Below are 72,089 nucleotides of genomic sequence, written 5' to 3' on the forward strand. Positions count from 1 at the left end.
CCTCCTGGAAAGAGCCTGGCAAAAGGGAAGAGAGCCAAGGACCTCATTCTGCTGGCTTGCCATCTGTAAGAGTGCCCGAGACACCTGATTCTTCCAGAATGTTCATCCGCAGAACTATCCTGGGTGCTCTATGACCGTGCTCTTTTCTCATCCCACGGGATCTAGGGGTACAAAACTTGGGGCTACTGTCTGTTCCTTGTTCCCTCTCTCATAACCCTGTGCAGGGTCCTTTTATAATTTCCCTTTAAGTTATCCTAACCTAAGCGTATCATCTGTTTTCTCAACAGATACTGCCTGATCCATGTTCCTCGGGGTACAGGCCACGATACCCTCTCTGGATGCGACTGGGAGAAAAATAGACAGGAAACAACCTCATGACAAGTAGATCTAGCGGTCTTGGGAGGGATGCATTGACAAAGGAATTCTCTCTAGAGGATGAGATTGAGGTGTGTAATCAAGAAAACATCCCTACCTTTAGGGCTGGAATCTTCAAATATGTATCCAGGATAACATTTTTCTCCCACTTAGTGGGAGATTTTATTATCTCCTTATTTTGTTTTCCCATTCTAAACTGATTTTTTTTTTAAAAAAGTTGTTCATTATTTATTTATTTATTTGAGAGTGACAGACACAGAGAGAAAGGCAGACAGAGAGAGACAGAGAGAGAGAGAGAATGGGTGCACCAGGGCTTCCAGCCACTGCAAACGAACTCCAGACTCGTGCGCCCCCTTGTGCATCTGGCTAATGTGGGTCCTGGGGAATCGAGCCTCCAACCGGGGTCCTTAGGCTTCACAGGCAAGCGCTTAACCTCTAAGCCATCTCTCCAGCCCTAAACTGATTTTTTTTTTTTAAATAGCAAGTGTGATTACTGTATGTGGTGGGGTGTGTGTACAGTGTGTGCAAGTGTGTGCAGACGCCCTGTGCACATGCGTGTGGAAGCCTGAGGAGGGTGTCAGGATCCTTCTTCGTCATTCTACTGGGTCTGTTTCCTTGAAACAGAGCCTCTCATTCAAACCTGTGCTGGTGTTTTTCTTTTTTTTTAATTTTTAATTTATTCTTTGGTCAGACTGGCTGACCAGCGCGTGCCAGCAATACTCCCGCCTCTGCCCCAGACAAAACTGAGCATCGCAGGCGTGTGAAGCCACACCCAGCTAATCACATTGCATTATTTACTACACTAGTTCTGACGCTTGAACGCTGGGTGAATCAGACCCTCACGCTTGTGTGGCATGCACTCTTAAATCTAGATGACTTGTCCCTATGTTCGCATGTGAAATGTTCCCCCAGAGGCTCATCTGAACACTTGGGAGCCAGCTTAGTGGCATTTAATTGGGGGTGGGGGTGGATCCTTTGGGGCAGGAGATGAGGCTAGCAGAGGTGGTCCACTGGATGTAGCTCCTTGAGGATTGTAGCCTGGCCCTGTTTCTGGTTCCTTTCTCTCCTTCTGGATATACCAGGATGTGAACAAACCATGCCCCAGGCTTCCACCATTTTTTTTTTTTTTTTTTTTTTTGGTTTTTCAAGGTAGGGTCTCACTCTGGTCCAGGCTGACCTGAAATTCACTCTGTCATCTCAGGGTGGCCTTGAACTTATGGCAATCCTCCTACCTCTGCCTCCCGAGTGCTGGGATTAAAGGCGTGCGCCACCACGCCCTGCCATTTTTTTAAGTTATTGGTTTATTAGAACAAAAGAGCCTTTAAATAGCGGCTCAACAGGGCTAGAGGTCACCAGGAAGTCTCACACTGAGAGGAAGGGCTGTTTCCCATTGCAGGGGAGCGAGTGCGTTTAGTGCAAGGGTGGAAGGAAGAAGGAAGATGCTTAATGAACAGAAGGCCAGGCCCCAGCAAGGACTGTGGTTCTATTATTCACAAATAACTCTTTTCTTCCATTTCCCAGCACACAGTGGGATTGTGGTCACTTTACTTTCCACCAAGTAGGTGGGATTTTCCTGACCACCACTGGCACACCCAAGGTGTATATATTTTTTTTTAAAAAAATATTTATTTATTTATGTGAGACAGAGGAAGAAAGAGGATGAAGAGAGAGTGAGAGTGAGAGCGAGAGAAAGAAAGAAGGAAGGAAGAAGGAAAGAAGGAAGGAAGGAAAGAAAGAGAGAGAGAGAGAGAGAGAGAAAGAAAGAAAGAAAGAAAGAAAGAAAGAAAGAAAGAAAGAAAGAGGAAAGAAAGGAGGAAAGAAAGAAAGAAAGAGAATGGTCAGGCCAGACAGAGAGAGACACAGAGAGAGAGAGAGTGGGCGCGCCAGGGCCTCCAGCCTCTGCAAATGAACTCCAGACGCGTGTGCCCCCTTGTGCATCTGGCTAACGTGGGACCTGGGGAACCGAGCCTCGAACCGGGGTCCTTAGGCTTCACAGGCAAGCGTTTAACTGCTAAGCTATCTCTCCTGAGGGTGGGGGGGAATGATGCTTGTGGCACAATACTTGAGATAATCAACTTAAAGGAAAGAAAGGTTTACTCTGCCTTCAGGTTTCAGAGATGTCAGTCCATGGTCTCTGGCCCTATTGCTTTGGGTCTCTTGTCATCCTACATTTCTTGCCAAAGTGTGGCTGAGGAGGTCCCCATGGCAGCCAGTACACAGATGGAGGCAAAGGAAGGGACAGGTCCCAAGAGTTCCTTCAAAGACACACTCCCAATGACATCACTTCGCCCACTAGAGTCTACCTCTTAAAGTATTACTGCCTTCCGTTTGTGCCAAAGACTTTGGGGGACATTCTAGAACCAAAGTTCCCCTTAAGGTCCAGGAGCAGAGGATGTTTTAGGCAGTGGATCTGGCTATCTCCAAGATCCACGAAAGCCCTGTCTCACTGGCCACAGACCATAGGTGGTGTAGTTACTGTCTCGTTGTGGGGGCCAAACACCAGAACAGAAGCAGCGTATGGGAAGAAAGGGTTGAATTCAGTCTTACAGGATCCAGGGGTCACACAGAGAATAGCAGAAGCAGTGGGCTCACTTTCATAGATGCATAACAGGGAAACACCACCAAGCAGCCAGCAAGCAGGGACAGCCAGAGTTCAGACTGCTCTTGGTACATCTTCGGGCTGGATCCCAAGATCCACATTGAGTGGCACCTCTTTCAGCAGGCTGCTGGAGACTTCTGTAGGAAGCTCAACAGGAATCAAGAATTCCCGAGGCTGTGTGGAGTGTGAATTGACATTTAAAGCACTCTACATATCCCTGGATGAGATCTCATCTGACATCTGTACTACTGGCTTTCAGAGGAAACAATAAACATAGTAGGTCCCCAAGTCAGCTTCATGGATTCATGTTCACTCTGTGTGCACATTAGTGGGGGAATCCCCTGACTTATTTCATGAGATCAGGACACACGGAAGCAAAGGAAAAAGCCTCCCTAGCGGAGGGATATGGAGGAAAAGATGTCTAAGGGGAATCAGGCGCGTCTTCGCTAAGAAGTCATGGGAGAAAAAAACTCCACTCATATGTTTTACCTCTTTTCCCCCATTGTGTTCCTCTGTCTACCATTGTTATCGAGCAAACAACAAACTTTCCTTCCATCTCTTCTCAGTTTACTACGTAGCCCATTTTTGTATCCCTAATAATAGTTAACCAGAGATGAGAAAAATTATATGTCATACATGAGTTAGCCTTTGAAATATTATCAATTTATTGAGGACTTGAAATATACCTATCAGAACCTCCATAGAATTTCTATCTGTCTTGTAAATGAATCCTCGTTGTCTCAAATACACATAATAACGTACTTTAAAAAAAAATATATATTTACTTGAGAGACAGAGAAAGAAGCAGAGAAAAAGAGCAAATGGGCATGCCAGGGCCTCCAGCCACTGGAAACAAACTCTAGAAGCATGCGCCCCCTTATGCCTCTGACTTATGTGGGTCCTGGGGAATTGAACTGGGGTCCTTAGGTTTTTCAGGCAAACGCCTTAACCACTAAGCCATTCCCCCAGCCATTAATGTACCTTTAATACCTTTTTCTCATGCTTAATTTGTTTAGCTTAATTTCTAGTCTTCTTATTGTATTATCTGATACTATTTTCATAGCAAATTTAAGCTACATTAAATTTAAGTTAAATTCAACACACTTTTGTGAACTCGTCTCAGAACCTTGTAAATCTTTATAATACTGTCACTATGGGGAACATGTGTTCTGAGTTTTAAATCATCAATTGAGGGTTTATTTATTTATTAGAGACAGAGGGAGAGAGAGAGAGAGAGAGAGAGAGAGAGATAGAGAGGGAATGAGAATGAGGGTGCACCAGGGCCTCTAGTCACTGCAAACAAACTCCAAACGTATGTGCCACCACGTTCATTTGGCTTATGTGGGACCTGAAGAATGGAACCAGGGTCCTTAGGCTTCACAGGCATGCACCTTAACTGCTAAGCCATCTCTCCAGCCCTGACTCATCAAGTTGTAAATATTCTTTCCTGAGCATGTGTGTATTATAGTCGTGGGTATGTGGTATATATGCCTGTGTGTGTGTGTAGAGGCACATTTCCCATGCCCCTGCCTGCAAAGACCGGAGAATGTTAAATGTCCTCCTTTGTCACTCATCCCCATTTCCTTGAGCCATAGTTCCTCACTGAACTCCGAGATGCTGGTTTTGGTCAGACCGGATGACCAAGGAGCTTCTCCTGTCTCTGACTCCCATAGGACTGGGTTTACAGCAGCATGTGGCCATACCCAGCTGTTCCTTGGTTGCTGGGGAAGGAAATTCAGGGCGAGTCAGGCCTCATGCTGGCGTGGTAAAAAAGATCTTACCTACCAAGCCCTCCCCACAGCCCTAAAAGTAATTTTTTTAAAAAATTGTATTTATTTATTTATTTGAGAGCTACAGACACAGAGAGAAAGACAGATAGAGGAAGAGAGAGAGAGAATGGGCGCGCCAGGGCTTCCAGCCTCTGCAAACGAACTCCAGACGCGTGCGCCCCCTTGTGCATCTGGCTAACGTGGGACCTGGGGAACCGAGCCTCGAACCGGGGTCCTTAGGCTTCACAGGCAAGCGCTTAACCGCTAAGCCATCTCTCCAGCCCCTAAAAGTAATTTTTGAAAACATAATTCACTTGCAAGTAGGCATGCTAAATAAGTCACCTGGTAGTTTTGTACGATAATCTTCATTTGGTCTTGTTTTGTTTTCTGTCTGGCATTGTCCCATCACTTATCTGCTCAGTTCTGTGATTCTGTCATGGGGATGTCTCTTGTCATTTGTGGTCCCATGCAAGCTATTTGTCACTGACCACAGCTAAGCCGGGGATAGTGAGGGAGCGATTATTATTCAGGCTCTTCTTGTGGCTTGGGCTGTCAGAGTGGGCACCTGGACCTTTGGCGTGCATATGTACGTAGTGCGGACGCACATCTGCCTGTGTGGACACACGGGTATGCACATGCAAGTGCATGTGGAGGCTAGAGGTCGATGTTTGTTGAGTGACTCCCTTGATCATTCTCCATCTTATTTAGTGAGATTAAGTGACTCTCCAGAAGCCAGAGCTCAAGGAATTGGTTAGTCTTACTAGCCAGCTTGCCCCCAGAATCCCTAACTTTCACCTCCCAAGCATTGGAGTTGCGGGCAGGCCACCACACCTCTGCAACACTTGCGTGTGCTGGGGACGTGCTCAAGCCCTCAGACTGGTGCAGAACCAACTTTACCCACTGGGTTTCTCCCATCCGCAACAGCCGGGTTTTGCGAGGGAGAATACACACAATGTGGGCACTAAGAGGCCCGAATGAACAACACAGGGCGTCCTGCGACAGCCTCAGATGTTCTGAGATGTCACTTCCATTGTCTTCTCTTGGCCAAGGAAGTAATCAAGGATAATCCATGCTCCAGGAGGGAGAGGAGACTTCCCACGGGGGGGGGGGGGGGGGGGGGCAGAGTGTGCGCACAGTGTGCAGAAATCCACAGGTGTCTTTATAGGTCCTTGCACTTGCACGAGCAGCGTGTCAGGTTAATTATCTGTCAGCCTCGTGGTCTGTGGTCACGCCCTAACTCTGATTCTCTGCTGATTTTGAGTGAGTGTCTTGAACTTTTTGTGCTTTGACGTCTCCATCCATAAAATGATGATACCAGTTGAACACCAGCCTGTATCGAAATAGTTTGGGATGAGAAAGGTTTCTTACATTTTTTTCAGATATGGAAGCATTTGCATATGCAAAGTGAGGTAGCTCGTGCATGAGACCCAAGTGTAAACGTAAAATTCACGTGTTTTATATACATCTTATTCAGATAGACATGAAGTAACCCTACACAGTACCAGTGTGTCTACACTTTAGGTCAACCACCATATGAGGTCAACATGGAATTTTGATTCATACACCACTCAAAATATTTTGTGTTTTAGGGAGAATTTTGCAATTTCAGATTAGGGCTGCTTAACCTGACCTAGAGGACCTAGCTTCTTGTAGGATGGTTTGAGAAAAAGAAGTAATGCCTTTAAAAGTTCTGATTCAGTTCCGTGCACATAGTACCTATCATTATCTGGGATTAAAGGTAAAGTTATAAGCATTTCTGACTCTGGGATCTTTTCCATGTGATTTATATAAGCACACCAAATTATTGTAATTTTTTGAATTTAGGATTATCAACAGAGTATGCAAAGTTTTCGAGTGCTTTTATTTCATTAAAAAAAAAACTGGGCTTCTTAAAAAAATGGTACTGCTCTCTACTTTCTTCCTTTTGATTGGTTACTGATCTGTCACTCATATAGTTTTCCTGATTTCTGCCCAATCATCTGTCTGGTGGGTCTTGTCTACTGCTGAATTTAATGACTGATATTTAAAGAGCTGATCTTTCTAGAGTCAAAATAATTAACCTGCTCTATTAAAAATTGTGGGGCTGGGGAGATGGTTCATCAGATGGAGGCATTTGCTGTGCCAGCCTGAGACCAATTACTGTCCTTTTAATCATGGTCATTCTTTTTTTTTTTTTAATTTTTGATCCCTAGCACATACATACATATAATACAGAACAACATTGTGTGTGAGAGAATAACTGCTCTTGAAGAGAAAACAATCTTATTTTCGATGGAACCAGAGTAATCATGCTTATGGCACAATCAACATTTTAAATATTTTTCTTTTACATAAAAGGTAGTATATAGGTAGATTCTTTTTGTTCATTAAGTAATAAATAGGGTTACCTATTTTGCAAGACAAGCCCTATGGTGACCTTTTCATCCATTCTTAAATGAGACATCCCATGAAAATCATCAGGCTATTAGAAATAGGCTAGATTTCATTTTGGACCAAAGAACTCTGAATAGCACTTTTACAAACCAAAAAAAAAAAAACCAAAAAAAATTTGGCAGAACAGATTGTAGAAATTATAACTAAGTTAGAGGACATTTTCTATTTCTAGAATAAAATGTTACTTGTATCCAAGGAGCATTGTTGTTTTGGGTTTGGGCTGTCTTTCCAAAGATGCTGGGATTTTTAATTTTATTTTTATTTTTTCCATCTTGGCCCACGAGGAGAGCTGTTAGGTGCTGAGACAACCAAAGCAACAGTCTGGATGGAGTGATGAAGGAATGTGCGCCTTCTGGGACTTGGGCAGAATCAGACACTCGGGTCACATTGACCTTGAGGGAGGAGTAGCAGTGAGTCTCCCACAAAAAAGTACATTTTCTTGGGCTCTCTAGTGACATTGTCAGAAAAAGTCACATTTGGAGAGCCTGTAGATGGTTCCTTTATTTTCCAATGGGGAAACTGAGACCAAACATGCAAAGTTATTTATTTGTGCCTCATTATGATGGCTCTAGCTATCCCCACTTCAGAATGCTCCTCTGGAAGGAAGAGAGGAAGCTATGCAGAGTGTTTAGTTGTGGTGACAATTCGATTGCCACCCAGAGTATTGACAAGAGATAGATGAGAAAATGGACCTCACTCAGTGGGAATAGGGATGTCTGCTCTGGGAATGGTTTGGATTTGGGATAGATCTTACACTGGTATCAAGTGTAGCTCTTGTTCTTGCTAACATTGAGCTTTTTCTTTAAAACAATATTTATTTATTTATTTACTACAGGGCGAGACGGAGAGAGAGAAAGAGAGAGAGAGACAGAGAGAGAAAGAGAGAGAGAATGGGCACACCAGGGCTTTTAACCACTGCAAATGCAGTCCAGGCGCACGTACCACCATTTGCATCTGGTTTAGACAAGTTCTGCGGAATAGAACCTGGGTCCTTAGGCTTTGCATGCAAGTGCCTTAGCTGCTAAGCCATCTCTCCAGCCCTGGCATAGGGCTTTTCTTAATCTCAGTGCATACTTTGTTTTATACTGCTGTAACGGTTCATCCAGTGCTGGGCTCATTATAAAGATGAGAGGATTTGGACCTCACAGGTTTGCAGGCAGAAAGCCTGTCATCACGGTGGCTTCATCTATTCTGCTCATCATGCCGTGGTGACGGCCACCATGCTGCGGACAAGCCCTGTGTTAGTCAACTTCCTTGTTGTTCTGACCACACACCTGACAAGAAGGTGGTCCAGAGAATTTTGGCTCACAGTTGGAGGGAACAGCCCGTCCTGGCGTGGGGGGCATGGTGTAGCTCTTCACTCTGTGGCTCCCTCAGTGCCGCCATACTGGGTACCTGGATTCCAGCAGGAACCATCGGGGGAAACACTGCAGTCATGTCTAGACCATACCACCAAGGAAAACCAGAGTGTGTTCATCTAAATCCTTTCCCCTAGAATCCATCCCTTTCTTCATTCCCTCAGATGTCTATGCGTCTTTCCACAAAGCTTCATTCATTCAGCGCATCCTGTGTAGGAGCCAAGTGTGGTACTAGGAACATGACGTACATGGCTTCTTTCCCACCAGTTATGGAGAGTGAAAACAGGCTTACACCCAACTGCATGTAAGCGTACACATTTCTTCTCTTGACTTGTATTTTCAATCTCTTATGAAGAGAAAATAATCATTTTAATCAATATCAATTATTGCTATTTAAAAAAATTGGTTTATTGTTACTTGTTTATGAGATAAAGAGAAAAAGGGAGAGGGAGAGAGAGAGAGGAAGAGAGAGAGAGAGAGAGAGAGAGAGAGAGAGAGAGAGAGAGAGAGAGAGAGAGAGAGAAAGAGAAAGACAGAGAATAGGTGCTCCAGGGCTTATGGCCACTGTGAATGAACTCCAGATGCATTCACCACCTTCTGTATCTGGCTTAATGTGGGTACTGGGGAATTGAACCCTCATCCTCAGGCTTTGCAGATAAGCATCTTAACCATTTAGCAATCCCTCCAGTCCCTGAACAATATTTTTTTCTGAAAAATGGTGTGTGAATAGACAGCAAGTGTATATAGCACAAAGTATCATTAAAGAGCAGAGACATGCAGATGAAAGTCAGATAGCTGCACTGGAGGGCTAAATTTTATGAATTAAAATTGATAAAAATAGGCTGGGCAAATGACTTAGAGGTTAAGGCACTTGCCTATGAAGCCTAAGGACCCAGGTTCAATTCTTTAGTACCTATGTAAGCCAGATGCACATGCTGTTGCATGCATCTGGAGTTCCTTTGCAGTGGCTAGAGGCCATGGCATGCCTATTCTCTCTCTCAACCTCATTTTCTCTCTGTCAAGTAAAAAAATATATATATATATATATATATATATATATATATATATATATATATATGTGAACTTTCCTCCCTATATCTCAGCAATTTCACTCCTGGCTATGCACCCCAGAAATATAAAAGCTTATACCTACCAAAACATAAGTAGAAGAATATTTATAGCAACATTATTAACGTTAGAAGAAAGTCTGGAAATGAACCAAATATAACATGATCTAATATGAACGATGGTATATTAAATATAATAAGTAAATTCTATAATATATGCATATTATAAAATGTAAAACATTGGAAATTAATGTGTATGAGCAACAGCAAAATGAATCATAGGAGCCTCACTTTGAGTGAAAAAAAATTAAGACCTTAAGTAGCCTAGCATGCATCACTTTGTATAAATCAAAATCAGATGAAATGATCTTAGAATGCTAGAAATCACAACAATGGGATTGGATAAAAAGAGGTTGGGGGATGGAGAGATGCCTTAGTGGTTATATGTTTGCCTGTGAAGCCTAAGGATCGTGGTTCAAGGGTCAGTTCCCTGGGACTCACATAAGCCAGATGCACAAGGGGGTGCATGCATCTGGAGTTCGTTTGCAGTGACTGGAGGCCCTGGTGCGCCCATTCTTTCTCTCTCTCCTCTCTCTCTCTGTCATTCTCAAATAAATAAATAAAAATTTTTAAAAAGAGAGGATATTTGAAAAAAAAAGAGGATTAAAAATACCTAGGGTGCTGGATATATTCTGCATCTCAATTTGAGTGCTGTGTGTGTGTAAATCAAGTGTACAATGAAGATTTATGTACCTTCTGCAATCCATATACCAATTAAAATCCAAATGAAACATGTGCTTTTAGAAGTTAAGTGCAATGAACATGTCACCCTGGCACTGCCCCTGGACTCTGCCAGGGTGGCTCTTGGTGAGAGGCAGACTCCCCGGCACCCGCATGCGCACACCTGACGGGGGACTGCCTCAGCTCTGGAGGTCTGGGCCTTGTTTGCAGGATCTCATTCCTGTCGTCGTTCATCACGACAAGCTAATGCTAAGGCTCAGCTTGAGAACACATGCCGTTTTACAATTTCAACTGCAAATCAAACTTTAGATTTAACGTGACTCTCACCAATCTCATCAAAGTGCTGTGTTATGTCTCATTTTAAACTAATTATAATTAAATCAGTTGTCATCAAAAGGGCTCTGGGAGTATTTGCAACAACTCTTGGAAGAATTAATGTTTCCTATAAAGTGTTGAGAAATGAGAGGCTTAAATCAGTCTTTTTTTTTTAAACCTTTAAACATGTTACAGATTCAAAGTGTATATTTCAACAAAAAATAATCTCGATTTTGTCTCACAATCTATAAAAATTGCATCTCTCTCTACCAATGGATAGTGTGTCAAGATATTAATAGCCTGATCCCTGTGTACTTCGTGAGCTGATATTTTTAGAGTCTGTACTGGAGTGCAATAAAATTGTTTTGCCTTTTTCTTAAGAAAGTGATTATGGAGACTAGATTCTGCAAAACATCTTGCAAAATAAAATAATAGTTTGGAATTGTTATGAACTGCAATATTACCGCTTTCACGTTGCTAGTGTGAGCGGTATTTTAGTGGCTTGTTTCATGAAAAGAGCATTCTGTGCAGCCCATTATTACATTAGTTTATATTTACTGTGCTTTCCTTAAAATTGCCTTGTAGGGGGTACGGAATGCATATTTTCTTTCAACAGGGAATATAGCACACTGGAAAGTCAAATCAAGAGAGAACCACTTCGGGAAATGATTACAGCCAAAGGTATGAAATTACACCCGCGTCACTAATTGCTGCTAATTCGAGTTTTATTTTTAGCTTCTAAGACAACACCCTGAAAACTCGCTTCTCCTAGATGACCTATATGGAGCGAGGTTTACAATCCCAGCGAAATTAATCTCGTAATAGTGTCAAGACAAGGGAATCCTCCTCTGGTGTAAGGGCTCTTATTGGGCTCCTCGTTTGTAGCCCATCTCTTCCATTGCATTTCACAGTAAAGAAGTTACAGGCAAATCTACTCAATGGAGACGTGGAATTAATAGGACAATTGTGCTGACCCGCCAGGGAGAGTAGGGGACGTGGGTAGTAACTCAAATATCAGGAAAGATGTAGTTCAGACAGCCACCCCGCCTCCCGTGAGCCCGGGGCGCATACTCACAGTCTCGCCATGGACTGACTGTTGAATGAGTCATTTAGGACTCTGAAACTCGCATTTATTATTTCTAAACCATCACACGAGAAGTCTAGAATCTTTGGGCCGGAGAGATGGCTTTGTGTTTAAGATACTGGCCTGCTAAGCCTAAGGACCTGGATTTAATTCCCTAGTACCCAAGCAAACCAGCTGCACAAGGTGGCACATGAGTCTGGCGTTCATTTGCAATAGCTAGAGGCCCTGGCATGCCCGTTCTCTCTCTCTCTCATCTGCCTCTTTTGATCTCTCTCTCTCTCTCTGAAATAAATAAATAAATGAAATTTTACAAAAATGAAGTCTAGAATCTTTGCCAAAGAAAATAAACTTTTAGGACTCTTGATCATGAATTTAACTAAGATAAATTTTCTTGGATTTTTTTTTTTGTACCTATTTTCTTTCAAGCCATGTATCTTCCCATCCTTCTCCTAGGGTTCAGATAGTCTTGTCTGTCTATCAAACATCTTTAAGCTAAGTATATAATTTCAAAAAAACTGACTTCTTCTGTCTCAGAGCACCCTGTAAACATACTAGCATATCCAACATGGTATATCCTTCATATATGTCTTTATTTTTCACTTTATTACTTCTCCTGAGTTCCTTATGGGTCCATCTTAATTAAAAAAAATTCCTTTTCACCAAATACCTGCTCTGCCCCAAGAACATACTTCTCCATGATTATTCACTGTTCATTGTTTTCCTTCAAATTTCATTTCAAATGTAAACAATGTCTGGGCTGGAGAAATGCCTTAGCGGTTCAGGCATTTGCCTGCAAAGCCAAAGGATACCGGTTCAATTCCCCAGGACCCATGTAAGCCAGAGGCACAAGGGGGTGCATGTGTCTGGGGTTTGTTTGCATTGACTGGAGGCCCTGGTTCACCCATTCTTTCTCTCTCTCGCTGCCTCTTTTCCTCTCTCACTGTCTCAAATAAATAAATAAAAATAATTTAAAAATTAAAAAACAACTCAAATGAAAGGTAAACAATTTCTTCAAGTCTCCCCGCTTCCTTTCTTACCCTGGAAACCTTCATGTGCTTCCTTGCGGGTTCTGATGTAACGCAAGGAACCCTGCACGCCGGACTGGAGAGTTAGCTTGGAAACGGCGTGCGCATGAGTGCAAAGCTGTGTGCGTGTGTGCTTGTTTGTGCTTCTCGAGAACTGCAGTGGCTTTTTTTAAATGTGGGTATTTAATCTTAATTTCACATTGTAACGTTAAGGAACTTTCAAAAGACACTTTCTTAGCTAGTCTTTCTGCCACTGAAGAAAGCTCTCTGGGGTCATGAGCAGCACACTGCACGCACATCACAGCGCTTAGCACAAAAGAAGTCATGCTTGTCCAGCCCCGTGCGCACGCCTTGAATCCCAGCACTTGGGAGGCAGGGGTAGGAGGAGCGCCATGAGTTCGAGGCCACCCTGAGAGTACATAGTGAATTCCAGATCAGCCTGAGCTAGAGTGAGACCCTACCCCGAAAAATAAAAATAAGCCGGGAGTGGTGGTGCACGCCTTGAATCCCAGCACTCGGGACGCAGGGGTAGGAGGAGCGCCGTGAGTTCGAGGCCACCCTGAGACTCCATAGTGAGTTCCAGGTCAGCCTGGGCTAGAGTGAGACCCTACCTCGAAAAACCAAACCAAAGAAAGAAAGAAAGAAAGTAGTGGTTGCGGATTGAATAAACCAATGCATATTCATACAGCAGGCAGTGGGTTGATGTTTAGTAAGGAAGGAATTAGAATGACCAAGGGCATTGTGGACTTTGAACTCCTGATATTTAAGTGTTTGGCTTTCTGATGTGCTACATTATCGTCCTTTTCTTTGTTTAATGAATTCTTGAACCTTCCTCATTCCTTCCCATCTAAAGCCTACATGTCTGCAACAGTGATCTTCCTGAATAAGTTATTGTTCTTTTTTTTTTTGGTTACAAAATCAGGAGTTTAGTGAGTTATCAAGAGCTCAGTTGCTGTTAGTCTGACTCAATGGTAAGTACAGTAGACTTTAAAGCATAGTAAAATGTACTTCCAATTGGCTAGTAAGGGAAATCAAGACAACATGCTTTCTTTTTCCTTAGAAACCTTTCTGGTTTTGCTTGTATTTTCGTTTTGTGGGGATATTTTTATAATGTATAATTTTTTTATTGACAACTTATATACTTACAGACAATAATCCATGATCATTCCCTCCCCTCTCCCACTTCCCCTTCACAACTCCACTCTATCATATTGCCTCCCTCTCTCCATTAGTCTCTTTTTTATTTTGATGTCATCATTTTGTCCTTCTATTATGAGGGTCTTGTGAAGGTATCGCTAGGCACTGTGCGGTCATGGATATCAAGGCCAATTTCTTTTTAAAAAATCATTTTACTTATTTATTAATTTGAGAGAGAGAGAAGAGACGGAGAGAGAAAGATAGAGAGAGAGAGAAAGAGACAAACAGAGAGAAAGATAGACAGAGTAGAGAGAGAGAGAGAGAAAGACACGCACACACACACACACACACACACACACACACACACACACACACACACAGAGAGAGAGAGAGAGAGAGGGACAGAGAGAGAGAGAGAGAGAGACTGGGTGCTCCAGAGCCATTGGAAATGAACTCCAGATGCATAAACCACCTTGTCCATCTGGATTACATGGGTGCCAGGGAATCGAACATGAGTCCTTGAGCTTTACAGGCAAGAGCCTTAACTGCTAAGTCATCTCTCCAGTACCATCGAGGCCAATTTCTGCCTGGACATTTGTACTGTAAGGAGTCCTACCCTTCCTTTAGCTCTCACATTCTTTCCACCGCCTCTTCTGCTATGAAAACCCAATCAAAAGCCTATGGCAGGGAAGGTCATGAGCCTTAGAGGTGTAAAGCCTACTCTTGTCTGGTTAAATGAATATATTATGCTCACCCAACTGCTCTATAAGCACTACGTTTAATGTTCAGAATCATATATTAATGATACTCTCACTTCGGGTTAGAGAAGTTTCTCTTTTCAGGTGGCAGTGATGGCTGGGATGATCCCTAGGGCAACATAGTGCTGAGAAGAAGGGACAGAGGAGTGTCCGGCACTGAGACTTTCTGTTCTTAACCTCGTTCTCCCCTTGCTGAAAACCCTCATAGTGAGATTTCTACTACAGCCTCCTCTGAGGAGCTGACATAAGACAGCCGGCCTCTCACCCTCTGCAAATAAATGGAATAATATTTAGAAACCATCACAACAATTTTTCAGTGACCCCAGACAGAACAAGTTTCTGGGCCTTCCTAGTAAAAAAAAACAAATGAGATAACTCATTAATGTTTGTTGGAAGAGTTTTCTCAAGTCAGACTGATGCTAAAAGTTCATCGCTTAGCAATATGGCTGGTATGTCCCGACCATAAAGAAAACACTGATCTTGCCTGGGTGTGGTGGTGCATGCCTTTAATCCCAGCACTTGGGAGGCTAAGGAAGGAGTATTGCCATGAGTATAAGGCCACGCTGAGACTACATAGTGAATTCCAAGTCAGCCTGGATTGGAGTGAGACCCTACCTAGAAAAACCAAAAACCAAACCAAACAACAACAACAAAAAATACTGATCACATACCAGCAAAGCTGATATGCAGATTTTTGATGATTACGCTGCTCTAAACATAAGTTTACAGTTTGCCTAAGCAACCCCCCCCCATCAAAAAATAAACCTCTCTTGTATCTGAGAAAAAATTACAGCCAAGACAAAAAACAAAATTTCGAAATTCCTCGACATATGTCGAGGTAGGAAAATGTGACTCTTAACAAAGTCAATGAACACAAAGAGATACAGATGACAGAGGTGGGGGAAAAGGAATGGAATTATGAGACAGCTTAAAACAGGCTATGTGAACGTGTGTTACAACTTAGGCTAGACTACAGCAATGAGAGTTGCCAATTGGACATTTGGGTTTTAGATATACAACATTGGGAGCTTAAGGTTTACTGAATTAATTCAATATGCTTTTAAATGGAAGTTGTAAAAGCAGATTGAACAGTATAGAGTAAAAGAAAATAAAACTGGACAAAAATTGTAGAAACCGTCCAACTGGATGGATCATAGTGGAGGACAACTGCACACATATTCACTCACACTTGCGGGGTGATGTGCATGAACTATATTCTCAAGAAAGTGCACTTCAGGGCTTGAGAGATGGCTTAGTGGTTAAGCAATTGCCTTGAGAGTTTTGTCAAAATCTGAGCAAGAGAGGGGCTGTAGAGATGGCTCAATGGTTAAGGCACTTGCCTGCAAAGTCCAAGGATTCACGTTTGCTTCCCCAGAACCCACGTAAGCCAGATGTACAAGGTGGCACCTAAGTCTGGATTTCATTTGCAGTGGTCGGAAGCCCTGGTGTGCCCATTCTCTCTCTCTCTCTCTCTCTCTCTCTCTCTCTCTCTCTCTCTCTCTCTCTCTCTCTGTCTCTGTCTGCTAGTCTCCCTCTACCCATCTATCTATCTCCCTCGGCCTCTTTTCCCCCTCTTTCTCTCAAGTAAGTAAATAAAAATAAAAACTCTGGGCAAGAGAGACAAGTACACTGTATGTCCATCAACCCTTGGTTAAAGGCTCCATATGCCATGTACGCTTATACTCCAGATACGTCCAGCAAAGCAAGCACTTCAGTCAGCAGCATTGAGTCCCTAGTGTTTCCTTTAAGAAGAAAGCCTGCCTTCCCCCCACCCCGGTGAAGAGATCTGAGTGACCCGCATGGAAGGGCCACCCCAGTTTCTTTCTGTTTTCTTTTCTGTATTTGTTTGCTTACATTGTTATTGTGGAAAGGATACTGTAAAACACACCAGGGCATAAGTTGCACAAGGCAAGAGTTCTTGTTTCCCTTTTAAGTTTTTAACAGTTGTTTTTGCTCCTGGAATTACACCCAGACCTAGAACCGTATTTTATGATGGGCACAAAGTGCCTTCATTAGGTAGCATGGAGTCTTTCTCTGAAAACCCAGCTCTTATTTAAAAAAAAATTCTTCGTTCCTCATCTGAATCACCATTTATATTTGCTGTATGATTTGTCATTATCATATTGCTATAAACACGTATGCACACGAAGTTTTGCTTCATCATGATTATGTTCTCACAAGAGATTTACAGAAAACAGCATTACTGTTATAGGCCACGCTTTTACAAAATAACATTTTCTCTGTCTTTTTTCTTTTTCTTTTTTTTTTTTTGGCAGATTGTTTTGTCAAGCACCGTTAACGTAATAGACTTGGTTGTGACCCTGAACTAAGTCAATGGCAGTTGAAAATACTAGGCAGATAGGATTCGTAGTCAATGCTCTGTAAAGCAATAAAGTTGTCAAATCTTCTGGTCAGAAGAGGGTCTTGAACTGTCATTATATGATATATTTGGAACAAATTTGACACATGCCTTAATGACCATCAGATGTCAACACCAGATGCCAGGTAGGGCTCTGTCCATAATAATCAAAGCCACACAGACCAGCAACTCCATGTCCCTGAACTGGCTCTGTTCAGAGGCCTGCTGACCTTTGGAGGTCCAGGTGGGCTGCTTCACGATGATGAACAGAGGACACTCTTGCATATTTGAAAATGCTGCTGCCTGGTTTCCCTGAAGACAGTGGAGGGTGATTGGCGGTTTCAGGTCGTCCTGATTATATATTGACTTCATCCCTTTGATAGTTGCTGCTAGACACTGCTTGCGGGGTTTGTTTCCTGCCCTCTTTTCCTCTAGGTCAGCAGGACATTTCTGTTCAAAGGGAGTCGTGCTAGAACTGATTGCTGCATACCGCTGGGCTCCAACAGCTTCGTCCCCTTCCACATGCACTGGAATCTCTGAGCTCTTCCTAACTCTTCCCCAGTACCTGCCCCCGATCACTCAGCAATACGGACATAGTCTGTGAGCTGCACATCAGATGTGTGGCCACCAGGAACCTCGGGGGTGCCACCGTAAAAGAAAAGGAAAACAAACCAAAAGCCACGGATTATCTCTTACTTCTCAAGGCGAACTAGATTTTCTAGGTACCAGTCGAAAAAATTAGCCAAAGTAGTGTAATTTTTTCCCCCAGACTTCTCACTTTCAGCACCTTATAATTTTCATTTTGATGTCTCTTTGAAAATAGGAGTGGTCCCATACCGCTTTGCACACCTGCAAACATAGCTTATACAGTGCTTAATATGTGGGAAGTTTCTGTGGGTGCCTTTTAGGTGGAAACAGATTAATTATAGGTTTTTCTTTCTTTTATAAAATGTGTTTAACATAATTGGATTCCTTTGTGAGCTGTGGACCAAATAGCCTCCTGGATGACATATATAATGTATATGTATATATATATGTGTACACACACACATACACACACAAATAGCCTCCTGGATGACATATATAATGTATGTGTATATGTATATATATATGTGTGTACACACACACACACACACACACACACACACACACACACACACACATTACTTTTTGGAAACTGTTGGCTTTGTGTGGAGAGAGGACTTTGGTCTCAGGTCTGATCTGGCTGGAACCTTCTAAGCAAACCAAATGCCCTTTCAACCAGCTTAGAAACCTTCGGTTGGAGCTGAGCCTGTCTAAGCTTTCACACTGCTTCCTGACTTTCTTCTTTCTTTGTACTGTCAGGATGAACTTTCTATAAGCTTAAATATACTACACTTTACCCGTGAGAAGTTGTATACAGTATATTGTGTTTCTCAAGGGTAATATATATACTTCTGCATCTATTCCCCAAATGAGAGGGCTGGCAACATCTGTCTCTGGCAAGCTAAGAAAGGGAAGGTATGTCAGAGCAGGCAGCTAGCTTCCTGTGGGAATCCTTCTGAGTTTGTGAACCTTCCTGACTGTTAATTTATAAACATGCTAACCATATTATTCTCCCCATCAAAACTTCATGCCAATTTTGAGCAGTCATATGGAATTAAAAACAAAACAAAACAAAGGAAAAAAAAAAAACAACGCATCACAAATCTAGAGTCAAATTCTCAAGCTTCTGTTAAGCAAAGCAGAGGTCAGGGGAAATTTAGCAAACGTCCCATTGTCTGTCACGCATTTAGACATCCTACACTTTGTACAAGTAGAATAAACAGACTTTATACTTCAGGAGCCAGTTAATTTTGTTTGCTCCTCTCTTCGGCAGATGTAATAAGAAAACTCAACCAGATGTGGGTGGCAGCTTGGGAGCTGGGCTAAACAGGGACTAGAAAGCTGAGCGTGCAGCACAACGTCTGAGTATTGAGGGCCAGATAACTTCTAACATGTGGAGAAGCCAGGATTTGAAATCCAGGGTACCGGGCCATATGCATGGAGTTAGCAGGTCTCTGTGGCCAAGGAAAAGACGCAGGCACTGCTGAGGAAGGCTGTGACAGATGGCTTTCTTAGAGATGAAGTAAGAGGAGTCAAATGAGTTGACTTTTCTTTGAACTGATTAATCAAATTTTCAGTGACAAAAATTTATTAAGTTCAACATGTCTTGACATGGATATGATACTTATGGAAAAATCAAGCCTGAGGCCATGGGTATTGCTCTCTTTTCTCGCTGCTCTGACACAATACCAGACAAAAGCAGCTAGAGGATGGAAGGATTGCTTTGGATCACAGACTGAGGACACAAGTCCTTATGATGGAAAATGACTGTCACTGGAACTATAAGGATATTACATCCACAGGGAGGGGATAGGGAGAGGCGAAAGCTGGTACTCTACTTCCCTTTCCTTCCTTCTTTCTTTCTTGCTTGCTTGCTTGCTTGCTTTCTTTCTTTCTTTCTTTCTTTCTTTCTTTCTTTCTTTCTTTCTTTCTTTCTTTCTTTCTTTCTTTCCTTTCTTTCTTGCTTTCTTTATTGCTTTCTTTCTCTTATTTTCTTGAGGTAGGGTCTCACTTTAGCTCAGGCTGACCTGGAATTCACTATGTAGTCTCAGGGTGGCCTCGAACTCATGGTGATCCTCCTACCTCTGCCTCCCGAGTGCTGGGATTAAAGGCATGTGCCACCACGCCCGGCTTCTCTTTCTTTTTTTTAACTATTCATGAATTTATTAATAAATTATACTTATTTTATTCCCTCTCCCCTGCTCTCTTTTCTTGGAGATCCTCCTCTGTGTGGTTCTGGGGTTTACTGTGGAGTCATGAAGACAGTCCCAATGGGACAGGCGAAGGACCGTGTCTCACAGGGAACTCCCATTGACTCTTCTACAATGTTCCCTGAGTCATGGCAGCTTTGTTGGCAATCTGATTTAGGGTTATGTTGTTTGCTTTCTGTTTTTGTAGCCTGTGGATTTCTGCTTTGACAGGTTGTCTCTGATCATGGTGTTTGCCACCATTCCCCTGGAGCTGGCTCTCAGATTAGCAGCAAGAGCAGGCCCGTAGTCGGCATGATGTGGCCACATTCAGGGTGGGCCTTCCTTCCCCAGGCACATAGACATACCCAAAGGTGTGTTTCCACTGTGATGCTTTTAAAAACTATTTTATTTATTCAATTATTTTTTATTATTTATTTATTTATAAGAAGAGAGAGAGAATGGGGGTGCTAGGTCCTTCAGCCACTGCAAACAAACTCCAGACACAGGCTTGCCCTTGTGCATCCAGCCTTTTTGGGTACTGGGGAATAAAAACTGGGTCTTTAGGCTTTGCTAGCAAGTGCCTTAACTCCTAAGCCATCTCTCCAGTCTTCCATCGTGATTCTCAATCTAATAAAGTTGACCTTGAAGATGGATAATCATAACACAGCATACAAGTTCTTAATGTAAGCGGCACATCCGAATGACTCAAATACAGAGAAATCTTTCTTCTTTCCTTCTTTCTTTTTTTTTGTCTCTGTCTGTCATTCTTCTTTCTTTCTTTCTTTTCCTTCCTTCCTTCCTTCCTTTCCTTTTCTTCTTTCTTTCTCTCTTTCTTTCTTCCTATCTTCTCTTTTCTTGCTTTCTACTTTTGTAACTGATTCCACGAACTCACTGAGAATGGACCCTGGGAGTGAGAAGGAGGCCATGGCTGTCAGATAGTCAGTGAAATAATCTTCACTAAGCATCACAGTAGGACAGGGACAGGCCTGGAAATTACACCAACCTTTGGAGATGTTCCCAGTAGCCGGGGAAATCCAAAAAGATGGCAGGATCAGCTGTCCTGGAGTCTTGGCAATGGGTTGGAGCCGGAGGTCCAGGCAGGCTGGTGGCTGGCACATAGAACAGCCAGAGGTGAATGGCAGTGGCTCCTGGCAGGCAGGCAGTGCCCAGGATACGGGTATGTTGGCAGGAGACAACACAGTCCCAGCTATGAGGTCCAGGACTCAGATCAGGACTTTTGTCTTGAAAACAAACGGGACTGGCATGCAGGGAAACAGGCAAGAAATGCAAGGGTAGAACAGGGCTGGTAACTGTGTCCAAGACCCCTTGCTGAGTAGATACTGGAAGGAACGACGGTACATATTTATGACTACAGTGGGCCAGGAGGAAATGAACTTGATGACAAATTCTTTTATTTATTTATTTTTTTTTTGGTGTGTGTGGGGTGGTGATGCTTGGATTTCTCCCATGCAAGAAACCAAGGGCATTGCAGAATGTGAAGGTGCATTGTGGTTGTGAAGACCACGGACAAAGGAGGAAAAGTCAAGAGACCCAGGCATGGAGTTTGAACAGAGTGGGTCGGAATCCAAATAATGCTCCCAGCTCTTAATTGAAGTGGGAAAGGAAGAGGAATTGCGAGGAAGTCCTTACAAGGAGCTCCTCTATTTCCAGAGGTGCACTCAGGACTTTTAGCTCCTGGTTTCTGGCAGTAGATACAGTGGGAGGCTCAGGAATTTGGGGGGCATAGGTTTCTTGTTTCACTTCTCAGTCCTGTTTTCCCATTTGAGTTCTTTTCCGAAGTGATTCTATAGCATCACTGTACTCAAATTCCTTTCAATTTAAACATACATCCGTACACCCATTCAGAGAGAGAGAGAGGGAGGGAGGAGCTTCTCTCCTTGAGAATGGGATGTTTAGAGACTTGCTTCTAAAGAACAACATGCAGACAAAAGTAACCATACATAAATTCCCAGGGCACAAAGGAGAGTCTCATGGTACATGGCCTATAATTGTAGCACTCAGGAAGCTGAGGCAGGAGGATTACTTTGAGTTTGAGGCCAGCCTGGGATATATTCAGAAGATTCCGTCTTGACAAAGCAACAAGGCAATTGAAGGAAAAGACACCTGCTATATGGCACCAAAAATCTAGTGACATTGTTGCCTACAGTACATCAAAGCTTGAAGTGTGTACTATGCATTGGATCAAGTTGCTAAAGAGGTTTCTCGCTGGATGTTGAAGATGCTCTCTACCTTGCCTTGGTGTCTATAATACAATGGGAGACCTAAACGAGAAGAACCCAGTGTTGAAATCAAACAAACAAAAAATGGCTACAATTTTCTAGTTTCAAAAATGAAGTTATTTCCTCATTTCCATCCTATCGAGGTGTCATTTTTATTTTCATGCCATAAAGGAATACTATTCAGACATTCCTGGTTCATTAGGAGGATAACTGGTTTCCACAGCTGCCTTCGTCAGGGCAAGGAGATTCCCTTCTGTTTCCAGAGAGTAGCTAATAGGAATGGAAACTATGTCTTGTTTAATATGCATTTTTGTGCCATTTTTTTAAAATTTTTTATTTATTTATTTGAGAGCGAAAGACACAGAGAGAAAGACAGATAGAGGGAGAGAGAGAGAATGGGCGCGCCAGGGCTTCCAGCCTCTGCAAACCAATTCCAGACGCGTATGCCCCCTTGTGCATCTGGCTAACGTGGGACCTGGGGAACCGAGCCTCGAACCGGGGTACTTAGGCTTCACAGGCAAGCGCTTAACCGCTAAGCCATCTCTCCAGCCCTTTTGTGCCATTTTTTGAGAGGACTTTTGGTATTTTGTGTTTAGTTTGACAATAGATGAACCTGGATTGATTTCCAAAGGGGTTAAATTAACTTTGTGTTCTTTTTTTTTAATATTTTTTTTCGTTTTTATTTTTATTTATTTATTTGAGAGCAACAGACAGAGAGAGAAAGAGGCAGATAGAGAGAGGGAGAGAATGGGCGCGCCAGGGCCTCCAGCCACTGCAAACGAACTCCAGACGCGTGCGCCCCCCTGTGCATCTGGCTAACGTGGGACCTGGGGAATCAAGCCTCGAACCGGGATTCTTAGGCTTCACAGGCAAGGGCCTAACCGCTAAGCCATCTCTCCAGCCCAACTTTGTGTTCTTGAGTTAAGTCCTACTTAATTGTGCATTACACACACACACACTACTGTAGTTTCTTGTGCAAAGTGTTATAGATGATTGAATTCAAGTAGACAATTGATATTGTTTCATAGTTCTCTTTTCTCGTGATATCACCAACATTGTCATTATGATAGCATCATGTATTTTATAGGAAACTGTTCTTGTTTTCTGAAGGCCTTTGTGTCTGGTTGGTATCCCATTCTTCCTTAAACATTCAATAGAATTCAACAGTGAAGGCGTCTAATCTTTGAGAAACTTGGAAAATGCGTACTTACTCGTAGTTGCGGGACTACTGAGTGATGGAATTTCTTGAACGGGCTTTGGTTTCATAGTGTGTGAGTTCTGCTGTCTAAATGAATGGCAGAACACTGCCTGGCTCTCCTTATTTTTTCTTCTGCGTGCTTCTGTATAAACCAGTTCTCAGTCTGTGTTGCTATGGAGGTGGAACCTTGGGTTGGTGTGGCCTCATGGAAGGATATTAGATCCCTTGGACTGTGATCTCAAATGGGCATAGTGAGGTCCCGCCTAGCCACTTCCTCTCCCCCTGCCAAGCGAGGGACTTACTCTAGCCCAGGCTTACCTGGAATTCACTGTGTAGTCTCGGGTTGGCCTCGAACTCATGGCAGTCCACCTATCTCTGCCTGCAGAGTGCTGGATTAGAGGCGTGCATCACCACACTGGGCTCCTCTTTTTCCTTTCAGTAGTCATTATGAGGTGAGCAGGCAGAGACATACAGCAGGGTCATGTGACCCTAGATGAATACTCTGAAACACAGGTCTCCTTACTGAGTTGTCTTGATTGATTTGCCATTGTAATGAGGCGCTGATACACCTTTGTTTCCTGGTCAGCATGTTTACAGAGTCTACTATTTTATCGTATTCTTTTTAAAAGAAAGTGTTTATTTGGTTCTTCCTATTGTGTTTCCTTGAATATTTTACCTATATCTTTTCCTTATTTCTATTGGCTTTATGTTACATTTGTTATAAAATACCCTCTAGCTGGGCATGGTGGTGCATGCCATTAATCATAGCACTTGGGAGGCAGAGGTAGGAGGATCTCCATGAGTTCAAGGCCACCCCGAGACGACATAGTTAATTCCAGGTCAGCCTGGACCAAAGAGAGATGCTACCTCAAAAAACCAAAAAATAAAATAAAATAAAATAAAATACCCTCTGTTCTATGCAAAAAATCTTTTCATTTTTACTTAGTATAACATTTCTAACTTCACTTGTGACTTCTTCCATGAAGTATTTACTAATGCATTTTTATGCATGTGTGTATTTTGTACACAGGTGTATTTGCCTCTGTGTGTGTGATGTGTGCATGCACAAGGGTTAGCATAAGGGCAGACACCAGAAGCTAACTGTTGGTGTCATTCCTTAAGATTGCTATTCAACTTTTTACATAGGGTCTCTCATCGATCCCAATTAGGCTAAACTGGCTGCCTGACGAACCACCATCTGTGTTCTGGGGTCTTCCCGTATCTACCTCCCTGGGAAGGATTAAAAGTACTGGCCACCACATCCAGCATTATGACCTGTGTTCTTGAGACTGAACTCAGGCATGTATGCTTGCAAGAGAAGCTCTTTACCAACTTTTTCTGATCCTCGGCACCTAAAAATGCTTTTCCTTAAAAGCTACCAAATATTTAGGAACTTTGTAAGTATATTTTAAAATAATTTTCCTTTTAATGTGGGGCCTGGGGGTCTGGACTCTGGTACTTATACTTACACAGAAAACAAGGAGGCACCTTCCTGTCCTATTTTCAGGTATCATTTTCCTTATCGATTTCTAATTGAATTCTGTTGTAGTCGCTGAACATGCTTTAGAATGCGTTGGGGCATGGCACATTGCCTATGATGTTGTCTGCTGTCGTAGATAATGCAAATATACTGGAATCCAACCTGTGTTCTGCTGTTGATTTTATAAATTGCACATATGTCCTGTAAATTGAGGGCGTTTAAAGTGATTCAAATGACCATTGCTAGCCATGTGCATTTGTTCTATCTAATACAAAGAGAACATTTCTGAACCACCCAATTGTAATTTTCATTTTCTTTAATTTTGTTATTACCTTTTTGGTCCTATCTTTCTGTATGTTGAAATTCTGCTGTTTGGTGAATATTTGCTGCAAATGAACAACAGACACATACATCACTTTTTGCATCTGGGTCATGTAGGTGTCTTGGGAATGAACCAGGGCTTGCAGGATTTTGCAAGCACATGCCTTTAACTGTTAGTAGGCTTCCTAGCCACCCACCTCCCAAGAAAATGGTGTAGATTTTAATTGGTGTGCTTAGTAACGATAGAACCTAGCAACAAATGTACCTTTTTTTGCCTTGAAAAATTTACAATCAAATGATCTACCTGAAATAGTATTTCTCAGCATTGCCTAGTAAATCATGCAGGATGACACTTTCTGAAGAAGCAGGAACAAGAAGCCTAAAGAAGTTTCTAGTATTAGGAGCTAAAATGAAAACAGATCTTCTTAGTCTTATGAAGTGCAAGGCAGGACTGGGGCTTGGGGGGATTTTTTTTTGGCACAAAATATTATAAAAGAAAGAGCTATGCTCAAAGAAATCCACCTAAGTTAGGAAAGAAAGGTACGGAGCTCACCCAGGAATGGTAGGATTACATTATGTGCAAAACGGTGCAACTCCTCTGAGAGATAATGTCTTACTTAAAAGTACCCAAATTATCTTTAGGCAAATGCTTCTCTGGAATATATAACCAAGCTTTGGAAGTAAGCCCCCAAAGGATAAAGTTAATTTTAATTAAATGGATATCAGGAAAATTTCAACTTGCATAATAGGGACATCAATAAAATTCACCACCTAATTTGTAAGACACAATGTCTAGCATCCAGAAACAATTACTAAACAGTCAGAGAGATATATCTAGGGGCTTTGTTTTAGATTATGTCTCTGTGTGTGTGTGTAATTTTATGTCATTTTTATTTGCCAACTTACTTGTGATAGTGTCATGCCATATTGCCTAGGTTACCATCCAAGCCTCAGGCTCCCAAGTGCTGGGAGTTCAGGTATATATTAGCACATCCTGCTTTAAATTTCTTTTAAAGTTATGATGGAATTCACTTTATATTTGCTTATATCTTTCATCTTAGAGTTTATTTTGCCTGATAATTGCATGGTTAGGGTTTTAAATGCTAAATACTTACATCATTCTTTTGCAGCCTGTTTATGTTGGCATGTTTGGTGGATTTCTCAGAAGTAGTAATTAGTCAGGCCTTGTTTTCCTGTTCATCTAATTCTTTTCTTTGAAATGTTTAGTCCATTTACATTTGTTATTGGTATTTCTATACTTCTATATAACTTAATTATCTTGAAATTCTTTTTTTTTTTTAATTTTTCCTTTCTGACATTTTCCTTTTTTTCCTCTCTGCCTGTTTTTTCTCAATCACAATCAAGAAACTTTAGCATTTGTGTCCACCTCTTCTAATAGACTTAAAAATATTTAGTTAATGAGTTAGATATGAGAGCAGGGAGAGAGAGAGAGAGAGAGAGAGAGAGAGAGAGAGAGAGAGAGAGAATGGGCGCGCCAGGAGCTCCAGCCACTGCAGACGAACTCCAGATGCGTGCACCCTCTTGTGCATCTGGCTAACGTGGGTCCTGGGGAACCGAGCCTCGAACCGGGGTCCTTAGGCTTCACAGGCAAGTGCTTAACCACTAAGCCATCTCTCCAGCCCTATTTTTCCTTTCTTGCCTTCAAGTTTTTAATCCTTAAATTTTTCTAATTTAACTGGCAGGTGTGCTTTATATGTTTTTCTGGTTCTTTGGTCTGAGATTCTTAGGCCTGTGATTTGCTGTCTTTCATTAATTTTGGAAATTCCTAGTCATTATCTCTTTACACACTTTTTTTTTTTCCTGTCTCAATTCCTTTCTCCTCTGCATTTTGCACCTCTATGTGAGTTAAAGTATTTGAAATTTCTGCACACAGATGTTGGATGCTCTGGACTTCTTTTCACTTTTTCTTAATGGCATTTCAAGCATATAACTTTTACGGCTCTAACTTTCAGCCCATTGATTCTTCACTCTGCTATAGCCATAACTTTGATCTATCTTTTCTGGAATTTCTCATCTCTGATATTGTAGTTTCCTTTCTAGCATGTCCTTTTTTTTTAAAAAAAAAATTCTTTCTACTGAAATCTCTCATCTCCAGTACGTGTTTTTATAATTTACTTTAAAGTATCAAGTAGAGACTAAGAGGGAAAAGAAGGCAAGTATTCAAGGGCATGTGGTCTATAGATAAAGTAAAATAAAGGTCAGTTTTGAGATTTAATTAAGTCCAAGAACTATCTCAAATACAGACCTAAAACATGAAAAGTTAAACATCATTAGGGAAAAACCTAAGATAAGTAGGCAACAGATTTAAGAAACCTCATAAATGGTTGAATCCCAGAAAAGCAAAAAGCTAAAGAAGAATTAGTGCTTATATAATAATAAAAAAAGAATTCCCCAAAGCAAATCATAAGATCATGTTTTCAGGAAATGCTATTCCAGGAGTAGATAAAGAAATATATTCAAGTATGGAATTCTTAGAGAAAATTGTTGCCAGCTTTTGGGTAAAATAAAAAAAAAATAGTTGCAAAAACAAAAAAAATAAATCAACAGATTTGATTTTGATTCTCATCAGAAACATTGGTTGCTAAACGTGGTAAAGTAATATCTAAAAATTAAGGACTTGAGAGTAGGTAAAATGATGTATTAAAAAATTACTGACTTAAGAGTAAGAGTGTCACAAAGAAGAGAAACCAGAGAATGATACACCAGGACCAAGATATACTCACATTGAGAGTACAGGGAGAACAGGTCCCTGCATGGACACTGTGGTTAGGATACGCGATGTCCTCACATTGAGAGTACAAGAGAACAGGTCCATGCATGGACATTGTAGTTATGATGAACGACATTCTCACACTGAGAGCACAATAGAACAGGCCCATGCATGGAGACTGTAGTTATGATGGGCGATATTCTCACATTGAGAGCACAAGGAGGACAGATCCATGCATGGACACTGTAGTTGGGATGTGGGATAGACTCACATTGAGAGTACAAGAGAACAGGTCCACATACGGGGGATCCTGTAGTTAGGAATCAGGACAGAGCATGTGTTTGTGGGATTACTGCCGTAACCTGTAAGAGGTAATTTACTTCTTCAGAGGATGCTAGATATTTAGGAATGTTTCTCTAATAACACAAGGCTCTTGGTGCCTTTGGGCCTGAGAATCTGCCTCAGTTAGGCAGGATCCGGCAACCTTCTTATAGGCCATGGGTATGTCTGGAAGAATGCTGAGCCCTAGGCAGCCCTTCTCAAAATAAGTTGTAGATACATGGTAGAGATTTTAAGTGTTGTAATACAATTTGATGATTACCAGTATATTCATAAAACTAATTTAAGATCAAGTGATAATTGAGGCTACTCAATAAATTATGGGTGACGACATAATAATGGTTTTGCTCCGCTATAGTGATGACTGATGTGTTCTGTCACCCTGGAAAGGTGGTTTTGTCACTTTTCCTTTTCATAGCTGAGGAAACTGAGTGATGGAGTATCAATTAAAGAAGTCATCGCAAGTTACATGCCAACTAGTGGAAACAGGGTTACAGCTGGGCAGGCAGGCTGCAGCGTCTGTTACTCATAACTAAAAGAAATAAGGAAGCAACTAAGCATCTAAGTGAACAGAGGAGAGAAAATGAAATGATAACAAAACTAATAAAATAGAAAGAACAATAAATGCAGAATAGGTGACTCAAATGACTACTAAGAGATTAAATTGATACTAACATAAACAAGGAAAAATACAGAGAAAAAAAATAACAAAGAGAGAATAGACCAAGACATAAATGAGATTAACGTAGACATTCTGATAGTGAATTATGCGTTTCTTGGGGTGTTTGGACCCCAGACCAGCTTTTCATCCTTGACCATCCAACTAACCTCTGAAACACCCACTTGCATCAAAAATTTATTCTGCTTTTCACAACCTACACACCATGTTGACCTATGTTTTGCAAACATCTGAATGAGTCAGGCAGGAGTTTAAGGCAGAGTCAGGCAGCTAAGTCTCCAGGGTTGGCTAAAGGTCAGTGCCTGGAGCCCTGACTGAGCAAGCTCTAGGGCGGGAGCAGCCAGAAGTGAGTCAGGGAAGCTGAACGTCGAGAAGCCTTGCTGTTGTTCAAGGAAAGAATGAGTGAACAACTATATTCTGGAGGTCAAGTGAATGCAGGCCAGGAATCTAGAAGGTCAAGTTCAGTCAGACTCACCAGGGAGGAACAACACCAAAGACAATCTCCTGTCCAAACAGAAAGTGTTTTTCTCACTAAAGTCTACAGTCCAGGAGAGAGTGAGGACTCAGGCCACACCACCACGCATAAGGAAGCAAATGAAATCCCTGGTGTGCTTTTATAATTGCTTCTCCTCCCTGAATGTGTCCTCACCAGTAAATTACAACCTAATCATTGTGGATAGATGAGCAGTTCCAGCTTTCCATTCAAAATCTATTAAAGGCTCTCCATTGAATGGAAAATATGATGCTACAAACACGTCTCTTCACCAACCTCAAGAGAAGATATATATATATATATATATATATATATATGCTTCTAACTAATATATATATATATATAGTTGCTAAATTATATACATATATATACATATATATATACATATATATATATATACATATATATATATATTTAATCAATATTTTTCAGAAATTCTTTAGTCTAATCTAGAACTTTCTTTTTCTCCTTCAGGCATGGCATTCTGGCATCTCCCATCAGTTAAAAAACAATGATAGGGCTACGTTTTTGAAGAATTTATAACTGAATGGAACTTATTCCTATAAATGAGTGGGATTATCCAGCAGAACTGTAGCCTCCCCATGCATTTGGTGGCCAGTATTCACTTGTGCTGTATTGGTAACTGGTATCAATTTCATTATGTTATGTGAATATCAACATGTATGGGGAAGAGTTCATGGGACATTATGACAAAACCACATAATTATGCCTTGGAATCTAAGATTTATGTTGAGAAAGCGAGGAAAGATGAGGGGTCAGGAGACTGTTCTAATGAGTGAATGTATTCCTGTGACATTTCCCACATCGCTTGTCTGTGACTCAGACAGGGATCAGACCAATCATAAGCCATTGCTCATCTCCATCTATAAGTAGCAGACTATTGGAGATCTATAGTCCTCAGGCCAAGGGAGCAAGAAACAGCCAAGGTGGTGGGTATCTGCCAGTTCAGGTAAGTATGTCTGAACTGGACATGGCTCTGGTATCCTATCCTGAAGCAGTTCTACAGAGCCATCTGTAAGTACAATGTTAAGATCAGTTGCAAATACTCATACGGATTTATTTCTTCATTCAAGATATGATGAATCTGGTCTAGAACTTTTATTATAAATATTTTACATCTTCAAACTCATTTAGAGTTCAATACAAATTCATGAGGTAGATGTAGATTATTATTCTCATTTTATATGTGAGGAAGTTAAGCAAACTACCCCTGTCTGCTCTGCTACCTTTGATATACACTGAATTTTGGGGTACATATTTTTACCTACATAGCTTAAGTTCACATCTCACTTATTGTTCCTACTGAGGTACTATGAATCAATGGAGACAATATGAATCAGTTTACATTTTTGTCACTGTAAATCATATATAAATATATATATGTATGTGTGTGTGTGTGTATGTGCAGGTTTAGATTTAAGACTTCATGAGAATATCATGAATGTTTAAATTATTATCACACACTAAAAATACAATTATGAAGAAAAAAGTGTAAACTAACTAGTTTTAAAAATGAGTTTACACTTATCCGGGGTCACTGCTTAGTGAATACTGTACACTTATGAAACATAAACCTCCCCATCCGATGAGCCAGCGCCTGGCTCTCTGGTTAATTTTATCAGGAAGTGTGGAGTACTATCTGCCCTAACCCTCAGGTCAGAGGTTGTACCACGCACAAGTCACAGAGAGCTGCATTATGGGCTCAAAGGATACAGAGTCGCTTTCCACAGTCTCCCAGGGTCAGTCCAAGTAAGTGCTGGAAACAGAAACCTGGCCTGTGACCTTGAACCCTGTTCTTGTCACTATGACACAGAATGCATGCAGAGCGGGCACTCTCCCAGACACATTTTTATTAGTCCCTTTCTTTCATTTTAGCTCACCTAAGGGCATTTGCCGCCGCGCCCCCCCAAAAAAAAGAAAAGAAAAGGAGCACAGGAAGCTAATCTATAGCAAAGTAACCAGCAGTAAGATGTGGTCCTTTTGTTCTCATCTGCTTCTGCTTCGTGTTTTGGCCACCTTTCTGCGCTTTCTTGCTGGAGCTAGATGTGAAAAACCACATTCCTCTACCAATTCTCTGCTGGTCAACTTCTGCTGTTGGAAGCCCGGTGGGAAGTCGGAAGCGACGGCAAATGCCATCATTCTCATTTCTTACCTGTCTCCTCTCTCCCTCTGGCGTTTCCTCAAAGCGCTGCACCCCCAAACCATCCTTGCTGCCGGCCCAGGTCTGTCCTCCACCTTCCGGGCAGCCTCTCCTGCAGGGTCCTCTGCTTGAGCATCAACCCTCTGCACAGTCTGGGGTTCATGTCATGCCACCTACTCTTTGGCATTTCCCTGCTCAGAAATCATTCCTAAGTTTTGGGTTACCGCATCCTCCATGGTCCAATGCTGCCAACTCATGCCACCTATTTCCTGTACTGAATTTTCTCCTTGTAAGTACTCGTGTGTGCTCTGGTGTCTCTTCAGTCATATAAATCTTTCACCTTTTTTTTTTATTTTTTTTTTATTTGAGAGCGACAGACACAGAGAGAAAGACAGATAGAGGGAGAGAGAGAGAATGGACGCGCCAGGGCTTCCAGCCTCTGCAAACGAACTCCAGACACGTGCGCCCCCTTGTGCATCTGGCTAACGTGGGACCTGGGGAACCGAGCCTCGAACCGGGGTCCTTAGGCTTCACAGGCAAGCGCTTAACCGCTAAGCGATCTCTCCAGCCCTCTTTCACCTTTTTAATACTAGTGTGCTTTCAGGCTGGATTTTTTCCTCCCACCCTAGACCAGACTGATTTGGTGTGTCTTTCTGATTCAACTTTGCTTGCAATGACACAGTTCCTGTTATTCTTCAGAACATTTCCTGTAGCTGCAGATCAGAGACAAGCAGAGAGGGCAAAATGACATGAGAGGATTTTGTGTACCAAGCCAGAACCCTGCTGTGCCAAAAAAACCAGTCTATTTCATAACACACATAATCCTAGTGTGAAGGCATCCAGATTCTCAGGTCCCTCTTTCCATAATGAACCCCTGTGTCGTGACATGGGCTGTGGGAGGAAGCAAGGGACACTTGTGCATTCAGCCTAAATATTAGAGTTTGGAGTCTAGCCCACATGCTTACAGATCCCATCATAACAATTAGTGACACTACAAAGCACTAGGAGATTCCTATAAGTTAACAGCAATCTAGAACTTCCTGTCACAAAAGAAATAAGGCTGAAAATCTGACTTAAGATGCAGATGAAAACAACTGAATCCTATATAACGTGATTTCTTTTTTTTTTTTTTTTCCACTTGGATAACAGTAGCTTAAAGGTGGTGATCCAGAAGTCATAACTTATTTTTTTTTAAAAAAATATTTACTTATGAGATAGAAAGAGAGAATGAATGGGCATGAACTCCAGATGCATGTGCCACTTAGTGCATCTAGCTTTATATGGATATTGGGGAATTAAACCTGGGCCACAAGGCTCTGTGTGTAAGTGCCTTTAATCAGAGAGCCAACTATTACTTCTAAACGTTTTTTTCGCAAAGGTAAGGAAGCCAAAACTAATGTTTATGGAAAGCAAAAGAGAACTCAAGGTTCATGATATGACTATTGCTTTAACAAACTTTAACAGCAACAAACTCTTACTGATCAATTGGGCATATATGCAAGTAGTGGGGTGAAGCCAATATGTCTTCATTCTTTAGAAGGATCCAAGAGAAGTCAGCACAGTTATGCAGACATAAACAGCAGGGCAGTTGCAACATGATAGCCTCTTTGACAGTGGCCTCACTCATGCACCACAGAAAAGCTGTCAGTGTGGGTACAAGCCACACCAGACCTCAGGGATCTGCAGAGGTCCCTCCAAGCCCACTTTTGAGACGGCAATATTCTATTTCTCCTACACTTAAGGTCACCTGAGAATGAGGTCGGGACCCTGTCTCCTAGTCACTCATGTCTATCAAGCTTGGAATGGCCAGCATTAAGCATGCTAATAAGAAAAGCAGGGCTGGAGAGATGGCTTAGCGGTTAAGCGCTCGCCTGTGAAGCCTAAGGACCCTGGTTCGAGGCCTGGTTCCCCAGGTCCCACGTTAGCCAGATGCACAAGGGGGTGCACGCGTCTGGAGTTCGTTTGCAGAGGCTGGAGGCCCTGGCGTGCCCATTCTCTCTCTCTCCCTCTATCTGTCTTTCTCTCTGTGTCTGTTGCTCTCAAATAAATAAATACATAATTAAAAAAAAGAAAAAAAATTTAAAAAAAAAGAGAAGCACTGTGTGACACTCTCAGGTCTAGATATCTTTGATTAACCACCTGCCTGCCTGCTGTCTTGTGCTTCTGCAGAATCCAGAAGGTTCTTACTCGAGCTATGCAGACAACCCTGTGCTCACAGAATGACTGGGTCGTAGAGTGGCCCAGGGATTCCAGCTTTTCATATTCTAAGTCTAACGCTTTCTTCCAGTAAAGTACAAAAGAGGTACAGAATTTTATCAGCATACCAGAAGTTTATTTAACTGCATGCTGTTTAAAATAAGGGAATTGGGACTTATAAATCTATTGGATATATTGAGATATTATTTTTAACAATAACGCTGTTGTTCTTGGATTCCCAGGCATGCATAAACAACCTTTCCTCTAATTAATACAAAGGAATGTAAAATATTTTTAAGGTTCTAAAATGAGCCCTTTTGTAAACTATCATAAAGTGGTACATACTCAATGACTGCCATGGAACTGAGCTGAAATAAATTATGATGCATTTTTAGAACAGAAACTAACATTGGCATCAATGTGTTCAAACTGTTGTGGGATTTCTTTTGAATTCTGTGTTTAGAAAAATTCAAGTCTATCTTTAAGTAAATTCCCTAGTAGTGCTTTTTTGTCCCCAGATAATTCTTCAAAATAGACCACTTACATGGTTAAAAAATTAACCCCAAATCTGAAAATGTTCTGTTACAAAATAATAAACTTATTGCCACTTTTGTTAGTGTCTTTTCCAACAAAAATAGTATACTAGTTATGTATTTTAAGATATGTTTTCAGTCCAGTCCAGTCCAGTCATTTTATTAAAAATAAAATAGTATTGAGTTCCAGTAGCTATACCTTTTAAATTACATGGCTATTTGTTTTATGAACAGTAACATTCATTCATTTTAAAACATAGAGTGCTCCTGGTTCTAATTAAGACCTAATGGGGCTTTATAAATATTTGGAATGTAAAATTTTAAGGGAATTTATACTTATTGGAAGAACTTAAACTGAATTTCTGTTGACCCAGTTTTTAGATCCCCAAATTAGACCTACGAAGTTTCAACTAATAGCTTATCACACATTGGAGTAAGTATACTTCTCAGTCAAATATAATAACGTGCCCTTCAGAGCAAAGCAAACAATTAAATCTTCAAGCTTGCCCCTTTGCAACTAGCAGTTGCATTTATTCTGTCCAACATGTCTCACTGATGAAATATTCAAGGAAATACTGCTTAATAGACATATTAAAACAAATCATAAGTAGATGATAAGCCTTAAGTAAAGGTCAGGCCAGCCTTATTTTATATGTTTGAGGCTTTCAAGATTTCTGCTTCTATTTGTTTAGCCTATTAATTTAGCATGCTTACTCCTCAGGAAAATCCACATAACAATCTCCACTGTTTCTTATGGACTACTCTGCTGCTAGGTAGAGGACTTACCTAGCTTATATGAGGTGCTGGATTTGACCCTGGCACAAAAAGTAAACAAACAAACAAGAAACTATTGTTCAAGAAAAAAAAATAGAGGTAGAATATGAATTCTTTCAGCCACAATTCACTTCTTACTATTTTTTTTCTAATTTTACTTTAGAGAGAGTGAGAGAGAGAATTGGCGCTCCAGGGCCTCAGCCACTGCAATCGAACTCCAGATGCCTGCGCCACCTAGTGGGCATGTGCGACCTTGCACTTGCCTCACCTTCATGTGTCTGGCTAAAGTGGGATCTGGAGAGTCAAGCATGTGTCCTTAGACTTCGCCGGCAAGCACCTTAACCACTACGCCATCTCTCCAGCCCTGCTCACTTATTTTAATTTAAATGTTTGACTTGCTCCAGCCTCTGTCGCTATAGGTGTGCATTGGATCCTTCTTGCTGAGCACACCCTACAGCAGATACTCTGTTGGCCGGAGAGATTCGTGAGGTCCCCGAGACAATGCAGGCTGTGGTCAAAGCACTTGGTTACACACCAGAGCTAAGTGGTAAGACCCTATTGGCAAAGGAACCACAGGCTACAGACACAGGGCATGGACGGGTCACGCTGGGATTGAGATGGAAGCCAGTGCCCTGCTGGCTGGTCCTCACAGGGCTGGCACATGCTATGTGGGCTGCTAGGAGAAGAAACACAACCCACAGAATGAAAAGCAAGAGATTCTGCACAATGAACATCTGGATAAGATGTACATTCCTGTGCAGTAGTGGCACACAGCCTACGTGGGCAATCAGTGGCTCTCTAATTAAATAAGAAGCCCACTCGGTGATCTCACACATGGTATTGAGGACCAAGTCAGAATCCTATGCATAAGAGGACCACACAGGGCTGGAGAGATGGCTTAGCGGTTAAGCACTTGCCTGTGAAGCCTAAGGACCCCGGTTCGAGGCTCGGTTCCCCAGGTCCCACGTTAGCCAGATGCACAGGGGGGCGCACGTGTCTGGAGTTCGTTTGCAGAGGCTGGAAGCCCTGGCGCGCCCATTCTCTCTCTCTCTCCCTCTATCTGTCTTTCTCTCTGTGTCTGTTGCTCTCAAATAAATAAACAAATAATTAAAAAAAAAAAAAAAAGAGGACCACACAGAGAACACTCAACTCACTTGCATGCAGTAGGTCTCCCAGAACTCCACTGAGGGGACAATGAATCCTGAATGGTGACACTCCTCCCCTGATAGTAAGACACTCCTCTGGATATTTGTTCTAGAAATGAACCCCGTCAATGAGCGTTTTCAGAACAATGAAGGCCACGTTCACTTCTTTCTGTATGCTTTTGCAGTAATATTATACTTGAGAGCCAAGTGTGGTTATGCATGACTATAATCCCAGCACTCAGGAGGCTGAGGCAGGAGGGTCCTGAGTTCAAGGCCATCCTGGCTTGCATAGAAAGTTCAAAGTTAGCCTGAGCTATTCAGTGAGGCCCTGTCTCCACAATTGCCCTCAAAAACAGAACAAACCACAAAACACATGGAAAGACAAAAGACAAACATAAAGAAAGAAGCCAAGAAAGAAATTAGTATTATATTTCATCTTTTAGTTAAACCACATGAAAACTTGAGGGCTTTTTTTTTTTTTCTCTTTTCTGGGTATATAGCCGCAGCCTACTAAAGGAAACTAATGATAACTAATGTGAATAGTACTTTATAATTCTTTCCTTTGCTAACCAAGACTATTCTATCTCCTTCTAGTTTATTTCTGCCTTATGATCAAGTAGCCTAAGTTGAAATTCATTAAAATGCTAATTTTTAAAATTGTTAATTTTAGGATGGGGAGAGAAAGAAGATATATAGTACAATTTTTTGTCATTCCTGAGTCAGAACTTAAATGTAACATCATAACCAGTATGGGTTTCTTTGAAAAGAACTTGGAGATAATTTGCAAATTTATTCCAAAAATTTAGTTAGAAGACACAGAATAAGAGCTCTGCATCACAGTGATCCCTTGAAGTTTTGCATGTACTTTGTACATATGCTTACCTCAGATTGCCTGCTTTAGCAGACCATTTTAGAGCTAAACTCAGAATATACAGAACCTCCCTTCTGTTCATGTCCTGACTTCCCTGTGTAGCCAATGCCTTCATGTGTAAAATTGAACTGACCTCTTCTCCCAAAGGGTCATCTTAAGGATAATGAATTTACTTTTTAAACACTTCACTGGGTAGTTATCTGCATAGATCCTTTATAAATTGTTGTCATTATGCAACCGCCAGCCTTCATCATGGGCACATAGTGTTACCACCCCCTTCCCTTGGCAGAGACTCAGCCATTGGGACAGACGAGCATTGCTGCCCACATCTGATTTCCAAACTGTTGACCTAAGGAGAGGCGTAGACATAGGCCATGTTTCCCTGGGCACTTGTTTACCTTGGGTTCAGTGTGTGTGTGTGTGTGTGTGTGTGTGTGTGTGTGTGTGTGTGTGTTACAGAAATATATTAGACCCTCAGTCCCAGGAGGAAACTGAAACTGTGAGAAAGACAAAATCTGGCTGACCTTCTGCAAACACAGCCTGGCAACCCTGCTGAGAGGCAGCCTGGGCACCCACGGAGGGCAGGACGATTGCTTTCAGCCTTGGAGGATGACAATTTGTTAGAAACCGCGTCACCGTGGAAGGAGTCACTCGGCTGCTCCCTCCCTTGCATCTGCATGACTCGGATAACAAATGGCAAGGAGTAATCTGCATGGGTAGAGATCGAGATCATCCACGACGCTTGCTAAATTTGTTATGCCTCATTAGTGTTGGGGCTTATTACAGAGCACTTCGCGGGTCCCGAGCGTTCCCTCTTGGGCTGTTCTGATGGATAACGCAAATAAAGAAAGGCAAGGCAGCGGCGACACTGGGCTCACGCCGCATTTGTCAGGGGCATAGTTAGCTGGATTAGGTATGCTCTGCATTTTCCATCACTGTCTCGTATTGATCTGAATTTATACACACCTTCCCCCCACCCTGGTATATTCTCCACAACACTGTCCTTGCTCAGAGTGAGTCACACCCAAGCCAACTTGTCAAGTGATTTTTCTAACATGAATGGGACTGTTGAATACTCTGTGTTTCTTTAGAAATGGAAGGCTTAAATAGAGCTGGGGAAAAAAAAAAAAAAAAGAGCTGCCGTGGTAGCATTTGGGAAGTGAAGGAGGAAGCACCAGAAATTTAAGGTCCCTGCTGGAGAAATGGCTCAGTGGTTAAGGTAAAATGCGTGCAAAGCCTGACAGCCCGGGTTTCATTCCTCTGTACCCGCATTAAAGCACGAAGTGGCACATATGTCTGGAATTTATTTGCAGTGGCAGGAAATCCCAGCATGCCCATTTCTTCTCTCTCTTTCTCTTTGTGCTTGAAAGTAAATAAATAATATATTTTAAAAGATGCAAGGTTATGGGGCTGGAGAGATGGCAGTTAAGACACTTGTCTACAAAGCCCAATGACTCTGGTTTGATTCTCAGTATCTACGTAAAGCCAGATGCAAAAGGTGGCACATGCATCTGGAGTTTGTTTGAAGTGGCTAGAGGCCCTGTCATGCCCATTCTCACTCACTCACTCTCTCTCTCTATCTCCACTTATAAATAAATGAATAAATAAAAATATTTCTAAAAATATATTTTAAAAAGTACAAGGTCATTCTTAGCTACTTAGAGAATTTGAGATCAGCCTAGGCTGCATGAGACCCTATCTCAAAAAAAGCGAAAAATCAAAAAAACATATAATAACAATAAAATATTTATTCTATGGGCAACAAACAAGATGGAAAAGTATTGAGAAATAAAATATTCATATTTTTTAAGGGTAATTTAAAATAGGAAATAGGTTGACTAACCCTAAGGAGGCCATCTTGATTTCAGAAGAACTCGATTTAGAGTCTCATTTTCTCCTTGTTCAATGCTGTCCTACTGATGATAATGAGACAAAAAGTCATTCCAAAACTGCCCTGAAGGTGTCTCCTTGGTATCCTGCTCTTTCCCCCTAATACCACCAAAGAAGGTCCTCACTTACGTTGCAATGTTATGGTTCATGTTTATACTGGGAAGAGCTATGAGAACAGATGCTGATGTCACCAGGCAGGAACTGTGTAAGCACAGGAAGCCTCAGATCTGAAATAAAGAATGCCATTATCTCCGAGGAGGTGTAAGACAGTCTATTTTTTTTTTAACTTTGACTGATGCTTTCCAAACCTTATCTATTTTACTCAATACTTAGTAACCATATTAATTCTATGCCTCCCAGCAATAGTTTTGATAATTCCTTTCCATCTAACACATATTTACTTGGACGATTTTCTTGTAGGCACTTATGATTGCTGAAATTGCCTAAATTCAGGGATTTTTTTTTTTTAAGAAAAATGTTTTCAAGATTATGGTTTCTGTTCTGCTCTTTTAGTTAAAATTATTAGTAAAAGAGCATATATTTTATTTAGTTATTTGAGAGAAAAAAAGAGGCAGGGAGAGAGAAAGAGGAAGAGAAAGAGAGAGAGAGGGAAGAATGCCACTGCAAACGATCTCCAGATGCATGTGCCACCTTGTGCATCTGGCTCACATGGGTCCTGGGGAATAGAACCTGGGTCCTTTAGCTTTGCAGGCAAACGCCTTAACTGATAAGCCATCCCTCTAGCCTCTGCCTTGTTTTCTTGAGATAGAATCTTTCACTGATCTTGGGGCTGATATTTTCAGTCCTATGAGCAGATCTATGAGCCTCAGAACTTCTTATCTCCTCCCATTCCACAGGACTGAGGTTACAGGTATGTGGGGACATGCCCAGTTTTTTTTTTTTTTAATTAAATATAGGTGTTGACAGATTGAAAGAAGAACATCCTTAGGCCCACTTGCTTTTTTCCGCAAGTGTTATTACCCACCGGTTCATTCCCCCAGCCCCATATCACATATTTTAACTCTAATTTGTAGATGCCATACTGCCCTCACTGGAAACTTGTAAAAAAAATAAAAACTAAAAAGAGGCACCTGTTATACTAGTTGTGATAAATAATGTGATAATGATAGAACTGGTTTCAAATACATACAAATCAAAAAGGTTTCAATTCACTTCACTTGGAGGTACAAATGTCCACACGTTGAGTCCAATCAGGTCATGCCCATGGAGGATTACAGGCAGGCATGTTATTTGTGGAGGTTTGCAGTGACCAGGAAGTCACCACGGCTTCAGCAGCACACTGTGAAGTCTGGGGCAAGAGTATTGACACAACTTCAAGGTCAGACTAGGCTGCAGAGGAAGTCTGACACCAGCCCGAGCTAAAGAACAAGACCTTGTTGCTAATGTTAATATTTCAAAACACAGCACAAGACAAACCGACAAAAAAAAAAAAAAAGCCAGGTATTGCAGAAATGACTGTAACAGCAGCACTTGGGAGGTGGAGGCAGGAAGGTCAAGATCATCCTTGGCTATAAGTTCAAGGTCAGTCTGAGGCCCATGAGGTCTTGCTTCAAAAAATAAAACAATACGCAGGCTGGAGAGATGGCTTAGCGTTTAAGGTGTTTGTCTGTGAAGCCAAAGAACCAAAGTTCGATTTCCCAGGATCCATGTAAGTCAGATGCACAAGGTGACACATGCATCTGCAGTAAGTTTACAGTGGCTGAAGGCCCTGGCATGCCCATTCTCTCTCTCTCTCTGCCTCTTTCTATCTCTCTCCCAAATAAAATAAAATAATTAAAATAAAACAAAACAAACAAATAAAAATAATAAAAGCACAAAGAGAAGTAAGCTAAAAATCACAAGAATTCTTCAAAGGAAACAGTAGTGATTTAAAAAACCATTGAAGATACAGACATCATTATTCTATAGTATGTATCAAGCTACTCTCAATGAGGTGCTTTGGGTAAAGAAAACTTTAAAAATAGCATATATAAATGTCAAGACATTAGTGAAAGTTCACATAAATATGTGTTTATTTAGGACATTGGACAGATCATAAAGTAGCTGGGCTCTCATTCTTCTGAGGTATCATGTCTCAGCACATTCAAGAATTAGCTAATGATGTGGAAAAACCGATTCTGAACGAGTAAAGCTCGCAGAACATTTTCACTGTCTCCAGACAAGCACCCATATATTTCTAAAGTGACAGTTCTTTCAGTAGATGCACAATGTGAGCCATGGTAGTCATAAAAAGAATTTTTTTTTTCTTGAAGTTTGACTGCTGGTCAACATCAATTTTTGAACTAAGGATCTTCGTATTATAATGTATGTGTATTATAATGCACTTGGAGTTTAATTTTTGTTCAAGAACACCTTCTAGGGCTGGAGGATGGCTTAGAGGTTAAGGCGTTTGCCTGCAAACCCGAAGGACCCAGATTTGATTCCCCAGAACCCACGTTAGCCAGATGCACAAGGGGAACACATATCTGGACTTTGTTTGCAATGGCTGGAGGCTCTCTCCCTTTTTCTCTGTCAAATAAGTAAATAACTAAAATAGAAGTAAAAGTGTTTTTTGTTTTTTTTTTTAAAGAACACCTTCTAGAGGACAGACCATGAGGAGAGAAAGACTCCTAGGAATTATTCTGCAGGTGAATGAGTTTGTATCAGGGGTGAATCACCAGACTGCTTCCTTCCTTCATCAATAGAGTTGTTACAGAATTGTATATAGTATTGTAAATTACATACCTGTTACTCTAATGTGCTATGTGCTTTTGATAATCAATCACAATCATGTGTATAGGCATGTGTGTACATGTGCATGGGTATATATGGACACACAAATTCCACAAGATCCTTGTGGGGTTCAGCAGATAACCTCAGCAGACAAATCCTCAACTTCCCCTTATTTAAGACAGGGTCTCTCTTGCTGTTTGCTACCACAAACCCCAGACTAGTCAGTCAGTGAGTGAGGTCTTTCTAGACTCTGTTTCACATTGCCAGAGGTGGAGATTAAAAACATGTGCATCACCATGCCTGGTTTTCTGTGGGTTCTGGGGATCTGAACTCTGCTTGTCTGCCTGGTGCAGAACACATTTTTTACTCCTGAGCCATCTCACTAGCTTCTAGTATGATTTTAAAGCTGATCATAAAGAACTCATCACACTTTGAGGCAAGAAGTTCACTCCCAGAAATTGTTTTATCAGAATTCTTGTATCATGAATTGAGTGATACTTCTGTAGGTTAAATTAATTAATTTCTTCCTGACCTTGGGAAGTAGACATGGTTTAGCGGCACAAGGTTTAATGGATTTGATGCCTCTTGCAATGAAGTAAAACATAAGAGGAAGTGCAGAGCCTTGCAGATAAGGCCACAGAGGGAAGCAAAGGTATTCAGGACGTGTTAGCAAGGACAAAGTTGGAGACTTAGAAATTCACTTTTGAGATTTTTTTCAAAGTTATGTAATTTTGAAGTTATCGAAAGGATATTTAGTTCAATCCCCAGTAGTGCTGACACAATATGAAAAAGGCTTTCCCCTCTTCGTGAGTTTTTATAAAACCCATTTTCCTGCTAGTAGAATGGTGTGGATTTGGAGGCCAGTCTTCCTGATGAACGATAATGGTGGTACACAGTTATATAATTGAATGAAGTTCAAAGCCAGTGACTCGAAGCCACAGGACGCAGTTGAAAATTGGGTGCTAGTTCCACTCTTTTGTGCATATCAGCAACTGATCTCTAAAGTTAAGGAAATTTCACTATTCCTCTCAAAAACATGAGGATCTTTCAATTTCTACCAGATACTGCCTACCCTACAGCCAATCACTTCCTGGCTTTCTTCATGACTTGGGAGAGTGGACTTTGATTGTGCTTGGTTTTCTATGAAGCACGGCCAGGTGCTGTTTGAAGTGAATGTTTTTCAAGTGATTTCACTTAGATAAATCCCAGAGCTGAGAAATATCATAAACCCAGCACTAAAATACATCAATCATTTGTACTTGGTCAGTTTCTTAACAAGAACATTACCCTTAGGCAAACCACAGGCTGAAAAAAAAATACTGTAAGCACTTTGTCCAAAAGGTTAACTGAAAAATTCAGCCTTCATCTTGCACAAGATCACAAAAATATTATAGAATACTTTTTTTGTAATAGAATATTTATGTGTTCCAGAGAAATTGCTAGAACTGCATGATTAAAAGGGTGAGAAGGTGTAAACAAGTATTTAAGTACTTTATAATTTGGGGGGAAAGGATAATTTGCTCAAATGTTTATCATCTTAAAATCTTCTAAATGTGTCAAGAGCACGGGAGAAATATTTAATTTTTAATATATTCTTGGTAATTAAGGAACACAGTTAAAGCCATTCATGTTTGGCCATTTATATAAAAGACAAGAAACTCATCTGAAAATAGGCTAAGAAAACATAGCTTACATGGGATAATAATACATAAAGTAGCTGTAGGGATAAAGTACAAGCAGATAATACAGTAAGATGTTCACAAATTTATGTTCTCCTCCCCCTGTTACAACCCACAGCTAGCTTTCCAAGTATTTGTAGTTGGGATCGTTATGTTGTTAAGGTTTTCTATTCATTAGTTACCTTACATTGCCCTAGTGTGCGCTGGGTGCCAGACACTGTGGATGAAGTGATCCTTCTGTCAGAGAAAATGCATTGAAGAGAAGGAAGAAATAAATCATCAACAAATAAGAGAAACTTCATGTGGAAACAGGTACTGTGGAAGAAATAGATAACTGTAATGGAAAATAAAAATGGGCTAGTGTATTATTACCTTCTTGTTGCTTAGACAAGATATCAGACCAGAAGCAGCTTATGGGAGGAAGAGGGTTTAACTCGGCTTATAGCTCTAGAGGGTAGAGTCCATCAAGGCAAGGGAAGCATGTCTCACAAAAATTAGCCAGGTGTGGTGGCGCACACCTTTCATGTCAGCACTCAGGAAGCAGAGGTAGGAGAATCCTCATGAGTTTGAGGCCAGCCTGATTCTACATAGTGAATTCCAGGTCAGCTTGGGCTAGAGTGATACCCTACATAGAAAAATAACAACAAAAAACAGTAGTTCACAAATAAGAAATGTCAGCAATGTTTGGGTTTTAGCAGTTATGATTAAAAAGCAATGGAAAAAAGTCATATAACTCTCTAAATTGGCACCTTAGTGGAATATTGATGGATATTTAAATTGGCACCTGGGTGAAATATTGATGGACACTGATAAAAATGGGAGAAAAACAACACACACAAAGGAGATGGCATTGGTCATCAAATAGCAATAAAATCAATACAAACAACAAACTAAAATGATCAACGCTCAAGCACAAATGAATCTCATATTGCCAAGTGCTGGTAAGATGAACTTGGGATAAGACCACAGTCCAGATTTCTTAAGAACAAAGGTGGCATGTCCTTTGGGAGCACAGTGTGATGGTGCATAGTCAAACTCAGAGTGTGACACTCAAGCCTTCGCACTCCCGACCTCATAGGCCACGGGAGAGACTTGTATAGGTGTGCTCAACAAAGACATACTTTCACTAGCAGAAAATCAAAGCCCCACAAGCAGTCCACTGTCAATAAAATGTAGTCAAGAGATCACAAATCAGAACAAGAACACATCCAAAAAGACATGCACGCAGAAATACACAAAAGCTGAATGAGCCCAATAGTAATTAGAAAACAATGTGGGGTTGGATGGATGGCTTAGCAGTTAAGGTGCTTCCTGCGAAGCCTAAGGATCCATGTTCGACTCTCCAGATCCCACATAAGCCAGATGCACAAAGGTGAGGCAAGCGCAAGGTCACAGATGCCCACTAGGTGGCGCAAGCATCTGGAGTTTGATTGCAGTGGCTGAGGCCCTGGAGCACCAATTATCTCTATCTCTCTTTCTTTCTTGCTCTCACTGTCTCCAAAAGAAACAAAGAAAGAAAGAAAGGAAGGGAGGGAGGGAGGAAGGAAGGAAGGAAGGAAGGAAGGAAGGAAGGAAGGAAGGAAGGAAGGAAGGAAGGAAGGAAGGAAGGAAGGAAGGAAGGAAGGAAGGAAGGAAGGAAGGAAAGGAAGGAAGGAAGGAAAGGAAGGAAGGAAAAGTAAGAAAGAAAACAATGTGCAAAGTACATTGCCAGACATGTAAACTAAAGGGAATTCATTCATGGGTAAATTGCAAACTCAATATAAAGGGTCCCTGTAGAAAGGAGCAAAAGATTTTCACTTCAGATAAACTCGTGTTACTTCTGATCTATGTTCTGCACGTTGGAAAACATGGCTTTTAATACCCGGAAGCCAGGATGCTTAAGAGATGTCAACACTAGCTTAGAGCATAGCCTTGTTAGGGCCCCGGACACTTGCTTTTGTAACTTCAGCACCTAAAAAGCATAGTGAGTGTGTAGACACATTTAATGTTCAGCTGGGCAGACCTTACCATTACCATGAAATCGCATTTCTGGCTGTGCTTCTGAGGGGCTTTCTAGACCAGGTTCACTGAGGTGTGAAGACACACCCTAAATGTAGCTCATACTGTTTCAAGGGCTGTACAAAAAGGAGAAAGTGATCCGTTTACCAGCATTCAACCTCTCTAATCCCTGACTGTGGACGCAACGTGGATGTGGGTAACTGCTGCCATGACCTGACCACTGTGATGGACTGACTGTTCCCTCCAACTGCCAACCACCACGAGCTGTGCCATCCTTCAGTAGCTTCTTGTCAGGTATTTAGTCACAGCAACTAGAAAGGTAACTAAAACCTTTGCAGGATGAGTGAATAAATGAATGACTAATTTTTACAGTGAAGGCCCTAGAAGATTCTGGAAAGGGAAGAGGGATTGAAAGTGTGCTAATAGACCTCAGTGTCCAAATCCTGGGACTGCCTGGTGCGTCATGCAGAGAAAATGTAACCTGACCGAGAACGTTTCTCAGCTTCAATGCATTAGAGCATGGGATTGTATCTCAAAGGAAGTTAAAAGAAAGAAAGAAAGAAAAAAAAAAGTGAGCTGCTGTTTGTAGATCAAACAGGGAGTCTGAATGATGACCAAGAAGTCTACCAAGTTTTATTTTTAAATAGGGAAGACATTCTCAAAATGTCAGCCACCCATGTTTTCAAGACTCCCGGGGGGATTATAGATCAAAAGAAGATAAACTTGCAAGCTTCTTGGCTATGTTTTCCACTATGGTTTCCTCAGAGATGGACCTGCATTTTGCCTCTTTCTGTGGGTAGCAGAGAGCTGTGAAAATCTTAGCGTGATGACATTACATGATTGGAAATGTTCTTTATGTTGACAACTTAGACACTATTGTAACTCAAATCGTTGCCCAGAGAGGGAGGACGTCAGGGCTTGCTCCTGGAATGTCCAACACAAGGAACAGTTGTACCTTTTAAGTGCACTGGCTTAGAGAGGGTCAGCCACCAACACAAATCATTTTGATTTATAACAGTGGCACATTGTGGTGATCAATATGACACAATCAATTGACTAGATTCTTATGTTTCTTCATGTCCGCAAGGAAGAGTCTGCAGACGTGACCGTTCACAGGAGATGGCTATTTAAAGCTTTCAACAGCTGTTTCCACAGCTGCTTGCTGTGTATGGTCGCTCCTTTACACTGTCTCCAAAGTGACCGCCTCACCCAGGAGAAACAAGGCTATGGCAGGTTCTAATGACTCTCTGCAAAGGCATTGCACAATTCCAGGAGTCTGCACGGGGGAAATGGTAAAAACAGAGCAGCCTACTCAGTGTTTTCAGGGTCGTGGCTGCAGAGACTATGCAGGGGGGTGGCCAGTGAGCCACCCACCAAGGCCCAGGAGTTCATGCCTGGTGACGACCGCCAAGGTAGGAATGTGTGTGGTGTGTAGAAAATTGCCTCAGACCTAGCAGTCCTGGGCTGAAGGGACTGGGGGATGCATACGCCTGACATAGGCTTTGCAAGGGAATAGGTTTTTCTGTTCCCAGAAGCTCAACTCTACCATCTGGCTGAAGCAGCTGACAGGAAAACCTTTGTTGTGTGTTTTGCAATTTGTTTCTGCTAGCGTCAGACAGAACCTAAATGCAGAGGAGAGGGATGCAATACAAACAAAATAAAACGATTGGAAGTAGACAACTGGAGCTGGAGAGATGGCTTAGTGGTTAAGGCGCTTGCCTGCAGAGCCTAAGGACTCATGTTCAATCTCCAGATCCCATGTAAGCCAGATGCACAGAGACGAAATCAAGGCCAGGTTACACACGCACACAGCAGACACACACGTCTGGAGTTTGACTGCAGTGGCTGGAGGCTCTGGCACACCAATTCGCTCTCTCTTTCTTTCTCTCTCATAAAAAAAAAAAAAGGCCCGTCTGTTGGGCTTGTCTCCAAAAACAAACAAACAAAAAAAGGAGATGACTGAAATTAGGGCTTCAATAGTAACTACCAAATACCTGGCATGCTGGGAAATGCCAATGTATCACAAAAGGAGGCTATTTCTAAAATAGGGGATGAGCTGGGCGTGGTGGCGCATGCCTTTAATCCCAGCACTTGGGAGGCAGAGGTAGGAGGATTGCTGTGAGTTTGAGGCCACTGTGAGACTCAATAGTGAATTCCAGGTCAGTCTGGACTAGAGTGAGACCCTACCTCACAAAAACCAAAATAAAAAATAAATAAAATAGGGGATGAAAAATGCCCCTTTGAGGGAAACTTTAATTACCTAACCAGAATTAATATAATACTACTCATTTTAATTTTGAATCTTGAATGCAAGATATGTTTGCACATTATAACAAAAATTGTTTTGTTTTATTTATTTATTTTTTTTATTTAAGAGGGACAGACAGAGAGAGAAAGAGGCATAGAGAAAAAGATAGAGAGAGAGAAAAAAAAATGAGCACACCAGGGTCTCCAGTCTCTGCAAACGAACTCAAGATGCATGCACCCCCTTGTGCATGTGGATAACTTGGGTCCTGGGGAATCGAGCCTTGAATTGGGGTCCTTAGGCTTCACAGGCAAGCTATTAATTGCTAAGCCATCTTTCCATCCCTACCAATTTAATAGTATATCAATATTAAAACATCTTACTGAAGTACGTTTTTCATAAGAAATATGACTGAGCTCTGGAGAGATGGCTTAGCAGTTCAGGCATTTGCCTGCAAAGCCAAAGGATCCTGGTTTGATTCTCCAGGACCCATGTGAGCCAGCTGCACAAGGTGGTGCATGCTTCTGGAGTTCGTTTGCAATGGCTGGAGGCCCTGGTGAACCTATTCTCTCTCTCAAATAAATAAATATTTTTTAAATAAGAAATATGGGGCTGGAGAGATGGCTTAGCGGTTAAGTGCTTGCCTGTGAAGCCTAAGGAACCCGGTTCGAGGCTCGGTTCCCCAGGAGCCACGTTAGCCAGATGCACAAGGGGGCGCACGCATCTGGAGTTCGTTTGCAGAGGCTGGAAGCCCTGGCGCGCCCATTCTCTCTCTCTCCCTCTATCTGTCTTTCTCTCTGTGTCTGTCGCTCTCAAATAAATAAATAAATAAATTTAAAAAAAAAGAAATATGACTGAGAAAAGTTGATTGATAGTAAGTTTTAGCATAAAAGTAATATATTCTTATGGGAGATAAGTGAAATATTTAATTTTGTAATCCCTTCATAATCCCCACAGTGCATCTGTGATTAGCCAGATTTATCTACGTTCCTCCTCATCATGTTGCATGAGAGCAGACATCTAATCTTGTCTCACTTCAGTTATTGTTGTCTTCAATGCCTTCATCATAGTGGGCATTCCACAGCTAATTTTTTCACTTAATGAATATGTGTAATTATATTTAAAATAACCATATATGACATAATTTAACAATGCAGAAGGATCACTCTGTGATCTCATGTTTTCCTTTACTATTAAGCCATGTGCTGGTAAATGTTTCAACAGTGGCATTAATGTTATCTTATGGATTATGAGAGTCTGCTTAACTAATCTATTATTAGTTCTATAAATCCATTATGTTTAAGAAAGGTTCTCACGATTACCTCAGGATTTAGGCATGTTAGGGGCTGCAGAGATAACTTAGTGGTTAAGGTGCTTACCTACTAAGCTAAGGACCCAGGTTCAATTCCCCAGCACCCACAGAAGGTGGCACATGCATCTGGAGATTGTTTGCAGCAGGTGGAGGCCCTGGCATGCTCAATCTCTTTCTCTCCATCTGCCTTTCTCTCTTCTTCTTAAACAAGTAAACAAATAAATAAGCAAATAATAAGAAATAGAATGTCAGTTGATGGGTATGGACAGTTTCAAACATCTTCATATGCATTTCAAAACAGTTTACAAATGGTCACATCAGCAATTAGCAACTGTATCAGAAGTCAATGGCAAGCCATGCTGTAACTCCAAACCTGAAGGCTTGACAAATTATTTCTGAATAGACCAGACCAAAAATAAGTCTTTCTGGTAATTATAAACAATATTCACCATATTAATTGTGAGTTTCTGTACTTCTATTTTTGCATTAACTATTTGTGGAGGATTCCTCCAAAGCCCTTACGCATTTATGAGTTTGTTTTGCTTTAGTATATTAACTATTGATAATTTTCTCCTTATTCTTAAGAGCAACCCATCACATCACTTATACAATAGATAATGACTCTTCTGGTTGAAGTAATTATGATTTTAAAAACTATAATTTCGTATTTGATACAGTGACAAAGCATTCTCTTCATTCCCTAACAATTTTTCATTAATTTTTTTAGTTTTTATGCAAATACTTTTTTTCATATTGGTATTGGATCTATTTTAATCTAACATACATTTTATATTTTATCTTTAAAGTATAACTAACTTGGAACTTATTTTTGTGGCATAAGATGAGTTTAAAATGTTTTGTGCTAATATGTAAGCAGACTCATTTGTCAAATCAACAAGTTATCTATTGACTAAAAGCGCTACAATTTCATTTTGCCTGTTTCATATATTTTATATATTTTGCCTGTTTCATATGTGTATTTCATACACAGTGGACTTATGATTTTGATGTAATTTCTATTATTGTTGTATGCATTCTATTTCACTCTTATTTTATTTTCAATGTAATTGTACATACTTCACTATTTGGGAGAGTGAATCATGCTGCAATAGTCCCCTTTTCTTTATTTTTTATTTTATATATATTTGAGAGAAAGACAGAGAGAGAATGGGCATGCCAGGCTCTCCAGCTGCTGTAAATGAACTACAGATACACCACCTTATGCATCTGGCTTACATGGGTCCTGGTCAATAGAACCATGGTCCTTTGGCTTTACAGGAAAGTGCCTTAACCGCTAAGCCATCTCTCCAGTCCAATAGTCACCTTTTCTAAGAAATGGTCTTAGATTATTCTTTTCTGCATATTAACGAGTCTTTAAGTTTCAGAATTGTGAATTTTAATTGGCACTTAATTACATATGCATATTAATTTCAAGAGTTTTGATACTTTATACATTATAGAGTCTTCTTACATGGAAAATGGTAAAGCTTCACAGTGAAGGAGTGTGTCTACCGAAGACAACATTCCAATCAATGTCATCCACTTAACAAGCAAGTGATCTCAGAAACATCTTTCAAAAGGAACATGATCCACTTATACCTGTTGCTGTTAACATAGTCATATAAGTTTTCTTTATTTATTGATTTATTTCTATCTTGTTATATAGATTATTTTTTTCTGTGTTTACTTTTAAAAGCCTGTTAATGTAACAGGCATGAAATTTATATCTATGACTGCTTATCTTATATGTTTATCAAAAAATGTTAAACACAATTCTCCAAAAAGCTAAATACAAACAAATTATAAATTTTAACTTCTCTTTAACAGTTCAGTGGGATGTGCTAAGATGTATTGGTTTCTCTGCATTCATGCTATTAATGGATTGTAATTTATTAAATTTTGTGTGTTTTAGTTATTTAAAATATATATTTATTTTATTTGGCCTAAAGAGAATAATGTATTATTCATTCCATTATTATCTAATACTCAGTTTTTGAAGATGATTTTGACATTTCTAACTTTTAATTTTAAAGTTATTCAGATCATTTTTTAAAAAATTATTTATTTATTTATTTGAGAGCGACAGACACAGAGAGAAAGAGACAGAGGGAGAGAGAGAGAATGGGCGTGCCAGGGCTTCCAGCCTCTGCAAACGAACTCCAGACGCATGCACCCCCTTGTGCATCTGGCTAACGTGGGACCTGGGGAACCGAGCCTTGAACCGGGGTCCTTAGGCTTCACAGGCAAGTGCTTAACCGCTAAGCCATCTCTTCAGCCCATATTCAGATCATTTTAAATGAATCACTTTAGCTTGGTCAAGAGCTCACTCAATGTGTAAGGATTATTTCTTAAGTTTTTAAGCTTAACTTTACATTTGAAGGAATTGTAGTTTTGATGGTGTTACACATATTTGAGAATGTTTCCACATAGGAAAGAGAAAGTTCCTGTCAAGTTACATACAAGTTTCTCCTCAGGTCTCTGCACATGCATGATGTGAAAATTGTGAATAGTCATGGATCAAGTGCAACATTCATAGTATTTGAAGAGATTTTCATAATATTCAAACCTCCAATATTTGTTCTGGAAATGTTTAAAGGGGCTGTTTTAGCATGAAACCACAGAAATCTACACATTGGCTACTGTGAACCTTCTTTAACTGAGAACGTTTATGCTGTTTTTGTCTTTGACTGTTTCTATATCATTGCTTCCTTCTTCGGATGCACAATCGAAGTTCGCTTTTAGTTCTTATGCTCTGTTACCCGAAGCTGGCTTTCTGACCGTGTGCTTTTTATTTCATACCTTTACTCTTTCAGTCTTAGATATAAGATATTTTCTGTGGCGTATGTTACATGGCTAATTTTACGCTTTGCGATTTCTGCATTTTACTGCTTCTAGTTGCTGCATATTTGTTTCTTGGAAGTGTTTTTGATTTATATGTATTTGTAGTATGTCCTGCTGATAATTTTTGTTAGTGTCTGTCCTAATTATTTAATAGTAATATAGGTCATTTGTCATTTTGCTTTCTAAAACTATTTTTTTAATAACCTAAGTAGATCTGTTTTTAGAAATTTCTTTTTGGACCTTCTTCCCCCACTGTTAGTAAATGCTGCGTCCATAGGCTGTATCTCTATATATCTATCTATACCTATATCTGTATCTATATCTCTATATGTATATATATGCAGCTTTGTTGCAATTTTATTCAGATGAAGCAGGATATCACAATACCCACATTTTCTTTTGTTTATTTTTATTTATTTACTTGAGAGTTACAGACAGAGAGAGAAAGAGGCAGATAGATAAAGAATGGGTGCTCCAGGGCCTCCAGCCACTGCAAACAAACTCCTGATGCATGCACCACCTGTGCATCTGGCTTACATGAGTCCTGGGGAATTGAGCCTCCAACCGAGGTCCTTAGGCTTCACAGGCAAGCGCTTAGCTGCTAAGCCATCTCTCTAGCCCAATACCTAATGAACACGATTCTGTGCTACCCAAAGCTGCAGGCCATCAGCTTTGTATCAGTTCTATTAGGTGACACCTAAGTTGACTTGCATAGAACCCACAATTAATGTCATTTGCTAGTGAGTTGAGCCTATGAAATGCTGCGGTACTGAACTTACTGAAATAGACTTATTGAAGTTAGTCTGGGGTCACAGAGCAAGATTAGTTTCAGTTGCTGTGTGTGTGGTGTTGACAACTTGCTAAATCGGAACTCTGAGTTTGGATAGCTGAGATTGAAAAAGCCCGATAGGAAAGTCTTTGGTTTTCTTTTCAAAGTAGGTCCACAAAAGTAGGACCACATGAACAGGGCTCATCAGCATGGGCTCTGAGCTGATGAAAGATACAATGCACCTTTATTTCTTTTCACTCAGGAAATGGCAAACTTCCTGAGTGGGGTTACTCTATGACTGTATATGCCTGCCTGTCTGTCTGTCTGTCTGTTTTTTGTTGTTTAGTGTCAGTGTTTCCATCTTTACTCACCTCTGTGCCTTTCTCAGAGTAGGAATTTGTGCGGACCTTCATCAGAGTTTAAAGTTGAAATAAATCAAATATAACCATGCTTTTGGTATTTTTTTTAATAATGTACTTAAGCCCTGTTAAATGATATGATTAATAAAATTTCTGAATATTTTTGACAGTTGCAAAAGGTGCGAACAAATATTACGAGCTAACCACTGAACAACAATGGAGTAAGAAATAATGCTTTAAATGTGTCTGTTGTTAAATATAAATTTGCATTTTGTAACTTAATATCAATGTAATAAAAAACATCATAATTTGAAAAGTGGCATCGATGCCAGAGATGCCTGGAAGCTGTCTTCCCCCCGCAGCATTCCTGTGCACAATGCCTGTTGACATATCAGCATCGGAACAAGTTGCCTTTGAGTTTTGCTTTTGCCCTGCTGCTGTGATCGCCATAGTTGATAAAAATAAACAAATAAATAAAATAAACTGAAAGAAAGAAAGATTTCTTTTGTCCCATATTTTCGGAGGGTTTCAGCCCATCATGGTGATGGGCTACACATCCCTACATCTCTTCTTCCCAAACGGAGATTCCCCCTTCCTAGATGAGACCATCCTCTTCAGAGAAGGTTACACTCTTTCCGAAGGCTTGAGATTCCTGGGAAGATTGTCCCTTAACTAGAAAAACCTGGCACTGAGGTTTCTTGGTTCCTGCTCCATCCAGTCCATCAAAGACTCCAGGCTGGGTCTCTAAGTGGGGCGTTGCCACTTGCTAGAAACCCTACCTGTCACTCCTCTCTGTCAGGAGCTCTCAACCTTTTCCTCCTCTTCAACTCCCTGATCTCTCTGCATATAACCCTATCATCAAATCTTTCTAAGCTTCATCCTCTGGTCTGCCGGTTTCACTTGTTGAAGTTCATAACAAGAGAACCTACAAATAGCTTATTCAGTGTGACTGTTCTTGTTTGGGACCCTCGCTCCGGAGTGACTGCCTACCCCTGAGTGACTGCCTACCCAGGAGCCCAGACAGGTTCTGTTACTGCCCAGGACACCCCACATTCATCTACATTGACTCGCCTTCTGGAATATGAATGCTAAGGGATTTTTTTTTTTGCACATATGGATGGATGTGTGCCTTGTGAACATGTGTGGGCATATGTGTGTGTCTATGTGGATGTATGCGCACACACATGTAGAGGCCAGAGGTCAATGTTGGGTGTCTCTACAATTGTTCTCTACCTTTTTTTTTAATTTCTTTTTTTTTTTTTATTTGTTGTGTACACAGAGTGCAGACAGTCATGTTGGTGTCATCATTAGTTTCCTCCCTGTTCTCCCCCCTCTGAAGGGACCCTGCCTCATTGGGGAATGTGGGTCATGCAGTGTGGGACACAAGAGATATCTCTCACTCACAGGGCCCCTCGTCTGCATCTTCCTGGGCTGGGATGCCACGTGCAATATCACACTAGGCATTTCTGTGGGGGCTGGGGATCCTCATGCTTGCATAGCTAGCATTTTCCTGGGAGCCATTTCTCCAGCCCTGATAATTTTTTAAATCTTTTTATTTTTATCTATTTATTTGAGAGAGGAGCAGAGGGAGAGAGGGAGAGAGAGAGCATCTGGCTTACATAGGTCCTGGGGAATTGAACCATGGTACTTTGGCTGCACAGGCAAGTGCCTTAACAGTTAAGCAATCTCTCCAACCCCACCCATGATAATTTTAAAAATCAGAGTCATTATAAACTTTGCCACAAACTCAAGCAGTGAGTATAGTTATGGAAACACAATCCCCCCAATTTATTACTCTGAATACCTGATATCCCTCTTTGTTACCCCAGTCTTCTATTGATGGCTGGACTTGCACAGCATGAAACAAAAGGCACTCTAGAGTCACAATCCCATGCTGCTGCTGGTATTGACAATTTGGAAAGGTGACACAATGGTCATCCTCTCTGGTCCACGTCACCGACTTCCTATTCCTCAGGTAGGTATATTTCCTTGAGTCAACTCAGAATGGCCTTAGGTTACTGAATCATAAGAAAGATGGAATCATATCAACTTATGATGTGATTTATTCCAGTATTTTCCGCCTTTCTGAACCAGAGCCACCATCCTCTTTTCTTTGAGGGATTCACATATGCACTGATTGGACTGATTTTCATTTAAACCCACAGAGCATATGCAGTCTGACGATAATAAAATATTTCTTGTAAATTTAATACCCATGTAAGTTCAAGCCCTATATATTTAAGTTGTTAGTTCCCATTTTTATGTTATTTTTATGTCCAGCTTAGGCTAAGAGGGAAAGAGGAAATGACACTTATCCAAGCTCTAATATACTTGAATAATGTCTCCTCATTTTTTCCTTTCAAACTTGTGGGATATTTGGGTAGGCAATATTTAAAATTGGTATCTCCGACACCCACCCTCAGTTCTGATTCATTTTTATTAATGCTACATAAATCTTTTCTTTATTTAGGAGAGGCGAAATAATCGCAGAGACTTTCTTCTATTATATTGTCCCACTGACTATAAAGTTTTACCTGTGTAAGCATGTGTTTCATTATGAACATATCAAGAAAACAAGATTATTTGGACACTTGGACTGTTCTTCTCTAACCCATCAAAAACCCCGAAGTCTCAGAAAATTTGGATGATGATCACTGTGAATCTTCTCAAGTAAAATTTCCAGCAGTTGCTGAAGTTTAATGCAAACCCAAATGCTAAGAGAACAGACTTTGCTATGTTACACCACATCTGGTTCTGATCTTGGCAAGAGAAAATGAAAAGTAATGGAAACCAATATTTTGCCGGTATATGTGTTTTTTTTTTTTCTTCAAGTTTCTTTTTTTAGAAATGGGCAGAGATTCAATGGGCATCAATTCCAGGAATCGTTCGTCCATTCCCTTCCCATTTTCGGATCTATAGCTCTTTCAATTATGTGTGCATCCAGATTCATATGCAGACATAGGATACTTGCTTTTATTTGTAGAGCAAATCTTCACTTCACTGTACATTTCTGACCTATAAGGTGGCACACTTGCAATAGGGTCAGTATGATAAATCGTTCAAGTAACAGGATCACAGCTACTAATTGGAATGCATTTTGCATTTACTATTTAAAAAAACAAAAACCAAGTAGTGGGTGTTCATGAGATGTCAGGGACGATGGTGCCTTTTATTATATTCATATTTATCAAGGCCTATAAATCCACAAGTGATCTCATGCTTCACAGAAACAACATAGTTTTAAAGACAAAATATGCTATTATGTGTGCTGTTTAAGTGGACTTCTTAAAAATGTGTAGTAATGTCTTTGTCACATCCTTAAAGTGATGATGGAAGCTTTCCTATCTAATGAGAATGTAATGGTACTATTATCCTGGTTGTTGTTTTGATTTTATTTATCGTAATGATTTTTTAAAAGTTGAAAAATTAGATACTTTATAAATGGTTCTAATCTTTTGCATTCCATGTTATATTAAACTTATTTATTTGAACAGTCTCTCAAAACAAGGAATTTTTAAATCCAACATTTAAAAATAGGATGGTTGCATAAATACATGTAATGTGTTCACATGTAACAAGTAAAATTGAATTTTATAGAAAAATATCACCTATCTTAGGTATTTTAATGAAAAGGAATAAATTGATTTATGGATTTCTATATTATATGAATAGTTATCAATAAGGTACATTCCTAGAAAAGTGTGAGGAGACCTCAATAGGTATAAGATACTTGTCAGGAATTGCCTTACATTTCATTTTATTTGAAATCAAAGCTGAGGAAAGATCAGGTGCTTGTGACTCTGAAGCCAGGGAAAGAATATTTTCTCTGTACCTCCTTGGACCCTATAATAATGGTAGATTTCTTGCAAAAATGGAATTTCAGATATTTGGGGAAGAAAAAGAAGTCTTTGTGGAAACAAAGAGTAATATGAAAGAAATGAGATAGGGCATGTGTGAGAAATAAAATAGGAAAAAAGCAGGGTATCAGAAAATTAGAATTAAGTACTTTCACAGTACTTCATAGCACAAAAGGTTTATTGTTAAACTGATCTCATCATCCTGTCATTTATATCATTTATTGCTCCATGATTCATATTTCTAAAGATTTTTCTTCCAGAAAAATAACTCCAAAATTATTCTCTTCAGTGTCTTTACTAAACCCCTAGTTTTAAAAGAACAAATCTTCTAGAAGTAGAGTAAATGAAACATTTGGTATTCTTTCAGGTTTTGCTACAAGCTGGGGTGATTCTGTGAAATTCTTCTCTGTCCTTTGGCTTCCGGTTAGTCAAAAACTCTTCTAATCCACACTGCTGCTGTCTTCCCGAGGCTGTGCCAGATCAAGCACAATTCTCCTTTTCTCTATCAGGAAATTCCCTGGGAATGAAGAAAAATTTGCTCTAAATCCTTCAAAACATTAAATCCTGTGTAACCAAAATTAAATCTACACAAAATATTTTTCAAAGTTTTCAGCACTCCCTCAGATCCTTCCATATGTTCTCTGTTTGTTTTTGGTACTGAACAATAAATAAAGAGGAGAAACTCATGTTTAGAGAAGTATGTTAAAGTTTCGTCATCGAGGTATGGCATAACTGTCAATATTCTTCCCAGGTTGGGTGAAAAAACTAGATGCAAAATTTAATTAATATGCATATTCATGGTCATAGCGTGACAGACACATGGACCACAAGGACTTCGCCAGGCCACGATCTGTCAGGTAAATACATGTTTTTGATGCGTGTCCAAACCTCAATGAAAATTTCAAAACCATTTGGGAAGGTCTCTAGTAAATGTTCTTGATATTTAAAATAGGCTCTGTCTTACCATATGTTTGAAGAATTATGAATATTGGCCAGTTTCTCTTTGCGAACATTTGCAGTGTGAGGGCTGACTTTTAGAAATGCCTCATGACAGGAGAGTGTCTCAAGGTTCATTTGAATTCCATGGGTAGAAACAACGTGAATATTTTAAGTTTTGCGTGATTAACAGTAAGGCTAGAGGGTCACTTTAAACATGTGGACTTGTGGGCCGAAGCAGTTGCAGGGTGATCGCATACTCTGGATTTGGCAAAGTGTTGTGGGGGGGGGGGGGCATTCAGCACCAGCCAGGGCTTTCATTTTGAGAGTGCCCCAGATGGTACTGTGTATCTGGAGTCCTAGACAATGAGTGGAGGCATAGTGACGTGACGTACTCAGTGAGGAAGAGGGTGTACCAAGGGGGCCGTTGGCAGCCAGCTGCCCTGTGAGCTAGAGAGCTGAGGGGAGGGAGCTAGGGAGAATGAAACAAGAGCTTCATTAGCAAAGAGTTGATTTACTCCCGATTCCCTCTGTCTCAGGCTAGAGGGATAGGAAGCGGTGGCAGTTTGCTTGCAATCTTGGGCTCAACACACACATACACACACACACACACACACACACACACACAGAGAGAGAGGGGGGGGGGAGGAGGAGGAGAGAGAGATTTGTTCTCTCTTTTTTTCCCCAAATTTTTATTAACAACGTCTACAATTATAAAACATACCCCATGGTAATGCCATCCCTCCCCCCCACCTTCCCCTTTGAAACTCCATTCCCCCATCTCAATCAGTCTCTCTTTTATTTTGATGTCATGATATTTTCCTCCTCTTATGATGGTCTTGTGTAGGTAGTGTCAGGCACTGTGAGGTCATGGATATCCAGGCCATTTAGTGTCTGGAGGGAGCACGTTGTAAGGAGTCCTACCCTTCCTTTGGCTCTTATATTCTTTCCGCCACCTCTTCCACATTAGGCACTGAACCTTGGAAGGTGTGACAGAGATATTGCAGTACTGAACACTGCGGTCACTTCTTTCCAGAATCATGATACCTTCTGAGTCGTCCCAAGGTCACTGCCATCTGCAAAGAGAAGATTCTCTACCAAAAGTGAGGGTAGTATCAATATAATTATAATATATAATTAAGAGAAGTGCTTCCTGGGCAGTTTGATAAGCATAGTATATACATTTAGCCAGTGCTGTCTCTTTCTAAATGGTAGCTCTCAGTAAACAAGTGACTTCATTTCTTAGAGCTTTTGTCTCACCATCTGTAAAATGGGACTGACGAAAACGGATCTAGGTCCTGAGGACGTGGATGGTTGTTCAAAGGCACTTGCTTTGCAAGCCTGCCATCCCAAGTTATATCTCCCAGCACACATGGAAAGCCTGACTCAAAGTGACCCATGTGTCCACAGACATATGTCCAGTGAGCACATGACAATCAGAGGTGGGGCAGGGAGAATCTGGAAGCTCGCAGACCAGCAATGGCAAAAACAAGGGAGATGCTGCTGCAAATCAAATGGAAGGAATGAATAACTGCTCAGAGGCTCCGAGGTGGTCCTTTGACCTCCACAGTTGCATCACACACGTGCCCGTATATACAAACACAAACATGATTAAAAAAAAATAACATACATGTCTGTCTCTACACAGTCAACTAAGGAGAAATGACCTAAGAAGTAGACGAGATTTAATATTGCAACGAGAACTATTTCCCCCGAGCATTTGTGCCCGATTTTTGCCCATGCTTGAGGTTTGAACTAAGATATAGAATTATGACACCCCAACTGAAAATTTCACCCCAGACTTCTCCCCGGTGTCAAGCTCGTGGAGTCCTCTCTTCCTCAACTCACCTGGTGGTCACATTCTCCCAGCCATATCCCCTCAAATGTGTCCTCACACATTAGGTAGTGAGAGCTATCTAAAATCCAAACTTACGTGGGCTGTGCCATGTTAAGTACTCAGTCACACCCCACACCACTATGGCACTGCTCAGTCCAGGGACCACAAAATAAATTTTTTATAAAAAGGATCATGTAACAAGACTTCATGTGTTTGCAGGGTATCAGATGTTTCACAGAAAAGAGTTTATCAACATAGCATGCTCCAAGACTTGCTGAAGAGAGCCCAGGGGAATAATGGAAGAGTGGATTTTCTTGGTTCTTCAGGGCCCATTCCCTGAGCAGTCCCCCATTTCTGCATTCAAGAGTTTTAGCCACTTGGCCTCCCAGAACCATTACCTGCATCTCCTACACTCAGAGCTTCCACTGGCCTCAGGAGATGTGGCCATCCTTTGGAAGAAAAATTCCTCCCAGCAGTTAGCTGTCTCAGAAGTCACTGACTCTCTTGTCATATGATGAGCATCTTAAGAATGTTCATTTTGTAAATTTTTAGTAGTTTTAGCAGAGGGGAAAGGCAATCATTTCATCTTGATCAGAAGCAGATGTGCATTATAATTATTGATTTATGACTTTCTTTGGGCCTCATGTTTGTGGTTCTCCACCAGTTTGGAATCTGAAACCCTCGAGATGATAACAGCAGGAAGTGTGATCTTTGGTAAGTAGTTAGGTCATGACAGAGGTCAGTTGTGAATGGGACCATTGGTCTTATAGGAGAGACTCAAGAAAGAGCCTCGGATCCTTCTTCCGGGAGAGCTCACAGCCTAAAGATGACCACCTACGGTGCAAAGTCAGTCCTCACTGCACACTGAATTTTGCCGCATCCTGATCATGAACTTGCTAGTCTACATATCCAGGACAAGTGCACTTCTATTACTTCTAAGCAAAGGTATTGTTGTTATAGCGTTTGAAGCAGACTGAGACGCACTAGGAATCTATGAAACTTCAAGTCAAGGTACCTCATATAGGATTTGTAACTGCAGTGCTCAATAGAGTATTGTGTTTTACACATTGTAATTTCTCAAAAGGTTTATGTTTTCTTTGGTAGTCTCCCTGAAGTTTATTATTATTAAAATAATTTTATTTACATATTTCATATACGCACGTGTAATATTTTTCTTTTTGTCCCCTGTTGTAGTTACTTTCTTGTGGCTGGCACAAAGCATCAAGACAAAATCAGTGGATGGGAGGAAAGCTGCTTACTTTGGCTTACAGTCTGAGGCAAGGTTCGTGATGGCAGGGCAGAAGCCTGGCATGAGCAGAGGCTGAACATCATCTCTGCCATAGTAGGTGAAAATAGCAGCAAGAGAATGTGCCGGCTGACACTGGAAAGCGGAGGGTCAATAAAACTCAAGGGTCCACCCCCAGTGAGACACCTGTTCCATCAGCACTCCACTTCCCAAGCTGCTAACAGCTAGCAACCAAAACTTTAGAACACATTAGGTTATGGAGGACAACTAACTGAAACCATTACATCTCCCATGCCACTTCCACATAACTCCTTCGTTTTTGACTTTTATTTGTTTGGTTTGGTCTTTGTCTACCATCCATGGTGATATGATCGTGGTCCCAGTGTTGGGCAGGTAGTGTGGAAAAGAATGTAATAAAGAGGCAGGGGATGAGGAGGAGTGCCTTGAAAAGCTGCCACTGGACATGAAGTAGCCACTGAATTCATGACCTTAAGAGATTTCTCAACTGAGTGCATCTATCAAAAAAGGTTTTTATAAAAGAGAAGATGGAGAGAGAAAGAGAGAGAGGATGGATCCAATGAACCTAGATCCCTAGAACCTACATTTTACCAAAATTCTCTTCAGATGCAAGGTTAAGATTTTCTAGGTTCTAACACATAGGGCTGGGTACAAGCAGAGCTGCTGTTTAAACTAATGGAAATCAATTCATCGTGCATGTTTTATTTAACCATTAATCAGATCGCACAAAATATGAGGTACTTCCTCTAATAATAGTAAGTAGTGGGCTTCGTGAGAGTTGCTTTCACAAGAACAACCTGACCTCCTCTACTCTACAGTCTATTGCCATGCTGTGAGAAGACAATTGCATAATGTTTAACTAAAGAGATGTCGCGGTAATTGCTTCCATTAACTATGTCACAGAAGTTATTATACGAGACATTAGTACCGGACAACTTGACCAACCTGCCTCCTTTAGAGAACAAGATCACATGAACGAAATATCCACACCAAAGTTCTAATTTTAGGAACTGGGGAGATGTCTCAGCAGTTAAAGGTGCGTGGTTGAGACTCCGCTGACCTGTGGTTGAATCCCCCACACCCATGGAAAGCCACATGCAACGTGGCCCAAGTGTAGAAGCCCAAGCCTACGGCAACGGGGACCAGATCGAGGAGAGCTCAGAAGCTGGCAGGCCAGGAGGACTGATGTGCATAGCAGGAACACAAGGTGAGACCCTGTCCAGAGAAGGAAGGAAAAGACAGACACCAAAAGGTTCTTTGCATCTGCCCCCATACACATACAAACATCACTTTAAAGAGAAAATTAATAGCTTTATAAAAAGATAATCCTGGAGAGAAGCTTCTTGCGGGTTCTATTGTGTCATCCCAAAATGTGTGCTCGTGAGATTCCAACCCCCAGTCCTTCAGAACGAGACCCAGTGTGGGAACAGAGGTGTTGCAGTGGTTACGGTTGGGGAAGGCCATATTGAAGGAGGTTCACCCCCTTCACCAATAGAACAGGTTCCTTATGGAAGAGGAATCTCCGGACAGACACATGCGTGCAGGGAAGAGGTCATGTGACCATGAAGGCGGACAGCAGAGCTTTGTTTGCGTGTGTATGGTGTGTGTTTATGTATGCATGTTTTTAAATATTTTATTTTATTTTTAATAATTTTTTGTTTACTTTTATTTATTTATTCAAGAGCAACAGACAGAAACACATAAAGAGGCAGATATATATATATATATAGAAAGAGAGAAAGAATGGGCACGCCAGGGCCTCCAGCCACTGCAAACAAACTCCAGATGCGTGCGCCCCCTTGTGCATTTGGCCTACATGGGTCCTGGGGAATGGAGCCTCGAATCGGGGTCCTTAGGCCTCACAGGCAAGCTCTTAACTGCTAAGCCATCTCTCCAGCCCTAAATACTTTTATTTTTATTTGATAGCTAGAAAGAGGAAAGACAGAGAGAGAGGGGGGAGAGAGAGAGAGAGAGAGAGAGAGGGAGAGGGAGAGAGAGAGAGAGGGAGAGAGAGAGAAGGAACAGGCCTGCCAGGGCCTCTAGCCATTGCAAAGAAACTCCAGATGCATGCATGCTCCACCTTGTGCATCTGGCTATCATGGGTTCTGGGGAATCGAACCTGGGTCCTTTGGCTTTGCAGGCCAATGCCTTAACTGCTTAGCCAGCCTTCTAGCCCTGTATGTGGGCACACAAATGTAAGTGTGTTTGTGTATGTTTGTGTGTGTATTGACAGAGAATAGCCTTGAGTGTCATCCTCAGCTATGAATCCTTTTAGTTTTTTAAATTACTTTATTTATTTATTTGATAGAGAAAGAAAGAGGGAGACAGAAAGAGAGAGAGAGAGAGGGAGGGAGAGGGAGAGAGGGAGAGAATAGGTGCACTAGGGTCTTCAGCCACTGCAAACAAACGCAGACATGCGCCACCTTGTGTATCTGGCTTATGTGGGTTCTGTGGAATCCAACCTGTGTCCTTAGACTTTGCCTGGAAGAATCTTAACCAATTAGCTATCTCTACCCCCATCCCCTTTAAAAATACTTATTTATTTGAGACAAAGAGAGAGGGGGAGAGGGAGATGGAGATGGAGGGACGGAGAAAGGGAGGGAGAGAGAGAATGGGCCTATTTAGTTTTGAGTATCTCACTGACCTGGAGCTCTCCAGTTAGCTGAGACTGGCTGACCAGTGAACCCCAGGAATCATCCTGTTTACTCTTCCCCAACACAGGGCTAACAGATACATGACGGCACACCCGATTTTACGTTGGCGCTGGAGATCCAGACTCAAGCTCTTGCAGTTTGGTCATGAATACCTTGTGGAGTATCCAGAATATCCAGAAAGAAGTTGCCATTTTCTTTTCACAAACTACTCAGTGTCATATAACTCCTTATTCATTTTCTTCACTGAATATCTTAATTCTGTCATATTAAAAAAATCTGAATTTAATGGGTAATTTTTTAGCAAATCTGTAATAGAAACAGCAATTCCATAGGCAACGCTTTCCTATGTGTTTTATAAAAGTTACCAATGAACTCAAATTCTCAGTAATTTTCAAGACCTAATTTCACTTTGTCATTTTTGTCTGGCTTTTCTTGATTTTTTTCCCCCCAGGAGCCTTCTCAAATTATTTGTTTTGTGATGTCATACCATGTGAAATAAACAACTCTACTAATGACTTTATTTAGCACATTTAACTGATTCAAGAAGGATATTTAGAGACTCGTTCTGGTCTTCAATTCACCGTTCTGATACATTTGTCTCCATAATTCTCAAGAGAATAGGCATGTGTCTCCATGCCTAGCAAAATGTGCTTGGCAAATTTCTAACAGTTGATGCAATATTGCCTTGGGATTCAGGGAATGAGAAGGTGGAAGAAACGAGACTTCTATGCTCAGAACACCAACAATTCCAGAAAGTTTCATCATACATTCAACAAAGGATTCTTCCATATTTGTGAAATGTTTGAGTCAGAAAGAAATGCGGAAAGACCTATGGTTGGAATATATTCTTTAGGGTGGCAAAAAAAAAAAATGTTAGTCTAAAGAAACATGAATAGCAGGACTCTGCCTCCCTCATTGAACCACCTACATACAGTTAAATACAGATATTAAGCCCGAAACTCATATTTAGTTTAATTTGGGGTTCTTTGTATTTCTTACTGACAGCCTCATAAACCGTTCAGTTTCTACCCTGAAAAACTTTGAAGGGTGGTGTCTCTAAGAGCTTTAAATTTTTAACCACGTATTTCTGTTTTGTTTAATAAGCACTTTCTTCACACCATCATTTCAACTATTAGCCTCAAGAAAAGTAAGTTCTAACAGTTCACCTAATTTTGGAAGACGTCTTTAAAAAAAAACCTAGTCTCCAACAGGCAAGGAAATTATCATCTACCGCAACATTAACTAGAATGCAGTTAAAAATAGCAAAGCTTATTTCATAAATTGACATTTTCTTTATGACTCTTCCCAATGTTTTTCTTTATTGTTTTTTTTTAACCAATTTATGTTATAATTTAAAAAATCTTCACCTAGTGATACAGCTGGTGCACAGTTAGAGGAATTCTGAAGGATCCTACTCTTTGTTCAATATCCTTCTCTGCTCCGTGAGTGAGTTATTGTACAATAATTGCACACCTAGTTACACCTTATTACTTCAGTACTGCGCACTCCTCTCTATGACTTATTAGCAAAGAGAATAAGCTGTACCTCAGGGCCAACAGCATGCATTGACAGACTCCCATCAGAAGTACCATCTATGATGAATAGAATTAGGTTAATGAAAAAAATATATATATAGGGAATATATCCAAGTCTCTAGAGACTTTATACTTCTTCTTTTTCAGGGACACACATCTTGAGTAAAATTGGGTTGACAGGGCTGAGGAGATTGTTCAGTGGTTAAAGTACTTGCCTCCCTAGTATGAGGACCCGAGTTTCATTCTCAGAACCTGTGCAAAAGGTGGATTATGGCAGCTGCTCATGCATGTAACCTCAGCCCTGGGGGAGGTACAGAGATGTGGCTCCTTGCAGTTTACTGGCTAGCCAGACTAGCCTACCTGGTCAGCTTCAAGTTCAGTGGGAAAACCTGTCTTAAAAATAGGTGGGTGGGCTGGAGAGATGGCTTAGCGGTTAAGCGCTTGCCTGTGAAGCCTAAGGACCCCGGTTCGAGGCTCGGTTCCCCAGGTCCCACGTTAGCCAGATGCACAAGGGGGCGCACGCGTCTGGAGTTCGTTTGCAGAGGCTGGAAGCCCTGGCGCGCCCATTCTCTCTCTCTCCCTCTATCTGCCTTTCTCTCTGTGTCTGTCGCTCTCAAATAAATAAATAAAAAATTTAAAAAAAAATAGGTGGGTGGTATTTCGGATCCAAAGCTCTTCTTTGGCCAACGTGCATAGGCACACCTAGGTGCTTGTGTATCTGCAGATGTACATGTGCTGTGCTCATACATATGTGAATGTACACACACGAGAGAGGGAGAGAGAGGATTAATGCCACATAGCAACAAATGGAGCAGAAGCACTCTCTTTTCTCACTCCATATCTAACATCCTCACTCTCCACATTCTGGTTCCCATCCAAGCAGAAGGTTATAAAAATAACATAGACACACTGTTGTTTCTCCCCTCTCCCAATTGTCAGATTCCCCTCCCCCCCAACACCCTGCTCTTTCTTACTGTACTGGCATTAAAACCAACAAAGGAATTCATCTCAAGCTCTGCGATGGTCTGAATCGGATGTCTCCCCATAAACTCATGCGCTCCGAATGCTTGCCTGCCAGCAATTTGGGAAGTGGAACATTGCTGGAGGAAGTGTGTTTCTGGGGGGGGGGGGCAGACTTTGAGGTTTATGAATCCCCAGTTTTCCAGTGTTAGTTGGCTCACACTTTCCTGCTTGTTTCCACCTTCTGTGTCAGAGGCGATGGTCAGGGGCTTCATCCTAGTACTGAGAAGGTAACTGCAATAGAAAAATTGGAACCAGAGGAGTAGGATCACTACTGCTAGAAACCTGACTGAGGAACTGATTTTTGGGAGGAATGTGGAAGGATTTGAAACGTGGGTGTAAGAGAAGCCTCAAAGAACTGAAAGCAGACTTTAATGGGCCATTCTGGTTGAAAGACCTAAGTGTAGAAAAACAGCAACTGCTGAGTGTGTAAGCTTTATACTGATATAGCTGCTGATGCGATGATAGTGTTTGCCTGGCAGTTCGTGTGAGAGGCTTGTTGCCCTCTGCCCGCATCCTGTGAACTTGAGCAGGGTTCAGTTTAGAAGAAATGGACTGGTGAGGGCAGAAAGGCACAGAAAGGAATGCAAGTTCAGGCTGAAACTACAGACGCTTCGTCTGGAGTTGTTTGAGAGATCACCAGAGTATGCCAGCTCTTGTGCATTGGGACAACAGAAAAGGAGTGGACGCATCTGCAAGTAAAGGGGCTGGATGCTAAAGGAGCCTCTTGCTTTTCAAGGTTGGATTCATTGCCCCCTAGATTAACAATTTGGTAGCCCACCTGGCTCTATGGGAGTGTAACAAGTTCAAGTAAGGACCGTTGGATTTACAGTATGATTTTGTTGGAGATGGCTGCCGGGTGATGTGAGGCAGAGAGGTGGAGTTTCGTGCATGGAAGCCGGAAGGGGACGTGTGGATGAACCGTGGGCTGCGGTGGACACCCTAGGACTGTTTGAGATCCGAGGGCTGTGTCATGGCTGCCAAGGAGAGATATTAGCTCTGCTGGAGCAGAGGTCATGTTCAACCTCTGCTAAAGCCACACTGACCCCTGAGACTGTAAGTCAAAATAAAATCTTTCCTTCCATCAGCGGCTTGGGGTCTGGCGATTTGTCCCAGGAACAAATAGGTAACTTCCACAATATTTATGAAAATAACTCTAAACATTTGGTACTATGAGGCTTGCTTCACGTGAGTCCGAGCACACTAGTTAAGTGTCCATAACAGAATAAACCTCCTCGGTCAGCACCTCATTTCTGTAACTCTTCATTCTGTCCTTTTTGATGGGCTAGACCTGAGTCTATGTATAACTACACATCAATTGGTGTGTGGGGTGTGTGTGTGTTTCATATACTGCATAAACTTTGGTCTAGGGAGAGACAAACTCTATCCAAGAAGGTAAGGTGAAATTGTAATGAAGCAAAGGGACCGTGCAGAATCTTGTGTGGGAAATTACTCTGGAGTGAGATGAATGGACTTAGAGATAGTGAGGAAGAGCAGGAATACAGAAGAGCGCCTGAAGCTGACCATAGAATTCTAGTGGATAGAAGATGAGACAATCACTGAAAGTGGGAAGGTAAAGTTGGTGGAGGTCACTCCAACACTCTGGGCCAAGAAATGAAAATAGACAAAGTTCTGGAGAATCACACACTGCAGTCCACGAACTGAAGAGAGTGTCTTCATTTCTTTTCTGGTAGTGGAACGTGTGAAACTAGTTAAGTTACAGAGGAAAGAGGGTCGTTCTGGCTTAGTATTCTGAAGTCTGGGAAGTTTAAGAGAACAGCGCCTGGCATGGGCTCTGGTCAGTGCCTTCTTGTTTCTTTGTCACAGGAGACATGGCCAAACAGGGCCAGACTGGCTTTTAAAATGGCTCTGCTCTACAATGAATCCATTACTCCCCGAATCCATGGGTGGGTCAATCCATTTATCAATGATAAAGCCCTCTGGCTTCCACCTAATCACCTCTTCCAAGTCTTATCTTGTTTCCTCTCCTCTTTGAACAGGGTCAAACCAACATGAATTTTGGTGAGGGCACTCAAACAAGAGCAGACGATTAAAATGACAGAAACACCCAAAGCAAGCCATACATTTCTTAAACCAGTCCAATGGCCACTCTTCTTCTCAGGTATGGTTCTAAGGTCTCAGGGACCAGGACTTTTATTGTGACACAAAGAAATGATTTTCATTATTATGTTAGTAGGTGTGTTGGTTTGATTCAGGTGTCCCCCATAAACTTAGGTGTTCTGAATGCTAGGTTCCCAGCTGATGGATATTTGGGAATTAATGCCTCCTGGAGGGAGTGTGTTGTTGGGGGTGGGCTTATGGGCTTTATAGCCAGTTTCCCCATGCTAGTGTTTGGCACACCCTTCTGTTGCTGTGGTCCATCTTATGTTGGCCAGGGGGTTATGTCCACCCTTGGCTCATGCCATCGTTTTCCCCTGCCATCGTGAAGCTTCCCCTCGAGCCTGTAAGCCAAAATAAATCTCTTTTTCCCAGAATCTACTCTTGTTGGGTGATTTCTACCAGCAATGTGAACCGGACTGCAACAGTAAAGTGGTACCGAGGAGTGGGGTTGCTGCTAGACACCTGACTATGTGGCTTCAGCCTTTTTGGAGCTGATTTTCAAGAGGAAAGTGGAAGGAGTTGAAACTTTGGCCTAAGAGATGCCTTGCAGTGCTGTAAGTACAGCTTGATGGACTGTCCTGGTCTGAGCTGCAAGACCTGAATGCAGTAAAAACTATGGACTGTGAGGTTTGGCTTATGAGGGTGAGAAAGAGCTTTGATTGGACTGGGCTAGCAGTTTGTGTGAGAAGCTTGCTCTTGTGCCCATGTCCTGAGAAGTTGTGCAGGGTTGCTTTGCGTAGAAATGAACTGGTGTGAGCAGAGGGATATGGCACAGAAAGAAAAATTTGGGTGAACTGTTGCCCATTCAGCTGCAACTGAGAGATGACAACCTTTGAGACTGGGCTAGCTGACCTGTGCTGGGGCAACAAGAAGAATGTAGACTCTTTTGAAGGGGCCTGAGTGCTCAAGGAGTCTTCAAAGTCTGCTTTAATCCCCCCTGGATTAACAAATTGGCACCTACCTGGTATTGTGGAGTATAAGAAATGCTGGAAAGAGGGTCATTGAGTTTGCAACACGGTCTTGTGTTTTGGAAATGGCCGTGGGCAGTGTGAAGCAGGTTTGCTGGTTGCCTGCATAGAGACCCCATGGGGCCATGAGGATGAACCATGGCTTGCAGTAGAGACCCAGTGGAGATGCCGGGACCATGAGATGGCTGCCGAGGAGCTGCCGGCCCCGATGAAGTTTCCCAGGACTGTGAGTAGCCTAGCTGGAGGGGTGGAATTGGAATGCCAGAGACTTGTTGCTGGTTAGAATTATCGGACTTGAAGATTTGTCACTGGCTAGAGGTGCTGGACTTGAAGCTACAGAGTTTGATATTTTCCCTGGTTGTTTTAAATCTTGTAATGGTTGAATGTTTCTTTGCTATGCCCCATGCCATCTACTGCAGTGTGAATATTTATTCTGTGCCATTATGGGTTTTTTGAGGTTATTTTTTGGTATTATGGCTCAGTTAAAAGATCTTGGACTATGGGGATGTATGAACATCATTGAGATTGATAAAAACTATGGGGACTTTTAAAGTCAGACTGAATGCATTGTATTTTACATCATGTATGGATATCAGTTTATGGGGGCCAGGGGCGGAATGTGGTGGTTTGATTCAGGTGTCCCCCATAAACTTAGGTGTTCTGAATGCTAGGTTCCCAGCTGATGGATATTTGGGAATTAATGCCTCCTGGAGGGAGTGTGTTGTTGGGGGTGGGCTTATGGGCTTTATAGCTAGTTTCCCCATGCTAGTGTTTGGCACACCCTTCTGTTGCTGTGGTCCATCTTATGTTGGCCAGGGGGTGATGTCCACCCTCTGCTCATGCCATCATTTTCCCCTGCCATCGTGAAGCTTCCCCTCGAGCCTATAAGCCAAAATAAATCTCTTTTTCCCAGAAGCTACTCTTGTTGGGTGATTTCTACCAGCAATGTGAACCGGACTGCAACAGTAGGTCAGACATCTCTGAATTCTAGAAAATAATATCCTATAGTTGAGTTGAGGCTTCCAGTTGACTCTCTCTAATGTGCTTCAAATCCCATATGTATACCACCAGATTATGTATTCTTCCCTGAAAAATCAATATCCTTCTCTGTCCATTTTTGTTTAGTGACAAGAATCTTGGGAGAACTTTTGAACAATTCGATATTTCCTTGTGTGATGGGCTACATGTTTGTACCTCTTCCTTCCCAGCTTCTCCTGAATTCGTGCATTGATCCAGATCCACAGAACAACAGTCCTGGGAAGTGAAAGGTTAGGTGGAGAAAAGGGTGTTCTCTCTTTCAGACAGGAGCATTTTGCCCTGGAGATAAATAGGAAGGAAAGCTTATGAACCTCAAAAGAAGGGTGCAAGGCTCACAAGGTGTTTCCCTGAGGTCACATGAGCAGTGAACAGTTGCTAGGGCATGGTGGGGTGAGGGAGGGGGTTGGTGCCTCAGGCCTCTGCAGAGGTGGGAAGCTGTGCTGAATTGAGATGCAGTCCAGATCAGGTTCTCTTGGCTCTGCTGCTGTATCCACAGCTGTCATTCATGGTAACCTAAGTGGGCTCTCACCAGACTTCCATCTGTTGGCTCCTTGATCTTGGACTTCTGGAAGTGAGAAATCAATGTTGGTTGTTTAAACTAACCCCTGTCCATGACATATGCTTTTACAGCCTGAGGTAAGATACCCGCGACAGTATTCAATCTATAGTTACATATGTTCATGGAATTTTAAACTCTCTGAAAGTCCACTTGTCTCCACTTCCATCCTCACGACCTTAGTCTAAGCATTCATCAACTTGCTTGGGAGTACTAAAGTCCCATGGGCTGGTGTTCCTGAATCCAGGTTACGTTCATAGCATGCTTTCCACACTGCGGCTCTGAAGTAATTCCATCCATTACAGGTTTCTTGCTTCTGTCCATGACGGAGATTTATGAAAATAAAATTGTTCTTGCCTTAAATAAAAAGAGGGGGCTGGAGAGATGGCTTATCCATTAAGGTGCTTGCCTATGAAGACTATGGACTCAGGTTTGATTCCTCAGTACCCATGTAAACCAGATGCACAAACTGGTGCATGCTGATGTTGTCAGTGGCTAATTGCCCTGGCACACCTATTCTCTTTCTCTCTCTTTCTCTTGCTCTTTACCTGCCCCTCTCTCTTTCAAATAATAAAAAAAAACTAAGGGCTGGAGAGATGGCTTAGTGGTTAAGGCGCTTGCCTGCAAAGCCTAAAGACACATGTTCAACTCTACAGATCCCACATAAACCAGACACACAAAGGTGTGGCAAGTGCAAGGTCGAACATGCCCACTAGGTGGCGCAAGAATCTGGAGTTCAATTGCAGTGGCTGAGGCTCTGGTGCACCAATTTTCTCTCTTCTCTGTCTCTATCCCTTTCTCTAAAATTAAAAATAAATAAATCAACATCTTGTCTGAAATCCCAGGAGCATATGTGTACAGAGCAATCAGGCGTTATTATTACCTTGTATTAGGCAAGCACCAGGGAACAATGAGAGGAATAATTGATATAACATCTTTTTAAAGAAATTACACCTAGGCACATTGGTCTAGGCCTGGAATGCTACCTACTGAAGAGGCCAAGGATTACAAATCCAAAGTTTGGGCTAACAGAATGAGTTCACGGCCAACTCAGTGAGATCCTGCCTCAAGGAGTAAAAACAAGGCTGAGGATCTAGCTAATCAGCTGGGTTTTTGTCTAACATACACAAAGCCCTAAGTTCCCTCTCCAGGACCACATATAAAAAGTATTTTAAACATGAAGAAATGGGTAAAAGCTGAATAAGGTTTAGTAAGTTGATAGAGTTCCTAGGAGAAATGTGTATAAAGGGCATTTATTCCTTTAAGCAGACTTATTTGTTGGCCTTCTGAGTGTTCACAAAGATAATCTACAGGAAACATCACTTGTTATTACAAGGTGGGGAGAGGGAAGAGCAGGTAGTGAGGGGTGATAAAGAGGTTAGCCGACCATCACCCCAATGCACAGACACCACACACACACTTTCTCTCTACACACACACACACACACACACACACACGCACGCACACATTCTCTCTACACACACATACACACACACACACTTTTCTGTCTACACACACTCAT

This window comes from Jaculus jaculus, chromosome 22, assembly GCF_020740685.1.
Source record: "Jaculus jaculus isolate mJacJac1 chromosome 22, mJacJac1.mat.Y.cur, whole genome shotgun sequence".
In the NCBI taxonomy this organism is placed as follows: domain Eukaryota; kingdom Metazoa; phylum Chordata; class Mammalia; order Rodentia; family Dipodidae; genus Jaculus; species Jaculus jaculus.